The 72,089-nt window shown below is 36.7% G+C and overlaps 1 protein-coding gene across 1 annotated transcript; it reads right to left on the reverse strand.

The window, feature by feature from the left end:
• Window positions 1–21,135: 21,135 nt before the first annotated feature.
• On the reverse strand, window positions 21,136–24,133 carry LOC145069957 (indole-3-pyruvate monooxygenase YUCCA2-like). Its single transcript, XM_079016890.1, has 4 exons — window positions 23,106–24,133; window positions 22,019–22,267; window positions 21,693–21,815; window positions 21,136–21,590 (listed from the first exon to the last, which is right to left on the reverse strand). The coding sequence occupies exons 1-4, from the start codon at window positions 23,787–23,789 to the stop codon at window positions 21,393–21,395; spliced, it is 1,254 nt and encodes a 417-aa protein (XP_078873016.1). The 5' UTR covers window positions 23,790–24,133; the 3' UTR covers window positions 21,136–21,392.
• Between the last annotated feature and the right edge of the window lie 47,956 nt (window positions 24,134–72,089).

Raw genomic sequence — 72,089 nt, forward strand, 5'->3', positions numbered from 1 at the left:
GCTTGTCCCGACTTATCAACTTATGCCAAACAATCTTTATATTTCACTACAAATCTTGCATAAGTTTTTCATGTCGAATGTAAGATGAACAACACAATTCCAGATTCATATGTTGACTCCAGTAGCCATCACAAGCCCATGTTGACTCATCTACTCCTTATCAAGGAAATAAGAAACTTTACTTTGGAAATGGTAATGTCCTTCCCATATCACATACTGGTATACTATGAGTTAACCCTCATTTGATATTAAAGTATGTCCTTATTGTACCTAATAGTAAGAAGAAATTGCTATCTATTATCAAACTCACTAATGAGTACCCGATTGATTTTGTTGTTTTCTTAATCTTATTATGCTATTCAAGACTTGGTCACCAAGGACATTCTAGAAAATGGGATGCATATGTACAAATTGTATATTTTGATCCCAATTTACAAGCACCAGCACCCACTGTTATTTCTTCTAATAATGCTTCTTTTCAATTATGGCATAAACGCGTTAGATGTAACATTTCATTTCTGAGGATGTTTTCCATTAATTTATCAAGTATTGAAGTTTAAAGGGAGAAGGACAAGGAAAATTTGGGTGTCATTCATTTCAACTATTGTAATCCGAGATTTTAGTGGTTCTCGCAACGATACGGTGTAGTGGAGTGTTTATCATGGTGTGGTATCGGCCCTTAGGCTGATGACTTTTTCTCGACAGCCTCTAAAACTTCCCTTGAGAGAAATCCTAGCCCCTTTTAGTACTCTAAGCTCAAACTTTCTCCTAAACCCAATATTGGTGCTCTTTTGGGGATGCTTGTGCTCTAGAGTGAAGAAGGCAATAAAGTTTTGTCATTGGAGTTCTTGTTAGTGAAGATTCAACCATCCTTACACTTCTATACCTTTGTAAGTCCTAAATTTCATTGCTTTATTGCTTTTCATCTTAAGATCTATGGGTATTTAGTGCCTTGGTCCATTATGTGATATTTTGGCCCCATGCATGGTTTGATCTTGGAAGTTTTAATAACTCCAAGAGCTTAAAATCATATTGGACTTTAGATATGACTTTGTGGTGGAGTTTAGATTGCATGCATGAGCTCTCTCTACTCCATACTTGAAGAAATGTGCATTCTTGAATCTAGGGTTTTATATCTTCATATTTAAAGCCTTGGAATGGATAAAGTTGGAAATATCCATTAAGACACTTGTGGGATACAGATATGAGAGTTAGAGGCCTATAATTAATGGATTAAGTCGTTTTTAGAAGTAGAGTTTGGCCAGGGCGTGACGTAGTGGTTGCTAAAGTTTGGTCCCCCTGATTTTAGTAATGTATCAGATTATTTTGTCCTTTTGTGACCACGACACAGTCAAGTGTTTTGGACGCGACATAGTGACTAGTGATGGTTGGTTTGCTGAATTTGACAATTGACCGTTGACTTTTTGATAAGTTTGACTTATGGTCAAACTTGAGTAGAAGTGGTAGTTTGACTAAGGACTAGTCTCGGTTCCGAATTAGGTAACTTGCATTAGCTGTTCTGTTTTGGAGTTTGCTGTTGATATTCTGCTGTTTAGTCAGGTGAGTTTCCTCACTATAATATGTCTTACAATGTATATCGTTGCATGGTAAGATATAGGGGAGTAGTGGTATGATGGTCAGGATATCAATTGGGTTGGTGATCATCGTAATGAATGTCGTAGGTTTTAAATGTATTATGCAAGACAACCGAAGAACTCTTTGTCTAGGCTTTCTTGCCTATTCTATGTTTGGTGTTGGCTTTAGAGTAGGATCCTTTAGTCAACTATCTATCTTATCTTTGATTACATATAGCTATGCCTTCATTTATTGATCTACAATCTGTAGTGTAGTGTGCAGTTTGAGCCTCTGTGTGATTTGAACTTGTTGTAATGAGCTGTTAGACAGGTATACAGTTGCTTGTGTTCTTGAATTTTTTGTTTTTATATGTGTTATATTTGTTGACATATCTTGTGGTGGTTGAGGGGTGTCCTACTTTATGCGGTAGGCCAAGATACGCAGGCGGGCCAATGTTATGTTGAAGGCCAAGTGTGCACCAACTTTATGATGCATGCAAGTGGGGCGGACCAATCACGGACTAAAGGCTAATGTTTTTATGCTTCTATGTATATTATGGTATATGATATATTGGTCAACTCACTAAGCTTCAGCTTATAGTTATGAAATAAATGCTTTAGCTAATTCAGGTGATTGTCGGAGGGCGGAGGCATGACCATACGCACATCAGGAACTTTCGTATTTGCGGTTTCGCATTTATGATCACACTTTGATTTTTGGGATGTAAACTTTTGGAACAAATGATTTTATGATGCAAACCTATGAAAATGGTTTCTTTTATTTAAATTAAAAACCAAAAGTTTGCCTTGAAATTTGGGACAGAGCATCGGACATGTTACTTCCCAAAAATTACAAAGAGATTTTTCATTTTACAAATAGATTAACCAATTAAAACCACTATATCAAAAGCTAATGGGTGGCATTCTTTTAATTAAAATCATAAAATATCAGAGTTAAGTTTACAAAACCACGGAAACGAACATCTTCGATGCATGTGTATAGTCCCGTCGAGCTCTTCTCACGAATGACCTGCAAAATGCTTAATCCAAAACTATAAGCATAACACTTATTAAGTTCCACAGTATACCACATATTTCACCATACATTTAGTGCATCCACTCAAGATCTCGACTCTAGCGTCGAGCAACCAAATCTCCTAGCCACATACATATTTCTTATGTAGCAGACCCAACATAAGAATTCATGGGCCTAGCCCAACTCACGTAACGAGCCATGTCCAACTATACATAATAAGCCCCATCCAAAATAACGAGACCCACCTAAATGTACATAACGGTCCGCGCCCAGGGAATAAACATGCGCAACCCAACCTCCACTGACAGGAGCCACCTACTGGTCTTCCGTTCAAGACATAAAGTCATATGTAGTCAGGGATCAGATAGAAAATCGAATAGATAATCCACCCGAGAGCAAAATATCAGACAACAACATTACAATCAGGAATTAGACCAAGAGTTCTAAGGCTATTCAACTTAGCCTACATAGAACCCAGGCTATCACTACCACATAATCATATAGCATAAAAACATGCATAAACTAACATAGTACATTCACTTGGCAACTAGCGTTCACTAGTTACCCTATCATTGACCACTTCTCAAATAATTCCTTTGCTAGTCAAACATACATTAGATTGGTGATGAGCCTACCCCAGTTAACCTAACCAATCATAACTCCTAACAGTACCAAACGATCAACAAGCAAAACTCTACTGGTCTAACACATCCTGACACCAAGCATCCTATTCTGCACATAACCATCAAAGAGGTGTCCTCGTCATCTAGTATACTTGTGCTCTAACAGTTCATCTATCCTACCATGTAAATGATATACAATGGGATACGTAGCATATTGAAAAAGTCACCTGGGATAAACAACCAGAGAAACACTGTAATACTTTAAGCTCCTTGTATTGATCAATCCTACGAACTGACTAATTACCAAAAAAGATGAATCCTCCCACATAGCACAAATACTCTTGAGCACTTATGAAGATAATATTTCTTTATGCCACACTATTTTTTCATTCAAACTTCTAACTTTCCTTTACACACGAACACACAGCCACTCACCAAAGGGTCACTAGATGCAATGCTGGAATTGTTGTAGCACCTGCTTCCTGGTACGTAAATCTTATTTGAGTATTCTCTTTTTTTAGCCTTGGACCCGGCGAGTCATAGGTCTGACTCGCCGAGTAGATACGGTACCCGGGACACATTTAAGTTGGCGACTCGGCGAGTCCATATCCTGGACTCGGCAAGTCACCGCTGTTGGATGAAACCCTAAGTTTTAGGGGTTAGCACCCTATTTAAACATCATATCCGCCCCAGGCCAGCCCCCATTCACCCTCAGAGGTCCCAACCCTCGTTCTAAGCTTGTTCATTGAGAGTTTGAAGCAATTGTTGTGTGTTCTTGAAGGTTTTGAGGCAAAAGGGGAGTAGATCAAGAGGAAGGGAAGGAATCCAAGCATCTTTGTGCTCTCTCAGCAGTTCCTTTGAGGTATAACCCGTTTTCCCCCTGTTTCTATGCTTATTACTTCATTTAAGTCATTCTTGAGCCAATACCCAAGCTTGTATGAGCAATATAAGTCGTAATAAGTTGATTGGCCTTTAGATCTAGGCAAGATTGAGCTCCAGGAGCTCAGATATGTTACCTTTATGGACCCATGTTGCTTGTTCACCCTAGATCTACCCTTTTGAGGCATTTTGAGCCCTAAATCCCTCATTGCTGAGTATCTACACGTAAAGTTGGAAACTTTACGTGTCATTAATGCTCTAGGAACCCAGATCTGTAAATGGCATGGACTGGAATCGAGCAAAATCGCGTATTTAGTGATTGCATGGCGATAACTCGGCGAGTCGTTCATATGACTCGGCGAGTCTACTCGCAAGTCTCCGAGTTGTCCCCTTTTCGTTGTGCCGAGTGTGTGTAGTGAGTCACGGGGTGTGACTCAGTGAGTTAGAAGCCAAACTCATCCATGGAGGAACTCGGCGAGTCCATGCCCTGACTCGGCGAGTTCAAGGCAATCTCCTTAGATCAAGAATAGACTCGGCGAGTTGTTCATACAACTCGGCGAGTCTCAACATAAGTGTTCTTCGGATGAAGACGGACTCGGCGAGTTATTCATACAATTCGGCGAGTAGGATGAAGGACTTAAACCTCAGTTTAGAAGAAGAACTCGTCGAGTCAGTGCCTAACTCGACGAGTAGGGACGGGATTCAGGACAATCGAGTGGATAGGGACTCGGCGAGTTGGAGAGCCAACTCGGTGAGTCGGGTCAACTGAAAGTTGACTCTGACTTTGACTTACGACATGGTCAGGGGTAAAATGGTCATTTTACCCAAATGTCAGTTAGCAGTGATTGATTGAGTATGTTGTGGGAATTGCAGCTGGAGGATTTCCGGAGTAGTAGCAGCAGCAGTAGACAGTCAGTTCCTGATCAGATCAGTATCTACTTCGAGGTGAGTTACCTTCTAGTAGCGGTGGGTCTACGGCCACGATGCCGGCCCACCAGTAGGAATCGTATGTTAGATGATTGTCTTTGTGATATGATCTAGGTTTGCTACTACCTGATATGTTATATGCTAGCATGATATGTTATATGTGATAGAAGTAGAGATCGGTTGATAGGACCGAAGGGTAGTTCAGACACCCCAGAAATGTCTGACAATATGTGATGATATGTTTGCATGATGGCTTGTTATGTTATATGCGATAGAGGTAGTAGGAGGGGACCAGTCCCCGAGGTTCGGTTGTTAGGACCGATGGGTAGTCAGCACCCCAGAATGGCTTGACACGGGTAGTCAGCACCCCAGAATGGCTTGACATGGGTAGGACGGCACCCCAGAATGGCCGTACGGGTAGTCGGCACCCCAGAATGGCCGTACCGGGTAGTCAGGCACCCCAGAATAGCCTGGCAGTATGTATGTTATGTGTTTGTATGGTATTTTGTACGATGGGGGAACTCACTAATCTTCGTGCTTACGGTTTTCAGTTTTGGTTTCAGGTACCTCCTCAGCTAGGGGAAAGGAGCCGGCGCGGTAGCAGCATGTCACACACACACTCTCTTGTTTCCGCAGTTATGAATTTATTCTGGGATTGATACTCTGATATTTTGATTGATCGAATGTTGTGGTTTTTAATTTGGTTTTCGATGTGAAGTGGTTCAACTAAACAATGTTTTAATTGTTAACGTTTTCTATGTAATGTTTTATGAATGAAATTTTTGGACGTGAAATTTTGGGACGTTACAATTGTAAAGTCTAAACACATAGTGGAATTACTTGTCATTGCTGCTATATATCTTCATGATGCTTTGTTAGCATCTAAAGAACCTAAAGGATTTAAACCAACTTCCAAACTAAAACATTGGCGTGATGTTATGTATAACGAACTCACGACTCTTCACCAAAACAATACATGGACTTTTGTTCCCCGACCGTTAAAGGAAAATGTTGTTTGATTAAAGAGGGTATTCCACACTAAATACCATGTTGATGGTCCCATTGATCTCTGTAAAGCTCGACTTGTTGCTCAATTTTTTTCATAAGTACTGGGTTTTGAGTTCTCACATACATTAAGTCCAGCTGTTAAATCCACCACAGTTCGTCTATTTCTTTCTCTTGTCATTACAAATACATGGAATCTCCATCAACTAGACATTAAAAATTCATTATTGAATGGAATCTCCAAGAAATGGTTTACATGGAACAACCGCTAACTTTTGTTGATGTTTGTAATCCAAACTATGTTTGTCATCTTAACAAGTCTCTTTATATCCTCAAATAAGCTCCACTCCCTTGGTTTCAACAACTAATCAATTCTTTTATTTAGCAAGGTTTCACTGGTAGTCATCTTGCATCGAGGTGCATGTTGCTTGTATTTATTGGTGTACTTAGATGGTATCATCATAAATGGAAATCATGAGCCCTACATTAGCCATTTTGTTGAACGGTTGAAACTGATAAGAAACCTTGCTACATAAGACGTTTTCACCAATTTTGGCCCTGCGTTTCATGATCCCACTTTATATCGATCTCTCTTTGGTGCTCTTCAGTATTTGAATTTACAAGACCTGATTTATCATACGTCGTAAACCAACCCAATCAATTTCTTCATTCTCCAATGGATCATCATTTTTAATTGGAAAATCGGATCATTTGATATGTTAATGGTACGCTCACTCATGGGTTAAATTTTCACATCCAACCAAGTCCAATCTCATTGGATACTCCGATATGGATTGTGCTTGTGGCATTGAAACTCGACGTCCACTTATGGCTACTCATTTTTTCTTTGGTGGAAACCTTGTATCTTGGAGTTCCAAAAAGTAACCGATGGTATCTCGTTCTATTTGCGAGTCTGAATATCGAACTATGACAAATACCATTCCTAAACTCATAAGGAGTACTCATTTGTTACGAGAATTGAATGCCCTACCATCTGAATGACCAACCTTATTATGTGATAATTTGAGTGTCATTTTCCTTAGTCAAAATCCGGTTGGACACCGACAGGCAAAACACATTGATATTGATTAAACTTGTGTCTTTAGGAAATTCGCAGAACAAATTTGTGCATACCCTTCTCCAGGTGGCCGACATCTTCATGAAACCTTTGCCAAACCCTCTATTTGGCTCATTTGGAGATCAGTTGTGTGTGCGTCCTCCACCTGTTTGTTTGAAGATGTGTGTGTGTGGGGGGGGGGGGGTATAGGAGATAATATTACCACAACTTAAAGTTAATAACAACTTTTGGTTTAGTTAATCCGTTATAAATTTTCCTTTTATATTCCTTAGATTATGTTGTACTCTGTATTATAAATTAATTGTTCAGTGTTATACGCAAGTGTGGTAAGTTTTATATTACCTCTCAAAGACGTATATGGTGTTTAACTTCAAAGAAAATCTAAATAGTCCACATTATGTTGTATCTCGAAAAAATTAATAGCTTGACCTTTTTGGTCATCAAAAATAGGCAAAAGTGTGCTTTCCTAAGATGAGTTTTTTTTGAAACGGCAAACAATTATATAAAAATAGAAAAGAACTCGACACACCACGCCTAGCAAGGAACTAGAGGGTGGGGGAGCACAAAGTACAAAAGTTTAAAATTTAAAAACAAATAAAAGGACCCATATACCACTCAACTTATCTGTAAGAACATTACTCGCTTCTATGTTTGATCCACGTGAACACCGAAGACATTATTTTTTCAACCACCAGAGTCGAGGACATACACGTCTTCTTGAAAGTTCTGTCACATATCGCATTCCAAATCCACCAAAGGGTACCATATAGAATTGTAATGAGTGCATTCCCTTTTTTAGGACTATTACCCCATTTCATAACATAATTTATTACGTCTCCAACAGTTTTGAGATGAGGAATGGAAATATTGCACCATTTGAGGATCCATTGCCAAATCACCCATGCAAATGAACATTTAATCAACACATGAATCACCTCATTGGCCTCCTGTAAACAGTATTGACTTTTCGTATCGCCAAAGTGTATTCCTCGCTTTGATAATTCATATGAAGTGGGTATACGTCCTAAATTGGCTCTCCAAACGAACAAAACATTTCAGTAATTATTAATTTTTTTTCATTGCATATTACATAATGGTTTTTTCAACATCAAATTATGGAGGTAAATATATAAAATTAAGGAGGAGAACAACGTTATAACAATTTAGGAATAAAATTACTTTATCATATGCACTATAATTTCAACATCTATTTATCCCTTGTATTGATAGTGGTGATATCACGACTCCAAACTCTGAAAGAATTGCTCGAATAAAAATCTTAGGTCTCCCACCATAACTATGGTCTGAGGATAACTTCTTGACAACTGCGGAATCTTTTGGTAGAGTTGTGGTCCCTTTTGCGGTGGATCAATCAAATATAAATCTATCCTATGGCAAGGTTGCCATTCTAACAACCTTGATATCAATAATAACCAGTGGGCCTTTGGTGGAAGTCAATGATAGAATCATAAAATTAAAAATTGTGGAATTTGATCTAGATTGGGCTCCTTTCAAGCAACTAAATTATTCGATGGATGTGAGTTCCTCATCGGAGGAGGGAGAGGATGATGACGAAATGGATGATGTGGATGGGTATCTGTCAGACACCATTCCATTTGAGAATAACAAAGAAGAATTAGAGGAAGGTGAGATTGGACCCACTGATGCTGAAGTGGTAAAGCATTCTTACATAGAAAACATGCAATTGGATATCGGTGGTAACGTCCGTTCACCGGAGGTGATTTCATCACTGGCGGAGGTAACGATGGACGAGGAAGAAGGGATAGGTGGGAACGCCACGCTTGGGGAACATCAAAGGTCGGTCGCGGATATTAATGTGCATGTGGAACCAATGGAGCAGTTTGATACAATTAATAATAATAATAATGATATCAAAGTCTTGACGCATTCGGAAGCATCAAAGATATTCCCTTCTCAAAGTGGGATTAATAAGAATGTGGGCCAAGGGGAAATGTTTAATGGGCTTTTGAACAACCTGGGTAAGTTCGGTTGTTTTGGTCCGTTTTCAAGCAATCTGGACTCTGGAGAAACTCAATTGAGTCGGACGGAGGTCAATTTTGAAGGTGTACAAGATAAAAGAAGGAGAATTTCAAATATAGTCGCCGATGGACACATTGACTACTCGCATCCCCCCACGCCTCAATCTTCAATCGATCTTAATAAAACCCAGATTCAATCCCAGATCCTTCTTCTGGACTCGGATGCAGACTCGCCATCCGCTTCATCTGAAATCAGAAATACGGTTGAAGTCAGTAGGATGTTGGGTTTTGAGGTTGATGCAGAAAACACGGTCCTTATGTAAGTCCTCGGAGATGAAGGTGAGAACCAAATTCCCCAATGAATTTTGTGACCTTAAACATCAGAGGTCTCGGAGAGAAACACAAAATTGAGTGGGTTCGAAGGCTCAGACATGAACACAAGTTATGTATGATCGGAATTCAAGAAAGCAAATTGGGGGAGTCTTCTTTTCCATTCAACTCTGCCAGCCGTTAGTGAGATTTTGACTTCATGTTCGACCAGGTTTTCACCACTGGGAGGTCTGGTGGTATTATATATATTTAGGATAGTAGAGTGTTTTCGAAGGGAGAGTCTATTAAAACTAGATACTACATTGTGACTCTAGGGAATCTTGTTGGAATAAATGGACTCACTGGCTTTATAAATATCTATGGGCCACAATTGGTAAGCGAGAATTCAAAAGTTTGGGAAGAATTGTTAGCAATTAAGCTTTCGAGATCAGCTACTCGGATTGTTATGGGGGATTTCAACATGGTTCGTTGCCCTGAGAAGCGTATAAACTCAGTTTTTTGTCATCTTAGTGCAACTGCTTTTAATCAATTTATTTGAAATAAAGAATTCACTGATTTGAAGATGGGAGCTCAAACATTCACATATTTTAACTCATGAAGCAAAGTTAAGTAAGTTAGATCGCTTCTTGGTGTGTAATAATTTCCTGTCTACCTTTCCTTTTGCCTCTTGCTTCGCAATCGATAGAGATCTCTCACACCATTCTCCCATTATTCTAAGAGCTCGTTGTGATGACTTTGGTCCCCCTCCTTTCAAGTTGCTTAACTCTTTGATGTTGAAAGACGGTTTTGACGTGATAATTATGAAGGTGTGTTCGGAGTCTGTGGGTTATGGTCCACTGGATATGCGCTTGCTGAATACATTAAAACAGTTAAAAATGGTTATTAGATGTTGGAAGGCTAATACAGTAAAAGAGGAGAATAGATAAATAGAGACATTGAAAAGAAAAAAAAAATGGTTGATATTGAATTAGCGACAGAATCTAGGCCCTTAACTTCTATGGAAGTGGAGGAGATATCAAATGGGGGTTAAGATTGTGGAACATGCGAGAGTGATGGATTTAAATCTAAAACAAAGATCAAAACTCAAATGGGAGGTGGAAGGAGATGAAAATACACGATTCTTCCATGGTTATGTCAATAACAGAAATAGGAAAAATCACATACACGGGATCATAGTTGGTGGAATCTGGATGACTAATCTGTTTGGAATGAACTATGAGGCAAAAAAATTCTTTGAAGAGAAATTGAAGGAAAAATGGCCAAACAGACCGTTATTCCGGAATTCCGGATTTTGTAAGTTCTTGGAATCAGATGCTTGTTTCCTCAAAGAGGGATTCACAGTTAAGGAAATAAAAACTGCAGTTTGGCCGTGTGGTGGGGACAAGTCCCCAGGGCCAGATGGCTTCACATTCAACTTCTTCAAAAAATACTGGGAGCAGCTAAAAGATGACGTAATGGGGCTGGTGAAGTTTTTTGAAGGAGGTGGTAAGCTATCGAGGGGATGTAAATCTTCATTTATTTCTCTCGCCGCTAATTCTAAGGATCCGATTCACTTTGGTGACCATACACCAATAAGTTTGATAGGATCACTATATAAAATCATTGCTAAGTTGCTTGCTCTTAGACTTTAAAGGTTTATCAGACACGTCATTGATGAAGTACAATCCGCTTACATTGAAGGGAGAATTATCCTTGAGGGCCCGATGATTGTTAATGAACTTTGCTCCTAGGGAAAGGCTAAAGGTAGAAAGATGCTCATGTTTAAGGCAAATTTCAACAAAGCCTTCGATTAGGTGGATTGGGCATTCCTTGATTCTATCATGGATAAAATGCAATTCGGGGCAAGATAGCGACTTTGGATTTGAAATTGTTTAGAATCCGGAAGGGCATCGACGATCATTAACGGGAGCCCAACAAAATAATTCCCAATGTCAAAAGGGGTGAGGTAAGGTGACCCGCTATCTCCCTTCCTCTTCATTATCACGATGGAAGGACTAAATCAAGCTATGAAGAAAGCAGTGGAGAAAGGCGTGTTTGACGTGCTAAAATTTCCAAATTCTAACATGTGTTTGTCCCACTTACTTTACGCAGATGATGCATTGTTCATAGGAGAATGGTCAAGGAAAAACATTGCTAAATTGGCAAGGATCTTACGATGCTTTCACATCTTGTCTGGATTGAAAGTGAACTTTAAAAAGTCGAAAGTATTTGGAGTGGGCGCATCCTCCATAGACATATTGAATTTGTCTGCCCCTCTTGGATGTGAACCATTGTCGATCCCGTTCACTTACCTGGGTATCCCTGTAGGTGAGAATATGAATAAAAAATGCATGGAGGCCGATTATTGAAAAGTTTCATTCCAAGTTGTCTTCGTGGAAAGCGAAAGCATTGAGCTTTGGATGTAGAGTAACACTTGCAAAAGCGGTGCTTAGTAATCTCCTAACATTCTGTATGTCCATATTTGTTGTCCCAAACGGTCTAATTGATATTCTCTAAAAATTTAGAAGGAAATTCATTTGGGTAGAGAGTACAACAAAAAAAAAAGTATTAATTGGGTTAACCGGGATAAGATCGTAGCACCAAAAAAAGTGGGAGGCATCGGGCTTGGGTCTATTAAAGCCCTGAATATTTCTTTGTTGGCTAAATGGATGTGGCGTTTGAAATATGATGACTCCTCTATGTGGTCAAAAGTAATTCGATGTATCCATAATTTAAATGGGAGACATTGGTCTGTTTTTGCTAATACATCCAACACAGGTGTGTGGAAAAACATAACAAAAAAACGTAATTGTTTGACGCATTATAACATTGATCCCAAGGAAATAGTTTCGTGGAATTCAAATGACTGATGTTGGGTTTCTGATTTTGTGAGAGACGGCAGGTTTATGGTGTGTCTATTACGTGAACGATTAGAACTGACTGGACATGTCGTCAATGATGGACCATTTGACTGGGATAAGTAGATCCCCTTTAAGATCCTATGCTTCATTTGGAGAGCAAAACTCTCAGAAGAATACCATCTGCATTGGCATTAAGAAACAGGAGGATCACAATTCCAACTACCACCTGTGGTGTATGTAATATGGAGGAGACAAGTGATCACGTTTTGCTATCATGTCCTGTAGCGATGGCAATCATGGATTCGATCCTTGCTTGGTGTGAAAGTAGATGTGACAGATTTATTTCGGTGGAAAATATGCTCATCTTCATCTCATAATGATTGAAGTGTAAGTTTAAAAGAAGAATACTAAACGCGATATTAAGTGGGGTTTTATGGTGCATATGGACAGATAGAAACAAAATGATTTTTGAAAAAACCCCAATAGTCCCGACGAATACAGTCGAAAGAATAAAAGCAATAACATTCATATGGTGCAAGTATAGAGGATGATTAAAAAAAGTGGATTTTAAAGATTGAAATTTATGTCATTTCCTTTATTTGTAATTTTCCCCAGTTTTCTAGTTATTCTTTCCTTTTTATTCTCTATATACTGTTTGTATTTTCCTCCACATCGGATTTTAAAGATTGAAATTTATGTCATTTCCTTTATTTGTAATTTTCCCCAGTTTTCTAGTTATTCTTTCCTTTTTATTCTGTATATATTGTTTGTATTTTCCTCCACATCTCCTTGATGTGGGTTGTTATGCTATTCGCCGTTTTCTTAAAATAAAAAATAATAAATAATAAAATAAAATAAAAAAGATAATTTATAGGATCATTAAAAGTAAAACACGAAGGGACTTCAAATTGGTAGTAATTGACATATACGAAGAGAGTGATCATATTTTAGTATACCTTGTTTTCACGTGATAATGAAATCCACAAATTTTGCACAATCATGACAGGGTTAAGATCCCTCTTTATTATATAGAAAACGCATGAATTTTAATGAATATATATTTATTTATCGAAAATCCCAAGTCATTACAAAAAAAAACGTTTTTGTTGAAAAAATGTAAATTCAACAAACCAGGAAATGACATGCAATATGCTCATGCATAGAAACGTCGTATTATTATTATTATTATTATTATTATTATTATTATTATTATTATTATTATTATTATTATTATTATCTACATCTTGGATTAAATAAATATCTAAACCTTTGGCATAGTTTTTTGCTAAACTACAATCATGTCACCGTGATTTTAGAGGTTGATCACCAATATTAAAAGTCAATGGCAAATCTAGAACCAAAATCAATATGGTTCCTTATGTATTTTTATATAGAATTATTATATTAAAAAAGAAAAAAGATAGGTCCTAGGACCTACCTTGATTATACATAGATGCCCCTGCTAAAAGTCAGTATACATAGATGCGTCCCTGTTAGATTTTGCCCTAGTTATTTGTTTCCATAGAACTCATTCCTATATATATATATATATATATATATATATATATATATATATATATATATATATATATATATATATATATATATATATATATATATATATATATATATATTGTGAGTTTTTCGAAAAAAAAAATGTAAATATATGTCAGGTGCATATTGCATTTTTTACGAACTTTGTGAATTTTTGACGTTTGTTCACATATGCACCTATCGTATATACATATTTCTTTCGAGATTTTTTTTTGCAAATATGTTTCTATACAGCCGTTTTGATGCTTTATGTTATTTTTTTTGAAAGAAAAAATATCAAACAAAAAAGTTTGCATTTTAAAATTGATTCGCAAAAAATTTTAACCCTATATATATATATATATATATATATATATATATATATATATATATATATATATATATATATATAAGTTTGACCATATTTGTCGATAATTTTCTGTCTTTTCTAGAAGACTTTGGTCCATGGTAAATTCGTTAGGAAAATGACTTAGGAGGGTAACCAACTGTTGATTTTGTTCACATTTGGTTATTTTTCTTTTTTGTCTTTTACACAATATACTATTTAACTGGTTGTAGGTGCACATAAAAACCATTGCAACCTGCTATTAAAGGATTGTGTCGACTTTGTCATCTCCGATGATTCTCCGGTCATCTTCTCCGACGAGTCTCCAACCAAACATGAATTTTTCGGCGACTTTGTCATTTCCAAAAACCAACAAGTTTGAAGGGTTTTCAAATTTGTGGGTTTAAAGAGTTTTAGATTTGTGGGTTTAAACTCAAATGGTTCCAAAAATCATTCATCAGCTGTTGTTTTCGATTTCTAGGGTATTAATCATTCCAAGAACTAGAACACAAACCTGGAAAGCATAGATTTCCAAATTCGGTTTTTGCCATGGATGTAGCTTCTAACCCACTTCCAGATCTGGACCTTTAAAACAATTTCATCCATTGAGTGTTGGATATGAGAAAACAAGCTGGTGTGTGTGTGTGTTTGTATGTGTCGAAAATCATACCAAATCATTCCATGTTGTTCATCATCTTTGGTTTAAGATTACTGGGTTTCAAAAATTGTTCCAAGAACACATAACCATGAACACACATCTAAAATTGATTCAGAAATCTAATGTACACATCTGAAACCAACAATTTATGGAATGAATATGATGAACACACTTCCGAAATCGATTTCTGGACACAAATCTAATAATCTACAAGCTTTTGATTTCGTTTATGGGTTATTAAATATGGGTTTGAAGGTTCATCCATGGCATGTCAGAGTTTTTGTTTTTGAAATGGTTTGACAGTTATTGTTGGGTTAATCGGATTTATGAGTGTATGTGTATTTTAGGAAAACGGTTTTTATTTTAACTATTTGATTTAGATTAGGAAATTGTCTGCTTGCTTAACAAGTATTGTGTATTGGTTTAGGTTACTGCTTTCGTTAGTATAAATAAGGACATGTATTCATCAGTTTAGATAGAGATCTACAGCAATAAATTCCTTTGTCACATTTTTTTATTGTTCCTCCTTTGTTTTGTCCACATAGTTTCTCTTGGGTATCAAGGTATTACTAGTTTAATACCTTACACTTGGTATTAGAGCCTAAGGATTGTGAAGAAGTAGGGCAGTCGGTTTGATAGTCAGTTTAAAAAAAAGTGTAGCCCTTCGCTGCAGGGAAGACGCAACAGGAATCGGGTTAAGTTGAAGGGGGTGTGATTGTTTTTGAGTGTGAGTTGAAGCATCTCAACAGCAACCCTGATTTTTCTTGGTCGGGCATGTTTTAACGTATAGAGAGACTAATCGGAGGCGCGAAATAAACAGAAAGGAAGACATTAAAGCAGGTGGCTTTAATTTGGTTCATTTTGCAGGTGACGGAAGACGGTAAAGGTGGTCATGACCGTGTCTTGTTGTTCACTGGAAAAGTGCTCTCGGAACAAGTTCGATTAGGTCGAGGTTATCAAAAAAGAGAATAAGATGTTGACCGGTTGAACTCAAAAGGCAGGAAAAATCAAAGGGTTGTGTTTATATTAATTGGAGAACAATGATTGGCAAGGAAGAAAGTTCGACTTGTTCATGATAAGGGGATATCGACGTAGGTACGTGAAAAGCGGGTAGGAAGGATTCGTTAAAGTAGGTGGCTTTGGATTCAGTTTGTTTGGCATGATTAAAAGAAAATAATAAAGCAGGTGGCTTTGTTTTCTTGGTCGGTGGAGATGCCTCTTTAAGCAAAGTTGATCAGAACAAATGAAGAGATTGCAGAAACAACACGGTGTGAATATTATTGCGGTGGATGTTCAAATCAGATGGCTTTGGATATGGTCGGGGAGAGGTCGTCAATCCGGGAAACGTCTAGATGGTAATGACCGTATCCAATGGGATGTCATGTTACATATTACTTGTGTTGTGAACAGTCAAAAGGGTATGGAGGACTTTGGAGGTGACCGAGATGGAGATCGGGTGTCCGAGAAAAGTCGGGATGGTTTAGGAAGATAGTGATTCAACACTGCTGTGAACGAGATGTATGACCAATCTGATTAAGTGGGTGATTGTTGGGTTAATCGGATTTTTAAGTGTATGTGTATTTTGTGAAAACACTTTTTATTTTAACTATTTGATTTAGATTAGGAAATTATGTGCTTACTTAACAAGTACTACGTATTAGTTTAGGTTACTACTTTCATTTGTATAAATAAGGACATGTATTCGTTAGTGTAGATAGAGATCTGCAGCAATAAAATCATTTTTCATAGTTTTTCTTGTTCCTCTTTGTTTCCTCCACATAGTTTATCTTGGGCATCAAGGTATTACTAGCAGTTTAATACATTATATTTATCCATGGAAGAAACATGGTCAGGATGTCTTAGTCGATTTCTGATATTTGTTTTTTTTTTTTGGTTTAAATGATTTAGGAAAAGATTTAAAATCGTTGGAAAAGTAATGTTCGTCGATAACTCGCTGGAGAAGATGACCGGAGAGTTGCTGGAGATGACCAATTTGCCGAAAACCTTCAATAACTTGTAATAAGAGTATATTTTGAACACTTACAACAAGTTTAGTGGTAATGGTGTACAAAAAAGTGACTAAATATGAACAAGAGGATTCATTAGCCTCTTAAGTGATTTTCCGTAAATTCTTCTGTGTAATCCATTTCCGGCTTATGATATCATCGTTATATTGTAGTGTGTATGACTTTGTCTTTAACATATCTTATAATTTTTTTGTTAGTTTATGCTAAATATCTATCTATCAAAAATGTATAATATGAAAATATGCAACTATTATTGTAATTGTTGAATTGCAAAGAAATGATACTCCATATATATATATATATATATATATAATATATATATATATATATATATATATATATATATATATATATATATATATATATATATATATATATGAGTAAGATCAAATAATATATATATATATATATATGAGTAAGATCAAATAAGAACACATAAAATGTTGAGAACACGAGAACAGATCTGGACCATCTAATTCTTAAGATGTGTAGCTATAATTAATTGTTATTTTTCTAATTATTAATACATTTAAATTTTAAATTTTAAATTAAAGAAAATTATATAGGATATTAAGGTAAATAAGCATTACCCTAATTTGGTAAACTCCTATAATTACTATGTGTTACTCTATTTTGTTGAACTAATCTCAAAGAACATTCAATCGACATCATCATCTCACCATCTCATCTCATAGAACATATCAGAAGCCGACCAAGACCATAGAGTCGGAGGAGGCCATGAAATCAGTGTAAGAGCACTCATACAACTCGATTTTAGTTCATTAGTTTTCATTGGGGATTCTAGACCAGCAAATCGATTTCAATTTGGAAGGTATGGTCTCGATTTTGCTTAAATGTTGTTGTGAAGATAAAGGTTGATGATGGAGGCTACGTCGATGGTGGTTTCCTGGTTATGAAGGGTGAAGGTTGTCGGCATGATGATAATGATGGGTACGATTAGGGCTTCCTTTATCTTTCATTTATTCATAATCGATTCATTGATATCTCACGTTTCTTCGATACGACACCATACCTTCTATTTTCTCTTCACGTCATTGCTTCTATTTTAACCAGTCTCAAATTCTATTTCTTTTTTATCTCCATCTCTTTTACTTTAAAGCCCTAACTGTTGGATATACTCAGCCTTTGGATGTCATTTTTCTCATCATCTTTTTAACAGGTACATATAAAGGAATGAAAAAGAAGAGCTTATGATGAATTGTAACAATTTCATTCTAGAAGTTGGCTCATGTGGGCTCTCGTCCTAGAAGATACACATTTTTTTGGCCGGGAGGCACTTCAATCAGAGACAAAACAAGGTAATTTTACTTTTGACTCTTTTTTTTTACTAACATCTGTTTAGGCACATGGTTTCATGTCTTATTAGCTCAAGCAATCTGACTTGCAAGCTTTTTATGTGAAATTGAAATCTATCTATCCAGTTATTATTGTCCAAAATTTGGACAACAAGGGTATTGTTGTCAAAAATTTGTAATCTTCTTTCTGTAATTCTGATTATTAGTTGATCATGTTTTCGTTAAATCTGTGCTTGCAAATAACCTGTGAGTATGGATGAATTTTTTGTGCAATCTGATAGCAGGCCAACCGTCCTCATGGGAAATTCTTTGAATTTTTTTTTTACGTTTGAATGCTCGACAAAGGTAAACAGTATTGTCAATATCCAATGCTTTATTGCTAATCAGAGAGATGCGAGAGAAAGTTTTGAACTGACTATGAAGGTTCTAAGAGTTCTTCCATATGGGTTTTGTGGAGGTCCTTTGGATTTTTTTGAGAAGATGAAAGGTGAAAAATTTGAGCTAGAGAAGAATGAAAAATTGTATTATGTTCTATATTTTTTTTAGATGTATGTTATATTATATTTTTGATGAATTCATTTACGTTAGAATGTGTATTTATTTATGAATAGAAGTGTATTCATTTGTGAATAGCAGTGCATTCATATGTGAATGAATATATTTATTTATGATTAGAGGTATTCATATATTCATTTTAGAATAAAATGGTACTTATTTGTTAATAGCAGTGTATTCATTTGTGAAGAACAGTGTTATCATGTGTTAATTATTGTATTTATTTATGATTAGATGTATTGTTTTTATAAAGAAATGATAATTTTTATAGTTTTTTTATTTTCAGTTGATTGAAAAAATGAATTGGATTACTTGTAAATTGATGTGTATTCATTTGTGATTGGAGTAGTATCAGGTGTTTTGAAAAAGAAAATTCATTTATGAATACAAATGTATTAATATGGGGTTCGATTTCTTTTCATTTTTTAAACACTAAAAAAACGTGAAATAGGATAAAAAAAATTGATTTTTTTTAAGAAAAAAATAATTTTTTTTTAGTTTTAAAATAAATTTTGATAAAAATATTTTTTATATTTCATTAATAAGAAAAATAAAAAATCGAATATTTTTTTTCTTTTTTGGTAACTGACCCTAAATTTAAGGAAATTTGATTAAATTTTATTTTATTTTAATTTAATTAAAATATAAAAATACTAATATGTTATTATATATTGATTGGTCCAGAATTGTTCTCATATTCTTAATCTTTTAAGTGTTTTCATTTGATCATTCCTATATATATATATATATATATATATATATATATATATATATATATATATATATATATATATATATATATATATATATATATATATATATATATATATATGTGTTATAAACAAATATAGCTTAGTATTTTTAACCTTGAAAAATTATACGTTATTATTAACTAGGTCAATTCAATGCCAAAGTAAAACAAAACTAATTCAAGGAAAGAGGGATTTTTCAACATGGGATCTTATGGGCCCTCCCAATGATTTGTAGGGCGTTTTCCTCCTGTCCTTCATTAGGGAATTGTCCTAGCCAATTTTCACCTTCGACCTCTTTACAAAAAAAAACGTGTAATTGGTTATAAAACCAAGTGCAGAAGTGCTTTGAATAGAATTGAGTTACATTGTGAACGTATAACTCAATTTTAAAATAAATTCCATATTTCCATCACCATCGTTGCCGCTGCGGCTAGAGCTGCCACCGGAGCATCCCCCAACGTAACAAAAAAAAAAAAAAAAAAAGAACTCAAATCATCCCCACTCACTGTTTTTTCACTTCTCCCAACCGGTCCTTATCAGTCACTAACCTATCAATGGACAGGGTTCTCTCATGTTTCAAGATTTGTACACCATGCTGATAATGTTGTACCTCCATTGATCTCATCCATCCTTCCATTTGTCACCACATCAGCAGTAGCTTTTGTCTTAAATTGGAGTAGGCCCCAATCCAATCATTGAAAAAAATATAACTTAGTTAAGTGTTTTAGATTTGTGGTGCACTTTGCTTAGAGCCTCTAACCCCACCTCCACCCCACCCCATGCCTTGGGTTATTGGTGTGGTCCTCCTCCCCTAGGGTCTCCTCTTTGATAAGGATCTTTGTTGTCATCACTTTGAAAGTTTTGTCATGGTTTTGCAATGGAAATTCACACATTAATTCGCTATGAATTTGTATTGACACGGAAATGGACGCGACTCATAAGTTTTCTAGTGATATATTATTATGATTTTTCCACAAAAGAGAGAATGAGAGTGAGTTCCTCTCCACTTTGTTCCACCTCAATTGGTAGAAAAAAATTTATATTTTTCGTCATCGGGAATTAATTAATTAGTCTCGGTCCTATTTCAATATAAGACATAACACAAATACAAAACCTTCTTGTGTCATCGTTTCTTATGCAAGAACCAAAGTCTTGGTGATGTCTCAAGGAATGTTAGTGAGAGGATATTTGGCGTCTCAAATAGGAGTGTATGTACAAGATAGGGTATATAAGCACATACGTATATAGTTAGATATACTGATATAGACACCTATGAATATCTTGTTAAGAGAACTAGTAAAATCAAGATTGAACTATTTACTGACATTATATGAATTTCACAGCTTTTTTTGTAATCAAGTCCTTTTACAAGAAATCGACAAAGACGTATCGGTCCCCATACAAATGACAAATTTCGTATCTCTTATCAATTATTTTTTTGGATATTGACGAATCAATATTCAACAAAAGTAGGTCAAACAGATGATAATAGATTGTGCTCTTATTTCAAAATCCAAGTACCTTAAAAGTCATAAGAGACCGATAGATGCATATATATATATATGGGTATTAAGGTTCAAAAGATCAACAAATTTCAACCAAAAATGACAACTAGTCAAGAATGTATATATACGACTACAAAATTTTATTCCTATTAACCCAAAGCACTATGGGAGATAAAAAATACAACGCAAAATTATTGGATTGTTAAAATCCCCTATTTCAAAGCATAAAGGAAATAAACATTCATATTTATATACCTCAAAATTTACCCTAGTTACTAGCTATGGACAACAAGAACTATGTACAAACTTAATGTTTATGTACATTTAGCAAACATAAAACACATTCCCTAATGAAACTAAGAACACGCACGTAAAATAATAATCTCTATATATAAATCTATACTAGTTCTATGTCCGTTGTAGACACACACATTTTCCATCTGAGTATTGACGTGAAATATCTTTCGCAACCCTGGAAGCATCCATGGACGCACCAAACAAACCTCGTTTTGTAAATCCTACTGCATATAACCCTCTTTCTCCTTTCCATCCTTCTGGATACTTTTTCTTAGGAAATCCATCTTTTTTTGAGAATAGATTCGTGTCCTACAAACAAAATAATATCATAAATATTATGTCGTATTGCATGTCAAAAATTGAATGTTTCCGTATCAATTTTAAATCAACTTATTAGAATTTGTAGTATACCTTCAACCAAGTGGGAACATTACTTCTATAACCCGTAGCTAGAATTATGGCATCAAATTTCTCCTTTCTGCCATCTACAAACTCCACAATGTTACATTCTAGTCTCTTTATTGCTGGGTAAACCTACACAAGATACATATCCGAAGCATATTTGAGATGTTTATCAAATCATTCAATTGTAATCGATCACGTTTAACACTTAGGATACATGCACACTGTGATATATATATATATATATATATATATATATATATATATATATATATATATATATATATATATATATATATATATATAGCCGATTAATGTAGAAAAGTAGCTAGTACCTTGATATCGCCACTTCTGATCTTTGCGAGCGTGCCTACATCCAATACGGGTGTTTTTCCAGAAATGCCCTTTAGTTCGAGTGGACCAAGTTTTGGTCTAGTGAGGCCAAGAAGACTCGTGTCACCGAGCATACAGCGTGATATGAAAAGCAAGAGCTGATCAACTATTCGCACAGGAAACCACTTAAGCAGCCACATCGATATACCAAAAGTTGATATCCCAAACATCTCTTGTGGCAACACATGCAACTGAAAAAGTTACCCACAAAAGCAAATCAAAAACTAGGGTTTTAAAAAGCAAGTGAAGCAGAAGTGGGTTTCAATGCCCTTTGGAATCTTTTTTTGAGTTTTCAGGAAAAGAAAGATTATCAAAGAGACGCAACAATGCGCATGCATACGAATTTCAAGAAAATTCTAACCCTAACAGGCTTAATTAATCTATTGACTCTTTGGGTTGTTGTCCTATTTGACTTTCCAGTATAAGCTATTTCTTACCGGCAAAAGAGTTGTTCTACACTTTCCAACAAAAGCAAATTTAGAAACATCTTTGGAAATGAAACTGGAAAAGATCTGATGCACTTGATATTCTTTTTTTAAAGTATTTATTTTATATTGAATATAAGTATTGAAGATTCTAGAAGTACATCAATCACTCTAAAACTACACAGCAAAGTTAAAGCTCAATGAAACAGGACCATTGTCCTCGTGATTTGACATTATCATTCTTTGAGTTTAGCACGAAAAAGTGACTATCCATCGGTCCATCCCAGTTATGCAAAAAGAAATAAAGAAAGAACGGTTTAAAAGTCCTCAATCTTTTGTTACTTGGATTTTTAGTTAATTATTCTATTAAACTGTTGAAAATTATTGAAATAGTAACACAATCCTCCAAGGGAAAAAAAATTAAAGGATTCTTGCATCGTTTTATAATCTTGGATGTGACAATTGTTAGTATATCAATAAAAGTTTTCATTTTCATAAATCAAGATCGCAGCAATTTATGTGTGAGAGAGAGAGAGAGAGAGAGAGAGAGAGAGAGAGAGAGAGAGAGAGAGAGAGAGAGAGAGAGAGAGAGAGTAGAACATACTGAATCCCTAACGATAAGGGAAGGAAAAGCGTTAGAATTGCAGAGATCCAAACAAACTTCCATGCCAGAATTACCACACCCCACAACCAGAACTCGTTTATTTTGAAAACCCTCGCCGCTTTTGTAAGAACTAGTGTGTACTATTGGTCCATTGAACTCATCCATCCCCTCAAATCGAGGCACAACTTCCACAGCATTCTCACCAGTCGCAACAATTAGCCATTGACAAACATACTCAGTACCCTTCGTTTTCACCCTCCAGAACCGACACCCATCGTCATATTCTGCACTTAAAACTGTGGCATTGAAAACTGGCTTCAATTCGAAGTTTTTCGCGTAGGATTCAAGGTACGATAAAAACTGTTCTTTTGTAGGGTAGGTTGGAAAATCTACAGGAAAGGACATAAGCGGAAGCTGGCAGAATTGTTTTGGAAGATGAAGGCGAAGTCGATCATAGGTTTTGAATTGCCATAAAGAAGCTATGCAGTTTGCCTGTTCAAGAATCATGGCTGGGACGCCGTGGTTCTTGAGACAAGCGGCGGTGGCAAGGCCTGAAGGACCAGCTCCGACAATGACCGGCCCTGGCACCCAAACACGGCGAGGTAGGGAGTCTGAGTTTGTTGAAGTTATCATCTTGGGTTGAAGATACGGATCATGAACTTTCTTGAATTCAACTTCTTCCATCAACCAGAGAAGAATCTTGATTCTTGAAGAATGCACAAACCTGTGATCAGTTGATTTGTTAAACTTGAACTTAATCCAAAAATCTTGTTATTTTGGATTAGGATGATGACTGAGATGAAGAAAGGAACATGATTTTATTATGGATATCAATATCAATCAGAATGATTTGGGAGAGATTTCAGGAGGGAGATATGGATAAATACGAGGTGAGGAAATTAATCAAGAAAATTTATCTGTTTCAAATATTTGAGTTTCTAATCAAAAAATTAAACACCTGGAGAACTTTGCCAATAGAGGGGAGTTTTGGTTTATGAAGGATGATGGAGGTGAAGTCATAGGTGTGTATCTCTACATGTGCGTTATATATATAGACTCGCTTTTTCGTATATACTTTATTTTTATTTTTATTGGTAGTTATAAAATTGTGTAGAATTTTTTTGAAGTACAAGATTCATGTTACTTCAAATTACAATAACAAGAAATGGAAATTAATATTAGAGTAAATTACATAAATGGTCCATATGATTTACTGAAATGGCCACTATGAGTCCAACTTTTGAAAATTTGGCTCGTATAATTTTTGTGTATTTATTTTTTGTATTGTTGATTATTCGGTCTAACTTCATTAGAAATAAAATGCTAAATATGAGTAAATCTTCTCTTCCTATCTAATAAAAGATTCTTTTTTTGCAACATGGCATTTGTTAAACCTAGAATTTTACACAGTGAAGTGTCTATTTTGCCCTTATGAAACTAAAAATTAAAATTCAAACTCTTTTAAATTTACAGCCGTAATTTGTGTACCCGGTATCTCTCTATATTTGAAAATCGACTAGATAAATATAGATTGATTTGCATCCCTCCGTAGTTGTTCTTTCCAATCATCGTCTCTCTGAATTGGTTACAAGAATGAAACTATGGAATCACTATTTCAGATTGATGGCTACTATCAACATCATGTTTTTGTATTTGTTACCTGCTTGGTCTTCCGGTATCTCTTGCTTGGTTTTGAAGGCTCCTATCGACACCTCTAATGTACAATCTGAAAAATCCATCCTCATCTTATCTCCTGAACCATAAGCTTCTCTAGTAATTTTTCATTTTATCTCTACCCTTTTTTCATAATATATATATATACGTTTTTCTTTTAGAAATTCCATTCATTAGCTTTTCTATCTACTGAAACTAACAAAACCATACAAAGAGTCGTCAAAGTAAAATTCAAAGGCACCTGATGGAGTTATGATCAAATTGTGACAACCCGAAAGATTTGGAATAAGCAAGGTCTAGATTGTAGCCATGTGCAAGTGAATTCACAATGTAACCTTGTTGTAAATAAACTCTTCAAAGAGGGGATACATGTGGACCCTTCCAAGATCAAATTGATTGAGGGCTGGGCAACCCTAAGAACCCCAACGGAGATCAGGTAATTCTTGGGCCTCGTTGGTTATTACAAGAGGTTCATTCAGAATTTTTCCAAGATCGCCAAGCCACTCACCGCTCTAACCTAGAAGGGTGTACCCTTCACCTGGGATGCGAAACAAGAAGTTGCCTTTCAAACCTTGAAACAAGCCCTCTGTAGTGCCCCAGTGTTGTCTCTTCTAGAGGGAACATAAGATTCCGTGGTTTATTGCGACACATCAAATCAAGGGTTAGGTTGTGTACTCATGTAGTGCGGGAAGGTTATAGCCTATGCATCAAGGTAAATAAAGACCCATGAAATAAACTATACCACTCACGATCTCGAGTTGGGAGCCGTGATCTTCGCTTTAAAGATTTGGAGGCACTACATCTAAGGGACGAAGTGCACCATTTTCACAGACCACAAAAGCCTCCAGCATATCCTGAACCAAAAGGAACTAAACATGAGGCAACAGCGATGGGTTGAGCTACTGAATGACTATGAATATGAGATCAGGTACCATCCGGGTAAGGCCAATGTGGTGGCCGATGCCCTAAGCAGAAAAGAATACTTGGGTCGTCGGGCAAGAACACTAACGATGACCATCCATTCCCACTTGTATTCGTAAATCAAGAAGGCTCAACTAGAAGCCTTGAAGCCAGAGAACATCGTAAACGAAGCCTTGCGAGGGATGGACAGGAATCTTACAAGCAAAGAGGACGGAGCCTACTATCCTGTGGACCGGATCTGGACCCCAAAATTTGGAGGGTTCAGAGACGTGGTCATGAACGAAGCACACAAGACAAGGTACTTCATCCATCCGGGTTCCGACAAAATGTATTTAGACCTCAAACAACAATATTGGTGGCCGAATATGAAGGCATAACTTGCTACCTACGTGGGCAAGTGTCTGACTTGCACCAAGGTGAAGGTAGAATATCAAAAGCCACGAGACTCTTTCAACAATTGGAGATACCTGAGTGGAAATGGGAGAGAATCACAATGGATTTTAAAAACCATTTAGATTTATCAAAATTTGAATATATATTTGTATTTTATACTTTTATAATCTTAAGGGTTTTTTTGCAAAATATTTGTAAACTTAAGGATTTTGTCGCAAAAATAATTTATAGTAACCTGGAAACCTACTATTACAGGTAAAAATGGCAAAACCGGAAAAAAAAAAAAAAAAAAAAAAAAAAAAAAAAAAAAAACAAGTTTGCGGCATAAACGAACCAAAAATCTGTCGAAGGGTTAAACTGACATTTTATGTCAAATTTAAAGCTTTTTATAACATTATTGAAGGAAATATTAATAGTTGAATATAGGTACTATCAATTTAGTTAAGTTGTTTTTATTTATCTATTAAAAAGTTAAAGTTAATTTACCGTGTTTTTATTTATCTATTAAAAAGTTAAAGTTAATTTACCAAACGGTATCAACATAAGGAGTATATATATCACGTATAAAAACAATAATGGCAATTCGTCTAACGAAAAGCTCGTATTTTATTGATGTATTGTTTTGTTTGAAATAATCCAGGTTAGCATGAGTTAAGGTCTTAAGGAACATCCAAAATTTCAAGAGTAGCATCGTAAAAAAGTCATAGATTTTAAAAAGTTCTGATTCGTCTAGTAGGTTTCGTTAGGGACAATAATATAAATGACATATTAAGGTTTTTTTTTTTGACATTTTAATACTTATTGATAAATGATTTGAATATTATTTTGTCTATTCTTCCATTTTTGTCACTTGTTTTTTGAACTTATGTTTATTTTTGTTCGTATAATATGCCATCTTCGCAAACAAAAATATTCCTTTCATATATATTTAATAATATTAGATAAACATATCAAAAGGCAAAAAAGTGGTGGGGGGAGGGGCTAGATGTGACTTTTTAGATACCGTTTTCGAGAAGACAATCTTCAGTTCTAGGTGGTCTTATTGGATCCAAGGTTGACTTGAGTCTAATATGGTTTCGGTTATAGTGAACAACGAGCCAACCCAAAAGTTTCAGTTTCAAGAGGGATTCAGACAAGATGACTTGCTTTCATATTTTCTTGTCGTTCTGGTTATGAAAGGTATTCATGTTGCGTTGTAAGAATATATGTACAATGGTGTTTTAAAGGGAGTAGTTGGTTTTTTAGACTTTGTTATATCTCATTTTTTGTACGTCGATGATGTGATTTTTATTAGTAATTGGTCATATGAGAACATGACTAATTTGATCTGATTTTAAAAAAAGAAATTCCTACCTTTTGGTTTAAAAATCAGCATGTGTAAGAACAAGCTGCTTGGTATTTGAGTGAGATGGGGGACTCCCTTGCTAATCAGGTTGGGTGTCCCTGAATTTCCAAATAATCAATCAAGTCTTCATGATTATAGCATCTAGGGGTGGCATATTTCTAAGATAAAGATAGATCATCAATGTCTCATGCTTCATAAAGATATGATATACATTCTCTAGTTTCAAAAATCCATAAACTTACTATTACTAACTCCTCTCTTCAAACTTCATGATAATACACCATTAATGTTTCGTTTCCAATACAAAACCTAGTTTCAAAAATATGTAAATTTATTATTACTAACTCGTTTCTTCAAAGTCGAATGTGGACTAATACATTTCTCCTGCAATTGATTTATAGAGCCTACAACTTTAACCCAAACTCTAGACATTTTTAGACCATATTATATTTCAAATATGTGTATAATGCTACTTTCATCTTATATTTTAGAAACAAACAAAAAATTCACAAAAATATCACAGCTTAATATAATCAATTCATAGCTTAATATAGTAAATTGACAATAAATACAATAAATTATAGCTTAATATGGTCAACTTGTACTTTAATACACAAAATCAACAACTTAATATAATAAATTCAAAGTTTAATACACAAAAATTACATTCACGACCATATACTTAATTTAAAACATACATTTTGAGACTTTAATTCACAATTTAATAAAACAGTTTATGACTCTCATTTACAGTATTTACAACTTAAAACATACTTGATTTTGTTGAAACATTTAATCAAAAACCTTGTATGCAAGACAAAAATTCACAGTTTAATAAAGCATTTCAGGATCTCATTCATAGTTTAATAAAACAGTTTAGGAAACTTATTTATAGTATTCACAACTTAAAACATATTAATTCACTAATTCAAAATTAAAACTAACATTAACAGAACTAATCAACATCTATAATATAAAAACATCTTACATACCTAAACTAGCATTATTCGAGAAAACACTAACATAATAACATACATTATAAATTTAATCCGTAACATAACAACCATAATACGTAAACTTTGAATAACAATTTTCGAAAATATTACAACAAATAATAAAATAAACTTAGATTCATAACTTAATAACACTTAAAACTAAGATTAACCAAAAAAAAGAGATTAAAACATTAAATAAACAGTTTAATATCAGGAAAAACAACAAAAAAAAATCGACATGCCAGATGTGTTTCACCAGAGAGATACGAGAGAAAGAAATAAATGGAGGAGTTTGTAGTGGATCCTTAGATGGAGGCGGTTGTGGTGGATCCTTGTTGGTCATCAGAGCTTCTAGATAGGACCTTGTTGGTCGTTGGAGCCCATAGAGCTAACCTCTGATACGCCAAACGATAATGGCGCCGACGATGATACATTCCAGTAGCGGCAATAGGGTTTCAGATCTGAGATATTTTTGCTTGTGGTTGTCTTTTTTGTCGGTTCCTCTCTAGATTTGAGATATTTCGTCGAATTACATATAGGTCTGACATTTTTCGGTGGTTTTGAGAGAAAAGAAAGTTGAGGAAGTAGTTTGACAAACGTTAGATCATGTATATTGCGGAATAGTTAATCTCAAATGATCTAAAAGCTCAACAATAATGTTTAGAGTTAGATGGTTAGAGAGTTAGTCGTGGAAAAGTAAAGAAATGGAAATGACAATAATTGTTATATCAAGTATACACATAAGTTGATTCATAATGAGGAATGCATTCAAGCCAAGTTAATAAGTGAGATCGAACTTAGTGATTAAGTCACAAAAGACTTGCTCCGAAGAGAGATTGTAATCGGTTATGTGAGAGTAAGAAGTGTGAATAAGAGAAATAGAAAAGATAACTTCAGAGATGTGTATTCAGAATAATAGATGCGTGTGTTGAATACAAGAGAATAAGCTCTATTTATAGAGACTCAAGGAGTTACATTAGATTCAATCTCTAAGAGTAGCCATGCAAGGCATACTGGAAAATAGAGAGGATTACAGTAAGACAAAATGAACTAAGTAACATAGAGTGACTACGATAGATAGAGACTCCGAACGTGGTTCCTGATGAAGGAGCTTGACTGCGGGTGCTTGTTAAGTTCGATCTCACTTATTAACTTGGCTTGAATGCATTCCTCGTTATGAATCAACTTATGTGTATACTTGATATAACAATTGTTGTCATTTCCATTTCTTTACTTTTCTGCGACTAACTCTCTAACCATCTAACTCTAAATATTATTGTTGAGTTTTTAGATCCTTCGAGCTTAACTATTCTGTAATATACTTGATCTAAAGTTTGTTCAAGTGTGTCTCAAAGTTTTTCTCTCAACAATTGGTATCAGAGCCATAGTTAGGGGGAAATTGTTGAATCATAAAAAGTGACCCTCTTGAACTTCAGCTACCGCAGCCGACAAGCACCCGCAGTCAAGCTCCTTCATCAGGAACTGCATCCGAAGTCTCTATCTACCACAGTCACTCTATGTTACTTAGTTCATTTTGTCTTACTGTAATCCTCTCTATTGTCCAGTATGCCTTGCATGGCTACTCTTATAGATTGAATCTAATGTAACTCCTTGAGTCTCTATAAATAGAGCTCATTCTCTTGTATTCAACACACGCATCTATTATTCAGAATACACATCTCTAATGACCCTCTTGAACTTCAGCTACTGCAGCCGACAAGCACCCGCAGTCAAGCTCCTTCATCAGGAACCGCATCTGGAATCTCTATCTATCGCAGCCACTCTATGTTACTTAGTTCATTTTGTTTTACTGTAATCCTCTCTATTGTCCAGTATGCCTTGCATGGCTACTCTTAGAGATTGAATCTAATGTAACTCCTTGAGTCTCTATAAATAGAGCTCATTCTCTTGTATTCAACACACACATCTATTATTCTGAATACACATCTCTGAAGTTATCTTTTCTATGTATCTTACTCACACTTCTTACTTTCACGTAACCGATTACAATCTCTCTTCGGAACAAGTCTTTTGTGACTTAATCACTAAGTTCAATCTCACTTATTAACTTGGCTTGAATTCATTCCTCGTTATGAATCAACTTATGTGTATACTTGATATAACAATTGTTGTCATTTTCATTTCTTTACTTTTCCGCGACTAAATCTCTAACCATCTAACTCTAAATATTATTGTTGAGCTTTTAGATCCTTCGCGATTAACTATTCCGCAATATACTTGATCTAACGTTTGTTCAAATGTGTCTCAAAGTTTTTCTCTCAACAATTGGTATCAGAGCCATAGTGGTTGCTTTTTGAAAACGGAACTCTGATTTTCAAAGGGCCTTCTATACCACTGAAGCTCATTTCTTAAAAAAAAAAACTTCAAAAATATGGCACAATCGTTATCTCTGAATGTTTCCAACAGTGTTGGTGGTTCTAATCGAGCCCCAATACTGGTAGCAAATGAATATCATCACTAGTCACAAAGAATGGAAAGATACTTATGGAGACTTGGTAGAGATGTATGGTGATCTGTTGAACAAGGACCACATGTCCCTGTTCTTATACCTATTCAAACCGATGGTGCCACATCCAGACTAAGAGGAGGTCAACCAGTCATGAATCGACCCACCAAGGATGATCTCGATAAAATGGAAAATGATGTTGTTGATTTTTATGAAATCTCATGTTGAGTTGCTCCTAACAACTTCGATATTATCATAAATTGCAAATCAGCAAAAAAGATCTGGGAAGTTCTCAAGAATCTGTACGAAGGCTCGGAACAAGCACAAGATAAGAAGCTTACAACTGCACTCAATGAGTTCAACAACTTCAAAGCTCATATTGGCGAAAGTTTAGAAGACTCCTGTAACCATGAAACAAATCTTCAGTTTCTTAATGGTTTGGGAAGACATTGGACTACGACTAAGATGATAGTCCAAGGCGATAGAAAGATTCATTCTTTGTCACTCTACAAGCTCTATGGAGAACTGCAAGCACAAGAATCCACCGTACTCAAAGATTGTGCTGACTTCGGAGGACCTCTTGCTCTCATAGCACAAGCTCCACATAACCAATCTTACTCTCCCTTGTATGACACTCCACCGCAGTCACACGAAGCTGATTCAGAGTATGATGATGAAGAAGAATTTCAAAAGGCGATTGCTCTAGTTAGCAAACAATTCAACCGACTACCACCTCACTCTTTTCGCAAAAATCAACAATTCAACAAACCACCTTTCAATCGTAAATTCAGCCCACAAAACAATCACTCTCATTATCCTAAAAGTTCTCATCCACCATCGCACTCTCAAAATACTCAACCAAAGGAAGCACCGCAGTCTACTCAAACCACTGACTCCAGTACTCCCTCAGAAGACAAAACTGATATTGTAATTTGCCACAAATGCAACAAAGAAAATCACTTTGCAAAAGATTGTAAGGCCAATGTAGTAAAAGACAGAGCATTCTACCTTAAAATGGCTCAAGATTTGGAAGATAAGGAAAAGGCAAGGGCATACGTAGCCCATGTCAAAAGAGACCATCAAGTTTTGTCATCCGGAGAGGAAGATGAAGACATCAACAGTGTCAAAAGAAAAGGGAAGATCTGCATGCTGGCAACTGCGGATGATGATGGGTCTACAAAGCTGGACAAGAACTACTGCTACATGGCAAAGGATGAAACTCTAAGCATCATCGAACAGGTAAAACTCATGATCCAGACTCTAAACTTTAGCATGAATGACTATCAACCTTACATAGATGATCTTAATGACACATGTGTTGCCGTCCTTACAGACTATAACAAAGCCTTAGATGAGAAGAACATTGCGTCCTAGGAGATGTTCCATGTGAGAGGACAACTGGATAACAAAAGACTCAAAATGGCTATGTTAGAAATGAACTTAGAGTTAGAAAAAGATGCAAGAATGTTGAGTGAAACACAATTAGAGATAGCTTTGAACTAGAGAGATTTAGCTCAGAGTGAAATTGTATGTTTAAATCTCTTAATCGAAAATTTGTTCAATGAAAGTGAAGCTATTGAAAATTTGGTAAATAATGGAACCGTAGATAACACATACAATTGGGGTTGGTCAAATGGACATCCTACCGCAATGGATTCCTCACCCCGGTTCAACAAAGACAGACTATATGTTCCTCTAGACCGAGAATTTCATTTCCCAGTCAATAACAAGACCTCTCTCGAAGATATCAAAACTCACTTCGGTAAACTGCATAATCTAAGCAATAATTGTGTCATTGAGGAAATTGTGCCTGAGGTTTCGGGTCACACATGTGATCAAATTCCTATCTGTGGCGCCACTTACCCAAATTCTCAAACCTCATCTGTAGTTGATGAAGAAATTGTCATTAAGGACCCCGAAGTCTCGACAGACTTTCCATCTCTGTCCTCAGACCGTGGTGTCTCACACTGTAGTCAAAAGTCCCACAAAAGTCCTACTAAAGTCCCAACTAAGACTTACTCCGCGGTAGTCAAGTCATCCCTACCGCAGTCTTCGAACAAAAGTTTTGCCACTCTTCAAACAATTCATCATGAATTACCCATAGAAAACTTTGAAGTGGGTCAATGCTCTCAAATACCTGAATCTTCAAGTTCGGATGACTCAAGCCCACGTTTTCACAAAATTTCAAAGGGTTCTAGGAAACCGCAGTTGAACAACAGAGACTGCGGTTCACCAAAATCCTTAGCTAAAAGGGCTTTCAAAGAAGAAATTCGCTCCCGAGGCACAAATAGACAAACTTTTTGAAAAAACAAGAAGCATGTCAGATTTCAAAAGTCCAAAAGTCCAGAAAAATTTGTTTTCTCTCACTATTTTTCAAAAAATTCTACCATCAAGAAAACATACAAAAAGGAATCTACAGTTTCAACAGTCATTCCTACTTCATCTGACACAACCCAAAAAGGTGTAAAGTCTTTTCGAAACAATGGTTTTCAAATCTATTCCTCAGATGATCCGAAATGGAAAGGTATCTTACCCACTCCAACACTTTTAAAGTCACATCAAAATTTTAACAAGTGGAAGGGTATTTTACCAAATCCAACAAAAAGGAAAAAAAAGATCTACATGTGCTAAACATTTTTCAAAACAAACTTTTCAGTAACCAAACAACACTCATGTCAGATCTTTTCAACCTTGGACTAGTCAGAAGTCCAACAACTCATCCTTTAGACCGCTGACCGAACGTGGTGTCAGAATAAAAGACAAAATCTCAACCTGTGAATGTCAGTGTAGTTGCCAAAATCATAAACCTCGTAACTTTTCAAAAACACACAACACTCCAAAACTACACAAACACCCAGGAATAGGATTCAAAGTTGACACGAAACCAGTCCCTGCAACCTCGGTCCAAACATCATTTAGAAACTCATCTGTTGTTCCAGGCTCCAAACTAGTTTGGATGCCTAAACTAACCGTGTAATTCTCAGGCTTTGTGCAAGGAGGAACAAGAAGATGAATGGTTAATCGATAGTGCCTACTCCTTGCACATGACCGAAAGGTTAGAATACCTTCAGGATTTCAGGCCAATTTGCAACGGTGGAAATGTTACATTCGGCAACAGTGCAAATGGAATCATTCGAGGTTACGGTGTATCACTACGAGGAACTTCTCTATTCAAAAGGTTGCTTATGTAGAAAGCCTTAAACACAATCTCATCAGTGTTGGCCAACTATGTAAGGCAAACCATCGAGTTGAATTTGATGATCAATTTTGTTGTGTAATGACAAGTGATAGGAGCACATGTTTGATAAAGTTTCGATCAGATGGTACTATGTATCCTCTGGATGTCTCTCTGATCATAGGCAAACCGCAATTATGTTTCTTTTCCAAAGCTGTATCCGAAGTCAGCTGGCTATGGCACCGCAAGCTAGCTCATCTCAACTTCAGTTACATCAACACTTTGGTCACTGTAGAACTGGTCAGAGGACTCCCTATTCTCAAGTTCAGCAATGATACTTTGTGTCCTGCATGTAAATGTGGTAAGCAATCCAAAGAAAGTCACCCCATAGTGATTGACTCTTCAATTTCTGAACCACTTGAGCTCCTGCAAATTGATCTATGCGGTCCATCAACCGTAGCCAGTCTCCATCACAAAAAGTAAATACTGGTTATAGTAGATGACTTCACACGCTTCACATGGGTTTTCTTCCTCAGACTTAAGTCAGAAACACCGCAAATTCTCATTAACTTCATCAAGGAAATAGAACTTCAGATTAAGCTGCCAGTAAGACGTATCCGCAGTGATAATGGAACCGAGTTTACTAATCATCCTCTCAACAGTTTCTTGGTGTCCAAAGGGATCACTCACAACTTTTCAGCTCCTTATACACCACAACAAAATGGAGTAGTAGAGAGAAGGAACCGCACACTAGTCGAAGCAGCCAAATCCATGCTCAACTTCGCACACCTTCCTCTCTACTTCTGGGCTGAAGTAGTAGCAACCGCATGCTTTGTACAAAACCGAAGCATTGTGTGCAAACGACTCAACAAAACACCGTATGAGGGCCTTAACAACCGCAAACCAAATGTTCGCTTCTTTCATATCTTTGGGTGTAGATGTTTTGTGATAAAAAACAGAGATCAGCTTAACAAGTTTGCACCGAAGTCTGATGAAGGCATCTTCCTTGGTTACTCCACTAACAAGGTTGCTTATCGAGTTCTCATCAGACATACAAGACTAATCGTTGAAAGCTTCGATGTGAAATTTGATGATTCTCACATCCGCAATGCCCCTCCATCCACTGAAACCACCGCAATCATGGAAAGCGATATTCCTGCCTCTTCTGGTCCTTTAAATCTAGTTGAAGTCAATTATGACAATCTTTTTGACCCTGTTGAAACGGCGAAACTATCCGAAGTTCTTATGTCACCGGCCGCTCAACAACAACACGCTGATGTTTCTGGTCCTTCTCTATCTAAAATAGCATCTCTCAATACTTTCACCTCTTCGGTTGAGGGGGAAAACTCTACTCCGGATCAAGCAACAACCATCGAGGTTCCAATACTTGATGACGCTCAAGTTCCTATCCGCAGGGAATCATTACCATCAAATATATCTTCGGAATCCGATGATGAAATCATAGAGAACATTGACACAAGAACCGATTCAACGATTATCACTCTCCCATCTGCAGTCCAGGGGGAACCTTCTCAGGTTCCAGAGGAACTCCCATCAGCAATCCAGGGGGAACCTCTCCAAACTACTCAAGAAAATTCCATTCTCATTCAAACGAAGATGATTCTACAGGATGTTCTCAAATCTAGGGGGAACTGCCATCTCCAACCGAAGAAACTTCTGATATTGAAGACATTCCCTTTACCGCAGCTGATGATCATCTACAACCCCGTCTACATGTATGGACGAAAGACCACCCACCAGGTCAAATTATTGGCAACCTATCCGCAGGAATCCAGACTCGGTCATCCAAGGACTTATCCGATCACTGCCACTATGCAATGTTCATGTCCTCAGTCGAACCTCGATCGATCAAAGAAGCATTACTCGAACCAGACTAGATCTTTGCAATGCAAGAAGAACTGGAAGAATTCAAAAGGAACAAGGTATGGCAACTCGTTCCAAAACCGCAAGGCCACACTGTTGTTGGAACAAGATGGATGTTCAAGAACAAGCTGGATGAATTTGGTGTGGTAGTCAGAAACAAGGCAAGGCTAGTTGCAAAGGGCTACATTCAACTTGAAGGTGTTGACTATGATGAAACGTATGCTTCGGTGGCACGAATGGAAGCCATCCGAATCTTCTTAGCATACGCATCCCACAAAAACATCAAGGTATACCATATGGACGTTAAGATTGCATTTCTCAACGGGGAATTAAAAGAAGAGGTTTATCTTCAGCAACCTCCAGGCTTTGAAAGTATTGAATTTCCTGATCACTGCTTCAAACTTGAAAAAACAGTCTACGGTCTGAAGCAAGCCCCAAGAGTTTGGTATGAGACTCTTTCTGAATTTCTTGTCTCTTCAGGATACAAAAGAGGAGTAATTGATCCCACTTTATTTAGAAAAGCAAATGGTAACCACCTTATGCTTGTACATATATATATATATATATATATATATATATATATATATGGATGATATCATCTTCGGATCGACTGATCAAGGAATGGTGGATGAATTTGCTAAGCTCATGACCAACAAATTTCAAATGAGCATGAATAGAGAGATTAATTTCTTTCTAGGTCTTCAAGTGAAACAAGTCCCTCAAGGGATATTCATTCATCAAGAAAAATACACCTCAGAACTGTTGAAGAAATATCCTATGGACAACTGTTCTTCGGCTAAGGTCCCCATGGCCTTCGGATATAAGATCTCTGCTGATCCCTTAGGCGAATCTGTGGATCACAAGACTTATAAATGTATCATTGGCTCTCTAATGTACCTCACCGCAAGCCAACCAGACAATGTCTTTGCAACTGGTGTATGTGCAAGGCAATGACTTCAGTCTTCAAGCATTTACCGATGCAGATCATGCTGGATGCAAACTGGATCATAAAAGCACCTCAGGTGGATGCCAATTTCAGGGTGGAAGACTAGTCAGCTGGTCCTCAAAGAAACAAAACTGTATATCATTGTCTACCGCAAAAGCTGAATATGTGGCCGCAGCCAGCTGTTGCTCTCAAGTCTTATGGATGAAAACACAACTGTTAGACTACGGATACAGAATGCTGCGGATACCAATTTACTGTGAATCTGAAAGTGCTATAGCGATTTCTCACAATCCTATTCAACACTCCAAGACCAAACATATTGAACTACGGTATCACTTCATTAAAGGCCACATTCTGAAAGGTAACATTGAACTAATTTTTGTCCATTCTCATGAAGAGATTGCTGATGTATTTACAAAGGCACTTGACTCTACCAAACTCAACACTTTCTTACAAATGTTAGGAATAATGAATTTGGACCCTCAATTCTTCTTGAATTGATAGGTACCGCAGACCATCCTTGGTCTCTATTACGGTCCTAACTGAAAGTTACTTATAATAAATGGTTTTAGTATATCCTGTGTACCACAGTCTATGTACCGCAACCATTTATTATATTTATCCTGCACTGGTCCTTCTTGTTTGTTATTACTAACTTATTGTACAAGTGCTCTCCTCAGTTTCTTCTACTGCAGTCATACATCTACCCATCCGCAATGGCAAAGGATCCATCTGCAATCACATTGATAGTTTATCAACTGATTCATTAATTCTTGAATCATGGTGTGCTATTTAATGATCCTTCATTAAATAAAACATTAAATAAAAAGATTCCTTGAGAAACTGTCTCATTCTCTTTTTTATAAACCTTGTGTCAGGCCTATTTTAGGTATGATGACAAAAAGAACGTTTTTCCATAAACACATCCTTAATATGTCCTTTCCTCATACCCAACACGTCCCATCTGTTACAACTTCTTTTCCCTTCACCACACGATCACCTGATGTGATGATGTACGTCTGATTTTTCATTAAATGCAAACCCGTTTTGATAAATCTTAAAAACTTTTTAAAACTGTTTCATATTATGTGGCTGAGATTTAATTTCCAATTCAAAAGATTCCCCCCCCCCCCCAACGACCTTGTACCTTATCCTTCCTTTTACCTAGGGTAAAAACCAGTTACTGTTCAAATTTGTCCCTATATAAACCCTTCTTCTTCCCCAAAACCACTTTACGCTCTCTGAACATTGATTCTTCCCTCTCGAATTCCTTCAAACACTCTGTTTTCTACTCTTTCTATCAAGCTCCTATAATGGTGAAATCCGGTATATCCAAGAAACAATCCAAAGCATCTGGATCAGTGAACCCTACTGGTTCAAACTCTCCCACAATTGCTTCAAGCAACTTCAGAGCAGTGTTCGAAGATCATTCATCCTACAATGCTCCGATCAAGCTGATGATCAAGTTTCTGAAGAATCACCCCCTGTTTGGCCCCTTCGATGCTTTCACAAACATTGTCCCTATCTCAACCCTTTTCAAATGTGCCTTCTCAGCCTATCGCCCACTCGAAAACCCACAAGAAGTTCATCTTAACCTGGTGAATGATTCTTTGGTCATTCTGTCCAAAGAAAAGTTTCTTTCTGCCATTAACCTCCTTGTTTATCCCTCCATCAAGATTTTCACCCCATCCATGGCGGACGTTACTTCTGCACTTTACCAAATGGGATATCAGAAGAAGATTAAAGGAATTGGGGAATTCAAGAAAAACCAACTGCCTGCGTTCTAGTAATTCGTTTGCTATTTCATCATCCGTAGTCTATCCGGCAGAACTGGAGGCACGGATAATATGGGACTCAAACTTCTAGAGTTGGTGTGGAGTATCTTCACAGTTCATGACGTGAACTACGGGCAAATCCTATGGGACGACTTTCTTCAATACATTCCCAAGGAGAGCCCAAGGGAGAACCCAACCGAACTCACTTTTGCAAGGTTCTGGTCCCTCTGCATTTCAGACCTTCATGCAGATGCAGGGATCAACATGGGCAGTGACATTAACTTCTTTGTCACCAAGGATCTCAAAAGGTACAATCCCTCATCTGATCAATCTATTTTTAGACCAATTCGAAGACTTCCTACCTACATTCTTTCTACCCTCGGTCTTGAGACTGTTGATGTCTCAGATCACATTGAGGCTACGGAAGGTATTGACCCATACCTTCCTACCCCGCCTCTTCAAAATCCATCCGCAATCATTAACCCTGAAGGCACCGTAGTCCCTTCTTCCACTACTCTCTCCAATCTTTCTCAAAGAAAAAACAAATTGGCCTCCAAGAAGAAACAACGAACTCCTAAAAAGGATGCTTCCAAGCCCTCCAAGAAAAGAAAAACTCCACTTGTGATCACTATACTCGAACCAAGTAAACATATCTCCAGCAGTGACTCTGACGAGGATGATCAACCCATTGCAATCCTCAAGAAACGCAAAACCGATCCCACTAGCCATATGTGTGACTGGACTGATACCTTAGCCTCTCAAAAGGCTCCGGTAGTCCTTGGGGTCGCTGCAGACCCATTCAACACCACCATTGAACACCACTTAAGCTCAGAAAGTGAGTCTGATTCACCACATCGTGGAGACTCCCCCCTCCCCCCCCCCCCCCAGTTCTATCCCAAGATGATAATATTGGTTCTCGCCCTAAGGTCTCCAGGGCTTCCCGACTGTGTTTCTTTTCACCTGAGGAGTTGAACTCTATCCTCTTGAACGTAACCCATACACTTCAAACACCTTCCCAACCGCAGGGCACTTCTTCCGCCCATGCCGGAACTGAGCCGAGGCCAAACTTGACTACGGGTCAAGGAGACCGAGGAAGCTCAGGAAATGCTACTCTGCTTACATCTGTAACAGGTGGTTTAGGCACGGTGAGCACAAATGTGCATGGATCCGTGGACCAGAAGGACACTTCGATGCGATACAAAGGATTTGACAGTGAAGACTCGAATGACTCTTGGTTGAACTACAATCCGGTATCTGAAGCCGACATTCAGAAATATGCCGCTTTCCGAAGGGCATTCCAAGCACGCAAAGATCAACAAATCAAGCAACAGCAGCAGAAGGAACAAAAAATCTGAGTTGTGGCTAAGTATTAGGCAGATGCAATTAACAATGCCAATACCGTAGCCACCATATTGAAAGTTCAAGACTGGATGTCTAAGATGGTAGAAACTCTCCACAAGGCTCAGGAAGCAACTGCTGATAAAAATACTTCCAAAGTTCCTCCCACTCTCACTGTCTAAGAATCACAAGACGAAGGAACCGCAATAGAAGTAAGCTCTGCTCCTACCTTCGGTCTCGATGATGCTGATCTACAAGAGGTAAACAAACCCTCTCCCTCTGATGATGATCTTATGATGTTTGATGAAGAAGAAGAATCCAGTGGCTCTCACCATTCAACTTCAAAGCCCAAAGAGAAAAAGAAAAAGAAGAAGAATGTTGTCACTCAGAAATAATTTTTGAGCCTACAAGCAAAGCTTGATCAAATCCTTGCTGCGGTCAAGCCAACTCAACCGCAACCAGAAGACACCCCCGGACCACAGTCATTGATTAAATGTATATAGCGCTTGGAAACTCGTGAGAGATTGGCTGCTGAGCGTATCTCCCTCAAAGTAGAAATGAGAATCTGGTCCCTTGACAACAATCTACAAGCTGATCACAAGGACTTCATGGCTGATGTGGAACGCTTCATCTCTGAGGTAATAACAATCAAGAAAGACCTTCAAGCAGCCATTGCGGATCAAGCCTCCCAATCTCAAAAGCTAATAGCTGAGACTCACACTACCTATGAGTCCACTATCTCAGTCCTTCAAGCTACCATCAACTGCCTGCAGCGATCTTTGTCCACAAATTTCCATGGTCCCTAAATCCTTCAACTCACCAAGGAAATTCATCGGCTTCTCTTCAACTCCAATCACTCCATCTCAAGAGGTTTTTTCCAAAGTTGATGGCCTTCTAAATTGGCTTGAGGAAGCTCCTAGGTTTCTTTCCTTAATAGGGGGAAGTGAAGAATAAGTCCATCACTCCACTCACTCCATCTCACAACATCAAAGTCCCCCCATCACTACAGAAAAAATTCCTACACCGCAACCATCTCATCATACTCCACCTCATAACACTCCACCGCAAGAGGAGATCACTCCTGAGAAACCAGAGACTCCCCCTCACTTCAAAAATCTTGCGGAGTACATGTCCTCTCCAAGCTCAAATGACTCTCCTGTAACGAAGCAGAAGAAAGTTGACTGGAAAGCAGCTAAACTTGCAGAGCTCATATGGAGAGAATGCGGTTTTGATACTATCATGGATGAATCCTTGATAAACTCTTGGATCAATCCTCACCGCAGACTGGTAGATGATGATTATAGACCTCACCTCACCTATGTTGAACCCCCTTCGGATGGCTTCTGGGATGTCCCAATCTCTCCAAATGCCAGATACTTCACAGTATTTGAGCAATTTGACCGCAGCCTCCCAGACCTCAAAAGACTACCAATAGAATTTGAGAGACATAATCTTTTTTATGCTAAGCATGCCTCTCCCATTGAGAAAATATGGTCTAACGATAGACTATCTGTAGTCAAGAACTACAAGATTCGGAAGTTCAAGAAGGCTGACTTCATCCAGTATACCCTCACTAGAAGAGAACACGACTATGTCCGCACCCAAGCTGACTTCACCTGTATGAATCTGGAAGAAGTATTTCTCATTGCAAAGGTGTTCCAGAACAAGTCAGAGAAGCACCCGAAGATGAAGATTGCGCTTGAAAGGGCTAATACTTTTTTGAAGGAAACGGTCTGTGATTTTGCTAAAATCAACGCAGACATCTACCCCACCATTGCCAAGAAATTTGATCTGCCACCACTCGACCCTGCACCAATGCCTACCAAAGGCTATGAAGAAAGATCCTTAGGTGCAACCAACTTCCCTGAACTCGGAGTCATTTTCAAAAGGGAAGATCGATAATGTCAAATACTTCATTCCAATGACTGCCATGCATCGCCTCACCAGGAAGCAACATGATATCTGCCAAAACGCAGTTGAAAAATCGAAGCACACTACTGCAAAAGTCAAGTTCGAGATCCTAAGGAGAATCATCTGGTTGGAAAACATCATGAAGTTTTGGTGGATCCTGATCAAGTTTCTTAAGCTTGATACTTGAACAAAAGTTAGAGAGGCCACTTAGGGGAAATTGTTGAATCATAAAAAGTGACCCTCTTGAACTTCAGCTACCGCAGCCGACAAGCACCCACAGTCAAGCTCCTTCATCAGGAACCGCATCCGGAGTCTCTATCTACCACAATCACTCTATGTTACTTAGTTCATTTTGTCTTACTGTAATCCTCTCTATTGTCCAGTATGCCTTGCACGACTACTCTTAGAGATTGAATCTAATGTAACTCCTTGAGTCTCTATAAATAGAGCTCATTCTCTTGTATTCAACACACGCATCTATTATTATAAATACACATCTCTAAAGTTATCATTTCTATCTCTCTTACTCACACTTCTTACTCTCACACAACTAATTACAATATCTCTTCGGAGCAAGTCTTTTGTGACTTAATCACTAAGTTCGATCTCACTTATTAACTTGGCTTGAATGCATTCCTCGTTATGAATCAACTTATGTGTATACTTGATATAACAATTGTTGTCATTTCCATTTCTTTACTTTTCCACGACTAACTCTCTAACCATCTAACTCTAAATATTATTGTTGAGCTTTTAGATCCTTCGCGATTAACTATTCCGCAATATACTTGGGGTTGGTTGTCGAAGGTGGCCGATGTTGATGGTGTCTAAGGAGAGAAGTAGAAGAGAAATAAACTTTTGGTGGAGCTTTGTATTTTATGTTGGTGACATATAGTGAACCATAACTAATAGTTATTAGGTATAAATATCTTATATGCATATTAGCTATAATACCCTTATAGCTTTTTCCATTTCTAAGACTTAAAAGGAATCAAAATATTTGAAAAGATAAAAAAAAAATATAGCCTTAATGATAAGTTAAAAATGATTGGTTCATATAGTTTCTAATTTTTACTGGTCTTTATTTGATATATATATATATATATATATATATATATATATATATATATATATATTCAATGATCAAATGAGAACTAAAAAACGTCAAGAATTTTAGAGCTTTGTTCCTAATGAGAAAGTTTAATGAGAAAATTACCAAATATTTGTTGGAATAGTGTCTAAGGATGCAACTATATTAGGAAAGTATTTGACCCGATTGAGCATGGTCCTTTTGGGTTGCCTTCACCATAGCAACTTGATAGGATGATTTATAATGAGAGAAGAAATATTATTAATATATTATGAGAATAATATAAGGAATAATAATATTATTATTTGATTAATATAAGTCATAAATTAATTAGGAATTAATTTGGTGACTTAAAGAGATTAATTAAATAGAAGGGCATAAACTGTCAATTGTATGATAGTTGTACTTTGGGCTATAATCCCTTATGGATAAGGGGAGACGGTTTTGGGGCTTAGGATAGACCTTGAAATCGTCCAAGGCTTATCATTAGGGTATTGGATTGCTTAGGGCTTAAGTTATCCAATTAGGGTTTAAGGGTGAAACCCTAGGAGCCTTACAAGTATAAATAGACCCAAGGGGCCATTGAAATCGGCACTCTTGCCTTTGGAAGAATCCTGGCCGATTTCTAGCTCTCTCCCCTCTCTCTCTAATCATCCTCTTGCTAAGTTGGTGTTTGTAAGCCATTAGAGGAGTGACACTTGTGACTCTAAAGCTCCAAGGACAAGAAGATTCAAGCAAGTGATTCAAGGTAATCATCTAAATCTGATTTCTTATGTTATTATACTAGAATTGTCATTAGAAGTCTTGGATTCAATGCATGTTCAATTAGAGAAACCTAGATCCAAGCATTAGGGTTTGTATGTGCACATAGGAATCTTCATATGGCTAAAACCCATCAGTGGTATCAAAGCCTTGATTGGTTTCTATTGAATTGATGCATTGGTTGCTTGTTTGTTGCTTGCAAAATTCGAATTTTGTCATTCTGCCTGATGAAATCGGCGAGTTCCATAGTGGACTCGGCGAGTAGGCCTCAACTCGGCGAGTCCATTGTGGTACTCGGCGAGTTCGAGCGTCAGAAAGAGCTAATTTCGGGATTTCTTGCTGTTTATCTTTTGGATACTTACCATAATCTTAATAGGTCAATATAAATCCGATTTTGTGATATATTTGAGTATATTCTTGACCTAATTGAAGATATTTATCAATTAATTAAATATTAATTTCCTTATGTGATAATTGATTAATTATTTTAATTAATTTGGTAAATTGTTTTGCAAGAAATAATTAAATAAATCAAATATGGATAATTATGTGATTAAATGTTAATTTGGATTATTTGTTATTTGATCCCCCATGTTTTGAAAAGTTTAAAACTTGCCCTCAAGTTTTGAAATTTATGTTTTGTGATTAAAAGTTTAATTTAGACAATTTAAATTTCAAACCCTAGAATTTTACAAGTTTAAAATTCAACCCTATACTAATATAATATTACAAGATTAATATGTATATATATGTATAACTAAAAATGCTAGTCTTACCGTTAGTAGGCCTCATTCACGAAGCCGGTCTATAAGGTGGGTATAAGGTTGTGGCCTATAAAATGGCGCTTAATGGGAGTACACTCACACCCACCGCTTGCTTGATCGGTGGAGGGTCGTTAGCCGAACGGGTAGGATAGGGCAACCTCATCTCCTCATTAAAAGTATAAGATGAAATACAAAGTAACTACATGTTTTTCAAAATTCCCAATCTTAGTTACTTTAGGAAAAGTGAATTGATGCAATCCTATGAAATTACACTTTGCACCCTTGCTAAGAAGTTAGTGAAGCGTGTGTGGTTTACCGGCACACTAATTGGTTCTAAGCAAAGGTGGCAAAGGGTGATTCATTGTTTATCATAGTTTGATGGAGCGTGTGTGTTTACCGGCACATTGAATAGGTGATTGTTACAATGAAGGCACCGTGTAAGTTTGCATGGTAATTCACACCCACTTTGTGATCCTCGGTATCCCATTCACAAACGAGAGGGGCATATCGATATTTAAACATGCCATTGAAAAGTTCAATGAATCTCATCGAAACCTAGGAATTCTCAATACATTTAGAACTTAAAGTTATGTTTTCATGGTGGAGAATTAGTGAATCATCATTCACTTACCTTCAAAGTGTTTGCATGTTAGATTACGGCATCCCTTTTCTAATATGTAAATATTGTTGTTGGATCCTAGCCCTAATTTTTCTTATTGGGTGAAAATTAGGGATTCAAATTCTAATCTATCTTTGTCCTTTCTATTTGTAGATGTCAAACGCGAACAACGTTGCTGCTAGCTCGTTCACATTGATGAGCCTTTGCCAAAAGGTGACTTTCGATGGGACGAACTTTAGCGAATGGGTAAGATACATTCGCACGATTGCTCGCTACGAGGACAAGGAGTATGTCCTCGACGAGAAGCTCGAGAAGATCAACCCAGAAATCGCTACTCCGGCTGAAATGACTGCTCTTGAGACTCATGAACGTGATGCGACGAAGGTTCATTGCATCATGATAGCCACAATGAACGCCGAATTCCAAAAGTCCTACGAGGACATGTATCCGTACGAAATGCACCAAGACTTGTTGGAGAGATACCACCAAAACCCGAGGCAGGAACGTTATGAGATCTTCACTAACATGATCTCCGCTAAGATGGGTCATGGAGAATCTCTAACCGTGCACCTGCAAAAGATGCAAAGTTATGTCGATCGTCTTCGCAAGTTGAATGTTGACTTTGGGGAAGACTTGGCTATCGACATGGTGCTTCACTCATTGCCTCCGTGTTACAATCAATTTAGGATGACCTACCACATGAACAAAGAGGAGGTCATCCTAAGTAAGCTCCAAGGTCTCCTTTGGGTTGCTGAGAGCAACCTCAAGGACAAGTCTGTTGCACCAACTCCCAATCCACCAGCTGCTCCTGCTTTGGCAATTGGGCAAGGTAGGGGTAAGAAGAGGAAGGCTCCGTCTAAGAGCTACCGCAAGGGAAATTCCTGAGATGGTTCCTCTTCTAGTGGGACCAAAGTTGATCCCGCTAAGCCTAACCCTAACCCAAAGGAGGCAGAGTGCCACCATTGCCACAAAATAGGGCATTGGAAGAGAAGCTGCCCAGACTAACTGCAAGCCATCAGGGAAGGAAAGATCAAGCCGTCTTTCGCAGGTATATACACAATTAAATATAATGATTCATCTCATGCTATTTCTTGGGTACTAGATACCGGGTGTGGTTACCACATTTGTTCTGAATTGCAGGGACTAAGAAGAAATAAGGATGCAGAGCATGGAAGAATAAATCTAATCATAGGGAACAGAAGATCGTCGCCTGTGACAAATATTGGAGTGTATTCTTTAGTGCTTAGGAATGGTTTATGTTTAGATTTGAACAATTGTTGCTATTCGCCAGAAATGGCAAGAAACATCATTTCATTTCATGGTTTTTTTAGACAAGGATTTAGATTTTCTTTTAACAATGAGAATGGTTCTATTTATGCTTATCTAAATGGTGTCTTATATTTTGAAGCAATACCATGTAATGGAATTTATGAAACTGTTATGATTGTAGATAATCTAGGATATGATGTTTTATGCATAGATTCTTCCAATAGTATGGATAGAGCATCCTTGTGGCATTGTCGTCTTGGACATGTCAAGAAGGTTGCCAAAACACCTCACGAGATGTGGACAGGGAAAGCTCCCTCGTTAGCACATATCAAGGTTTGGGGTTGTGAGGCTTTCGTAAGAAGAGATACTCACGACAAGCTCGAACCTCGTAGTGAGCGATGTATTTTCATCGGCTACCCACAGAAATCCTTTGGATATCTCTTCTATAGACCGAAGGACAATGTTGTCTTCGTTGCGAGGAGAGGAGTTTTACGAGAGCGAGAACTCATAAGCCAAGGAGACAGTGGGAGGCAAATCGAGCTTGAAGAGATTCAAGAGTCGATTGATGAAGGAACCTCTACCGCTGGCACTCAACCCGAGGAGGAAACTCCGGTTGAACTGATTGACGTGTCATTACCTCTTAGACGTTCCGAAAGAGTTAGAGTTCAACCCCAGTTATATGGTTTTCATATTACTACCGAAGGGGACATGTATATTAGTGATAGTACACTAATAAATCTAAATGAACCTAATAGCTATAAGGAAGCCATGGCAGGCCCGGAGTCTGCGAAATGGAAAGAGGCAATGGACAACGAGATCCAATCCATGTATGACAACCAAGTTTGGAATTTGGTTGATAATGTGCCCAGACGTAAAACCGTTGGGTTCAAATGGATCTTCAAGAAGAAGACCGACGTGGATGGAAACGTACACACGTATAAGGCGCGATTGGTTGCGAAGGGCTTTACTCAAACTCCCGGAGTTGACTATGATGAGACCTTCTCACCAGCTGCGAAGATAAAATCTATTAGAGTGATGCTAGCGATTGCTGCATTTCATGATTATGAGATTTGGCAAATGGATTTCAAGACCGCTTTCCTTAATGGGAAGTTGGCTGAGGATGTTTACATGGCTCAACCAGAGGGTTTTGTTGATCCGAAGCATCCGAATAGAGTGTGTAAGCTTGAGAAGTCCATTTATGGACTTAAGCAAGCGTCTCGCAGATGGAATCTTTGCTTCGATGAGAAAGTCAAAAAGTTTGGATTTGTACGAAGCAAAGATGAATCATGTGTATATGTCAAAGCCACTGGGAGTATAGTAAGCTTCCTTGTTTTGTATGTCGATGACATCCTACTCATAGGAAACGACATCCCGACTCTGCAAGAGGTTAAGTCCTGGATCGGGAAGTGCTTCGCTATGAAGGACCTCGGAGAGGCTTCCTATATTCTGGGAATAAGGATAGTGAGAGAACGAAGTAAGAGAGTAATAGGACTTAGTCAGAACACTTACTTAGATAAAGTACTAAAACGTTTTAGTATGGAAAACTCGAAGAAGGGAGAATTACCGATACAAAGTAATGCCAAGTTGAGTAAGACTCAAAGTCCGAGTACCGAAGCTGAAATAGCAGAACTGAGCCGAGTTCCATACGCTTCCACAGTTGGCTCAATCATGTATGTTATGACTTGTACTCGCCCTGATGTAGCCTTTGCTTTGAGCATGGTTAGTAGATATCAAGGGAACCCCGGCAGAGCACATTGGATTGCGGTCAAGAATATCCTTAAGTACCTTCGGAGGACGAAGGAATGGTTTTTAGTCCTCAGAGGGAGTGATGACTTGAAGGTGCGAGGGTATAGTGAAGCCAGCTTTCAGACCGACAGGGACAACTACCGTTCGCAGTCGGGCTGGGTCTTTACCTTAAATGGAGGAGCAGTGACTTGGAAAAGTTCCAAGCAAGAAACCGTAGCTGATTCAACGTGCGAATCAGAGTACATTGCAGCGAGTGAAGCGTCGAAAGCGGCAATATGGTTGAAGAACTTCATCGGTGATCTTGGAGTTGTACCTTCCATAAAGGAGCCCATGGAGATTTTCTGTGATAATGAAGGAGCGATTGCCTTGACCAAGGAACCGACAGATCATGGTAGATCTAGACATATCGACAGAAAATATCACTTTATTAGACATCGAGTAGAAGAAGGACAACTCGTGGTTAAGAGGATATCATCAGAAAATAACCCAGCAGATCCGCTTACGAAGGGACTGAGCAGGGTTAAGCACTTGCAGCATGCTAGGAGTATTGGGCTGAAGGATGATATTAGTATAGATTAGATAGTATTGGAAATGTGTAATAGATAAATGTAATTAACATTTGATGATTAAATAAAGGAGTATTATTTATGAGTAATGTTACTGTCTTATGTTAATTGTTTAGCTTTTGTTTCATTTTTGCATGTTTTGACTTCCAGAATAATTGAGTTTATTAAGAATAATCGAATTATTCAAATTATCCACAATCGTTCATATGTTGGAAGTAGGTATGAATGAAGATTGTCATGAATTGGTGTGTAGATTGTCTAAATGGTATTAGACATAGCAAAATTTTGTTGCAACGTTCATGAGTGCTTATGAACTAATTTTGAGCATTGGAATAAACCCGCGCTTGCTGGAATCACCTTATGGAATGTGATAAAAAGCGTGATCGCAAGACGATAATATCATATGGTCTTAAAACCTAGATATATGGTTTGTTATTTGTTAATTGGTTGTACATTGATAATGCGAAACCGCATCAGTAACTTGATGTTATAAAACACATTGTTGTGTATAGTTGATTAATGAATAAGTAAATGCATATAAGTCAAAGTTTATCTGTTACTTTTATCCTAAGAGGGTAAAAGCGATATCTCGGCCGCTCGATGATTTGATTTGACTTATGTGTCGGGCCCTGTCAGAACTAAATTGATGTGTTCGATTAAGTTCTATGTCGAATAAATCCGAGATCGAGAAACCAATTGCTGGACAAATTGGTTCCATAGAATTGTCAGCATGATATCTAAACAGAGGACTGTACGATCCCTTATCTAAAGGACAGGATTAATAAGATCAGAGTTTGACAGCGTTTTTGAGAGCTACGATTGCTAATCGGATTATACTTGTATATATAGTTACTAGACTTATCCAAGTGGGAGATTGTTGGAATAGTGTCTAAGGCTGCAACTATATTAGGAAAGTATTTGACCCGATTGAGCATGGTCCTTTTGGGTTGCCTTCACCATAGCAACTTGACAGGATGATTTATAATGAGAGAAGAAATATTATTAATATATTATGAGAATAATATAAGGAATAATAATATTATTATTTGATTAATATAAGTCATAAATTAATTAGAAATTAATTTGGTGACTTAAAGAGATTAATTAAATAGAAGGGCATAAACTGTCAATTGTATGATAGTTATACTTTGGGCTATAATCCCTTATGGATAAGGGGAGACGGTTTTGGGGCTTAGGATAGACCTTGAAATCGTCCAAGGCTTATCATTAGGGTATTGGATTGCTTATGGCTTAAGTTATCCAATTAGGGTTTAAGGGTGAAACCCTAGGAGCCTTACAAGTATAAATAGACCCAAGGGGTCATTGAAATCGACACTCTTGCCTTTGGAAGAACCCTAGCCGATTTCTAGCTCTCTCCCCTCTCTCTCTAATCATCCTCTTGCTAAGTTGGTGTTTGTAAGCCATTAGAGGAGTGACACTTATGACTCTAAAGCTCCAAGGACAAGAAGATTCAAGCAAATGATTCAAGGTAATCATCTAAATCTGATTTCTTATGTTATTATACTAGAATTGTCATTAGAAGTCTTGGATTCAATGCATGTTCAATTAGAGAAACCTAGATCCAAGCATTAGGGTTTGTATGTGCACATAAGAATGTTCATATGGCTAAAACCCATCAATATTTACATATACACGGTTTGTCCTAATGATAAAGTTTAATGAATTAAAAGGGTAATGTATTTTTTGATTTGTACATATTTAGTCACTGACTTTTATTTTGTCTATATTTACCTCTTCAACTTGTTAAACTGTATACATTTAGTCCTTAAGACCGGCTACTCCAGGTTAGCTGGTAAAAATGACTTAATAGGGTAATATATTTCTCACTTTGTACACATTTAGTCCTTAATTTTTTTTGTACACATTTAGTCCTTAATATTTTTTTGTTGCAAAATAAGTCATTTTTGTTTTTGTACTCATTTGGTACTTATGAATGATTTCTTTAGGTTTTTCTCACGACATCTTACGTGGGATAGTCATATGGTGGTGGGATAGGTTGAGGTGGTTCTGATATATGTTGTAGGTCAAGATACCTGGTGCGGGCCAGCTGTAAGGTGCAGGCACGAAGGCTCAAGAAGAGCGGTTGGGTTAAGGCGACATGCCGACAAACCCTCGGTATTCCAGTCTGATGACTGATTGGATCTGTTGCGTGTTGGCATTCCAGTCCGATAACTGATTGGGCCAAGGTATTCCAATCTGATGAGTGTGTTCTCATTATGCATGATAATACATTTGTTGTATCGAATATTTTGGGGAAAATTCACTAAACTTTGTGCTTACCTAGTTATTTATGTTTTCAGGTTCTATCGTTGATCGTGGGAAAACGAAGGCATGATTGTACACACTCATCAACAATATTGAGGATTCTGCGTTTATTATATTACTCTGATTTTCAATAAACGTATTTTGGAATAAACGTTTTTTCTTAATAATGGATTTATAATTAGGAACTTTTACCTTATTTAAAAATGAAAATTTTTTATGGTGAAAATGAGACGTTACACATAAACATCAACACCCCACACACTTCATCAATGATTATCCCACATAAGATGTGGTGAGAAAAACCTAAAGAAATCATTTATAAGTACTGAATGAGTACAAAAACAAAAATGATTTATTTCGAAACAAAAAAATATTAAAGACTAAATGTGTACAAAATGAAAACTATATTACCCTATTAAATCATTTTTCCCGGCTAACCTAGAGAAACCGGTCATAAAGACTGAATCTGTATAGTTTAACAAATTGAAGGGGTAAATGTGGACGAAAAAAAAAAAACTCAATGAACAAATGTGTACAAATCGAAAAATATATTACCCTTTTAAGTCATTATCCCTTTACAAGAACCACAAAATGTTTATTTTTTTCATGCATATGTGAAAATTTAATATTTTTCAATCAAAACACTACCAAAAATGCAAATATGCACCGTCTAAAGGTTTCAATTGGAAAAACAAACGACATTTTTTTTAATGTGTACATATGTATAGAAAAGGATTTGTTTTTTTTTTCTTCTTTCAACTAAACTTTTTAGATAGTGCATATGAAAAAAATGACAAATCATACAATTTGAATAGTATACGTAAACTCATCCAAAATTTCAATCACGAAACATTAGTATATTTTTGATGTATCATGTTTGAACCATGGATTTTATGTGTGACATTTCGCACCTTAACTACTAGACAATGAAGTCTAGCCCAGTTGGAAAGAGGTGTTGGGTTTATAATCATTGAGGGGCAAGATGGGGAGTTCAACTGCAACTCATGGGGAATTTTCCTTTGGAATCCCATTAAAAAGGGTGAGGGTTTGCCCTGTAAAGAAACTTGAACCCGGGCTTCCGCTTGGTATTTGCTGTTCCAAAAAAAAAAAAAAAAAAAAAAAAAAAAAAAAAAAAAACTAGACGGTGCATATGTGCACCTTTAATGGTAATATTTTGTATTTAAATTATAATATTCTATACGTTGTGATTTAATATATTTTTTTAAAATGGTAATATTTTAAAGATTGTGAGTTTAATATATTTCCTATCAAAATACTTAAATATTTATTTATTTATTTTTTTGTTTTAGCACAACCTGTTCGTACAGAAGCATGAATGCCACTTGATTATCCACTTTAATCATGATTAATTAGACAAGGGCGCTCACTATGTTTAGCTTTTATGATCCAATAAAACGTTTCGTAATTTCTTTTTTGCATTTTTGTCTTAATTTTCCTTCATAAAGTTAACGCTCAACAAGTAAGTGAATCATGATTATTAATAAAAATGAAATAATAATATTAAATTTGCAAGTGCATATAATATAGAGGTAAGATAAAGAAATTTGGTATTGGAAATATTTTTTTTCAATCTTTATCAAAGTAGAATATTTCCAATATTTAAATTTAGCGACCCCATTTCTATTTGCATCCATAAGAACTTCATTATCAATCTATCATTTCAGATTTTTTTGTTCAAAGATTCTACTTGAAATGATTAAAATACTTTTAAAATATTTGTGGACATTTTAAAGTTGTTAAAAATAGTATTGTTGTGATTTCTTTTTGGGGTTATTTACCAAAGAGGAAGCACTAATCAAAATCCTTAAAAGCAAGGCTTTAAGTCCAATTTCAATCGATTCCCCGTATTTAGGCCAATGGATGATTAATGGACAAAGATGCATTCGGTTATTAAAATTTGGTATTCATATAAGTTATAATATTTATATTAACTTTTTTTAACAATAGATTAATTTTATTATAAAGGTTGTATCAAGTCGCTATAAAAAGCATGTTAAAACCACAAGTCCACTTAACATTCGAAGTTGTAACTAGAGATGAGCATAAATTTTGATCCGTACTGATCCTGATCAAGAACCTAATACCCAAGAATCGAAATGAACAAAAAATGGGACCGGAAGTCGGACCGGTTAAGTGGGTACCAGTAACGGTGCCAATTCTAGTTCTGACATCGGTTTTTGGTTTCAGAACCAGATTTAGCCCACAATTTTTTTTTATTATGATTAGTAACCTGAGAACCGAATAACCGAAAACAAAAAAAGTGTATTTCTCGTAACTGAGAACCACATCGATAATATTAAATTACTGTCCGGTCCATAGTTAATTTCAGATTTTTTCTAGTCCGATCCAGTTCCACCAACTAACACTATATGCCCGTCCATCATAACAAAGAATATAATTGGTTTCCTCTACCCACCAGAATTTCTAAAAAATTATTTAAAGTTAATATCAATTAAAGCAAAATCTGTGTTGACAATAGCAGCTAACACCAAATTCTCCTTTATTAAAAGTCATTTTTCTGGCATCTTATTTATTTTGTGTCACATATGGGGCCACTATCAAAATTTTGAAACTCATTTGTTAAGTTAATAATATTTTAACCTTATTTGGACTTATTTTATTTATAATCCCCTTTAACAAAATTTTAACGTTTATCCATCTATCTATATATGTTAGAAGATAATACCGCAGTCCAATTTATTTTTAATGGATTATGGACTACTCTTTTAGTCTTTTTAACTTCTAACAATTTGTATAATTGGACACCATGTTATATGTTCATTTTCAACAAAAGTCTTAGTGATATGACATTAAATTTAGACAAAAGTGCAAAATGGTTATGTGGTATGCATTTTTTTGATTAATTAAATGTAAAAATAGTCTCTTCAAAAATTGAAATGACTATAATATCCTTGGGGTATTTATTTTTAATTTTTCTTTTATTTTTTAAAAACTTAATATTTATTTATTTATTTTAACAATTATAAAAATAATAGAGGATCCACCTCTCTCTCTCTCTCTCTATATATATATATATATATATATATATATATATATATATATATATATATATATATCAAGGTTGCAAAAAACGTTCGACGTAGCTAATCGGTGGACTGGGGTCAAGAGATTAATCGGCTAGGCAGAGATTAATCGGAGGATTAATCGGGTACCATTAATTGCTAATTTGTTGAATTTTAAGAAATTAAATATGACTAATATCCTATCAAATTTCGTAAATACCACTAATATGATAACAAAATAGGTTAATATGATTAATACAACACTAATCATGCCTCATATAGCTTCCATTGAGATAAAAATTCTTCAAAATGTTAAAATTTCATTGTTTTATAATGTTTCACTCATTATGTATGTAAGGATTAGTCGCTAGACGCCCTCTAATCGGTCGAGTAGCGCCTAGAGATTAATCGGGACCTAGTCGGGATTTTTACAACAGTGATATATATATATATATATATATATATATATATATATATATATATATAAACCTGTTCGTCTCCAAAAACTTGTTCTTCATTTTTAAAGCCAAGAATATACAAACACATCTATCTGATTTTTGAAACTATTTCTGCAGGAGTAAACCCATATCTTCGAACCTTAAATACAAACAAGAAAACGCACACCCGATTTCGGTTCTTGGATCTAAATCTGGATATGAGAACTACCAAAAAACCTCCATTGGAGCCACAACTTGTAGCCTAGATTTGATGAAGTTGTTTTTGTCAACAATACCCTCCTCCAATGAATCTGACTTTAACACCCCGTTCCCGAGTTTATCAAAAGAAAAGAAAAGAAGAGAAAAGAAAGTCACGAGAGAAAAGAAGAGAAAGAAAAGGAAAACAAAATTTTCTTTTGTGTTCCCGAGTTGGAAAGAAGTGGAAGGAAAATTAATCATTTTCTTGTTTTCTTCCAAATCCTCCCAAATCGGAAGGAAAGATAGGAGGGAAAGTGATCCTTTCATTTCTCTCCACTTCCTTCCTTTAATGAAACTCGGGAACACTAATTTTTTTCATTTTCTTCTCGTTTCCACCCGTTTCCTTTCCTATCTCTCGTTAAGTTGAACTCGGGAACGGTGTGTAAAATGCCATTACATGTTTATCTTCTTCTTTTTTATTGTTATCGACCTAAATAGACGATCGCTTTTTGGGGATATCAGACGATGTCATTTGAAGTACAATTTTCCCTATCTAAATTCCTAATTTTCGTTGATTGTGCTTGTAGTTGGATTTATCATTTGTTAATGTGCAAAATTGATGCAACGATTGTGGATGGTGCAAAGTTGGCAGTCGTTCTATGCTGCCACCGACGGTTTCGCCACCACAAAGTTGGCAGCAGCAACAAAAACAACATGGTTGTTGTCTCCTTCTCGCTAGGTCACATGTTATCTCAAGGGGTTTCAAGCTTTGGGTTTGTAAACCCAGTTGAATAAATCCTTCTTAACAACCATTGTTGTCGATCGGGGCGACACATATGCTGAACGAGATCCATTTCTAAGACTTGTTTTTGAAACCTATTGGACCATCATCATCGTCAGTCGAGACCTTTGCATGTATGTGTTTATCACCATGTTTGTTTTTGGGTTTTCAATTTCTTGTCAAGATTTTGGGTTCTTGAACATGGGTTTTTGAAGTGCCTCAAAATTGATTTTTTTTTATGTGTCATACCCATCTGCAATCAATTCAAACATAGATAGTTGATCATTGAGCCCATTCTCGATTTCTTTGGGTTTACCCAATACACGAAAAGCCATTGCTACACCTCCTTCAGATCAATAATCATTCTATTGGAAGTTCATCTTCAAAAGTGAAAAACTTATCAGGAGTTGACCTCCACTAGAAACTAATCAGAAGTCAACCACCAAGGTTGTATAACACAATTTAGTAATTTGAATGTAAACGATTCAAGATCTAAATTTCTTTAAATTTTTTTTTATCTATGATTCAAGTTCTGAATTTAATTTTGGGTTTGGGTTTTGAAAAAGAAATTGTTTTGAAGAGAGAAAGAGAGAGAGAGAGAGAGAGAGAGAGAGAGAGAGAGACAGAGATAGAGAGAGAGAGGTGAGTCCTCTATTATTTTTTAATTGTTAAAATAAATAAATAAATATTAAATTTAAAAAAAATAAAAGAAAAATGAAAAATAAATACCGCAGGGGTATTATAGTCATTTCAATTTTCGGAGGCACTATTTTCACATACAAACTAGTTCAAAAGGACCATGCAACCAAAAATCGTTGTTTGTACTAAAACCCCAAAAAAATGCATACCACATGGACCATTTTTGCAATTTTGTCTTAAATTTATTATGTTCATTTTCAACACAAGTTAGCAGTAATATGACATTAAATTGATTACATGGTTGCCTATACGGATGCTTATTTGTCATTTGTTTTTTGTTTGGTTTTTGTATTTTATCCTTTATCTTTTTAAAGGATCTCTCTCTCTCTCTCTCTCTCTCTCTATATATATATATATATATATATATATATATATATATATATATATATATATATATATATATCTAACTCTCATCGATTGATTTTCACAAATTATTGTTTCTCACTAATCGATCGATGGATATCATACTGATAACTACTTGAAGGTCAACAGGTGAGTCACCTATAGTCTTCTGATTTCTAGGTTATACTTTCGACGAATCTCATTGTGAAAAAACCTTAGGATTGAATTCGATCATATGTAATCTTAGAATTTATGTGCGATTTTCCTAGATATCCATTTGATCAAGAAAAAGAATAATCCATTGGTAAACTAGAAGACCTTGACAACATCACCAACGAGAGATAGCACACCAATTCCGGTGACGAAAACTCTACTATTCTTGGGAAGAGTTTCTTCTTCGTTGTTTCGTCTTTTGCAGGTTGTAAATTAATCGTCATGGTTTTACCTTGGAATAAGAAGAATTCAAAGGTAAACTTGAATATATTCGCATGGCATCTTATGTATTCTATCAAACTTTTTAACTTTTTGAGAACCCAATTCAGTAAGTTCCTTAATTAGATCATGGGAATTAAATTACTGGTTTGATTAGTTGGGTCAATTCGTTTTTAAGTGTGATTCATGGAGAAGGGGGAAGAATTATTCAAAACAAAAATGAAGAAGGAATTTTCAAAGCTGAATATAGAGAAACAAGAAGACAACGGTTTAGACCTTAACTATGAAGGGTTATTAACGTCAATAATGTTGATCTGGATGAATATGTTTGACAACCCGTAATTTCAATCTTGTAAAAGTCAAACTTGGTCATCTAAAGTCAAACTTATCCAATAAAGGTCAAACTTATTTCTTTAATTATCTTAATATGGTTAGATTAACGAGTTATAGGTGTATAGACCTTGTATTCAAAAGCGTTGCTTGAATTAGAAGTGAATTACAAAGAACCGAGAGCCCACACGTAGCCTAAGACTGCAGACCGCAAACTGTTCGCAACCGCAAATGGTTCGCAGCCGATAACACTCTTCTGACCGCAAACCCTTGGTTTACGGCCGAAGGCCGCAAACTCCGGTCTTATCCCTGAGGTGCGAGAACCAATGATGTGTCCCATGATGTTTTCGGTCCTATATATATATATATATATATATATATATATATATATATATATATATATATATATATATATATAATGGGAGCCGAAAACGTCCTCACTTCTTCATTTCCATCCGAAAACACATCCCTTCTCTCTCAAGAACACCCAACCGTAAACACCAATTTTCTCTCAAAGATCATTCTTTATCCTTTGAACCTTGTTAGGATCTTGCTTGGATCTTCAAGTGTTCTTCATTTCCTCAAGAACACTCAGTCGTAAACCCTTGTATCTCCTTGGTTTCACTGAGAACACCAAGATCACACACTTGAGTTTACAGCCAAAAACACTTGAATCTTCAAGTGGCCGTGAACCGTTTATGGCCGTAAACACCGAAGCCCAGCCGTGAACTCCAAGCAGTCACTTGATTTCGCTTGTAACACTTCTTTTGTAAGTATTCCTTACATCCTAGGTTGTTTCCTTAACACCTAAGAGGTTATATTCACTAATTTCATGCCATTATATCACCTGAATTGCCATTTAGGACTTGGTTTTGTCCCGGGAGCTAACTTGTGGAAATAATCATCCTATATCGAACATTCAATCGAATCACTCACTTAAGGTGAGTTCATACCCCTACAATTTACCTTTTTAAAATGCTTTTAGGGGGGATACAAGTAGAACACAATATAATTGTGTTAATCATTTACATGTGGAAACAAACAAACATAAAGGATTTCTTATGCTTAAATGTGTTAAAAGCACTTTAAAACTCTTTTAAAACTATTTTTAGATTTATGTTTATATCAAAATCATATTCGTGTACATATTTATGTATAAGTATGCTTTAACAGACTTAGGACTATTATTAAATATCGTAACTCCTGTTCCTTGTTTGGTTGTGGGCTTAAGGTAGGATCACTAGTCCGACTGTCGGTTAAATCATTGTTATACTTGCTAAATATAGACATGAATATTAAACCCCATTTTCTAGGAACATACTTAACTCGGTTACATATGTTGGCCAATTGAGTCTTTTCTACAAATCTGTAACAGTTCAAACAAACATACTAGTAAACTATAATAAGTATAGTTTAGAGGATCACTACATACTATTTCTAAAACAGAGAAACAATACATGAGTCAATACATACATATTATTACTATTCATTACAAAGTATACTATTCATTTACAAGAACAAGAAGGAACTTACATACTATAACAAGAACAAGATAACTAAAATGTGAGATACTATTTCATAGCATAGCAATATTCTTGCTATTCCATGTTTTGTAACCAGAGTTTACTGGAGGGAGAGCGTGAGTTCGTGTATAAATCTATACAGGATTGACCATCCCACACCTTGCTGCTAGCTATAGTGGGACCTGCAGGTCTACGAGTGACAAATGCCATATCATTTTCGACGTCTGAAGAACGCTGTGTTTTATACTAGTCTATCAAGCATTCTTATAACCTTATCACATTTTAACCTTAATTAACCAGATTGGTTTTCAAGGTAGTTAATGCATCAGTAGTGTATTTTATACAATACTACTGTAAATCTTCATTTTTCCATTACATTCATATAATGTGTAGGGTTTCAAAGCACTCCATGGATGATGACAATGGGCCCCCTTGATGAAGTGTAGGTTAAAAGTCCAAGACTTGTCTTTTCCCTATAAATACTCATGTATTATTCATTATTAGGGTTAAGAGAGAGGCAAAATGTAGCCGTCACATTGTGAGGTTTCTGTAGAGTTTGATTCTTATTTCTTAAGTGTAATTTATTCCTCATAATTCAATAAATCGAGTGATCATTCGACCAAATCTTCATATTTGTGTTTGTTCTTATTTTCCGCATCTTGTTCATCAAATCTCAATTAGGGTTTTAATCCCAACAAGTGGTATTAGAACGTGTCTTTGAAGATCTATTGATTTTTGAAGTACCGGTTCTTGATTTGATGATTTTTTGCATAAGTTATTGAAGATTTTAGTGTTTTGGCGGTATGGAATCAAGATTTTTGTTCAGGTTACTGTTCATCTACTGTTCATCTCGGTATTATTTCAATCCAAATCGTATTTTGTTCGTATTCTCTATTGGATTTGATTTTTTTAATCAGTCAACTGCCTCGTGAATCAATTTCTTTTGATTTGGGCCATAGTTTTCGCTTACTGTTCATGGTATTATTAAAGCCCAAAGTTCTAATTTGTTTCAATTTCTAAACCAAAATTTCGAGACTGACATATCCTTGATTTCGTTGTTTACTCTGTCGTCGATATCAATTCCAGTCGAAATCTCGTTTGTAATCACAAATTCATCTAATTTGATTTTCCCGAAATTGAGTTAATGTTGTATCGATGTTGATTATCAATTTGTTTCTATCTTTTTCATTGATTGTATTTTCATTGAATCGATTTTTCTTGATTGATCATATATGTGAATCGTGTTTCTCCTTCACGTTGTATTCTTGATTCATGATTATCCATTCGATTTCAAGATTTTGCTTCTAGTTTTAATCCAAGAACGAGTTCATATTCTTCATCTTATCAAGTCGATTTCTCCCGTATCAATTTTTTTAATTGACTTGAAATCAAGTTATCTTGGATTGAGGAGCTGAGAGAAGAAACCAAAGAACATTTGGTGGGTGTTTGTACTGATTTTAGATTGAATGTGATATTTCATCTGGGAATTGACCTGCTTGATCTAGAAATCATGTTGAGAAACTTGATTCTATTGCTTGGCGTTAACTGTTGCCAGTGGTCAATGCAAGAAGTCGTGTTCGGCTAAATGGGTCTTGCAATTTGGTGCTTTACGTTTTTCAGGGTCGCTGCGTTACGAGTCTTGGAATCGTGGCATAAGTCAAAATCGGATGTGAGATGCGAACTATGAAAACGGAAATTGGGGCTCAATCGGAATGATTCGGGGACTCAATTGGGATGAACGATGGTCAAATCGAAAAGTCAAAATCTCTATAAAAGTCTAACCTGCAAACGTTCGCCTGTGATTGGATTCGTTGACATGGATTCACTTTGGGGTATAAACGATGGACTTGGAACGAAAGAGGGGAGGATCGAAAGCGACCCTGTGATTCAATTTTGCTAAGGTTTCTCTTTTATTCGCATCATGATGCTCGGACCGAACATGGTTTTGGTTTTATATCAATGAACTTGGAACGAACTTGGATTCGGTTGCTTGTGCTCAAGACGAACATGGAACGAACTTGGGTTCGTTTGTTAGCTAGGAACGAAGGGGGTTGGTAATTTCAAAGATTTGGATTTCAATCGCGATTTGTTGTCCGTTCCAGTCGCATTCGTCTTCAATGGGAAAGAAGACTTAATGTTTCACTTTTGGTCCCTTCAACTTCAAAGATTTGACAGTTCTGGTCCCTGGATGTTTCATGACTTGGAAATATTGGTCCATTTCCAGATTTTGTTACAAATAAAAGGATATATTGATGCAGAATTTCCATTCCAGCCCCTGTCTTTTAGCAAGTGATAGTTTCGGCCCAATATTCAGAATAGTTTACAAATTTAAGGGCCGGTGAATAATTTTGGATTTTTTAACGCACATATTTTTTCGTGAACAGCAAAATAAAGATTCAATCAAGTCTTGGCGGTTCGGAAAGTCGTTTTGCGTGATAACGTCAAATTTTCGCGACTTCTTTGGATTTTATACTTCATTGTGTATATCATTTTGTCACGGGGGAGCACGATAATTATTTATCCATTTAAGATCATTCTCATGACCATTTGAAGGCTACATTTTGTATTATAAAATAGGGGAGAATTTGATATGGCCATTCGAAATTGGATTTGTAACTTTTCAAATTTCAAGATTTTTGATAAAGCTTGTGGTAGAATTATGAAGGTAGCTTTTACAATAGCAGTTCTTCATCGAGCTATTCTAAAGCTTTTGCGGAAAAATATCCTTTACAGTAACAGTTCTTCATCTAGCTCTTCTAAAGCTTTTGCGGAAACGTATCCTTTACAGTAGCAGTTATTCATCGAGCTCTTCTAAGGACTTTTTATATCTCTGACTTCTAGTATTTTCTCGATCAAGTGGCGTTACGAATCTTAAAATTTGGGTTGTTACATAATAATTTTTGGTGGCTTATATCATTAACTTATTTGAAGAGCATTGTGACTTGGAGGGGGAGCTCTTCAAAGACAAGAAATAATTTGGTTTCTTTGTTCTGAAATGGGTTTTTATGGCGGGTTTGGTTTTCATGCAGATTTTTTTGGGATTACATTCGAAAATGAAGTTTAAAGACATTACTTCAGTGCTTGGTTTATATATCTTAGAGCCCGTGTTTGAAGACTATTGAAGAATCAAGATTATATTCTTCATTGCAAGATCTTTTTATTTGCTAGATGCTTGTTTTGGAAGTTAAAGCATTGTCATCCATTCCATACTTTGAGGGGGAGATTGTAGGGTTTCAAAGGACTCCGTGGATGATGACAATGGGCCCCCTTGATGAAATGTAGGTTAAAAGCCCACGACTTGTCTTTTCCCTATAAATAGTCATGTATTGTTCATTATTAGGGTTAAGAGAGAGACAAAATGTAGCCGCCACGTTATGAGGTTTCTGTATAGTTAGATTCTTATTTCTTAAGTGTAATTTATTCCTCATAATTCAATAATCGAGTGATCATTCGACCTAATCTTCATATTTGTGTTTGTTCTTATTTTCCGCATCTTGTTAATCAAATCTCAGTTAGGGTTTTAATCCCAACATAGTGATATTCTCACATGAGAAATACATACTATTTTTCGAGTAAAGATAGTTTTACAAATATGGAAAACATACATTTATACCATTTCAAGTACAAATGTATATTTTACACTATTTTCAAGAGAACAGAACATACAAACAATTGAGTCTTGGTAGAAGACTACTTTTCATTTAATGCAGAAAATATAGGATTTCTGGGAAGTATACAAACATTTTCACTAGACAGATACAAACATTTTCACTAGTCAGATAAACATTTTCACTAGTCAGATACAAACATTTTCACTAAACAAATACAAACATTTTCATGAAACAAATGCAAACACTTGACACTAAAATACTTATGAACTCACCAACTTAAATGTTGATTCTCTCTTTCAAAATAACTTGTATTCTCAGGGAACCAACATATAGGTACACTGGATCATGTGTTGAGAAGACGAAGCATGTTCAAGACTCGTCTTTTATTTTTGTTATATATATATATATATATATATATATATATATATATATATATAGACAAATACAAACATTTTCACTAGTCAGATAAACATTTTCACTAGTCAGATACAAACATTTTCACTAAACAAATACAAACATTTTCATGAAACAAATGCAAACACTTGACACTAAAATACTTATGAACTCACCAACTTAAATGTTGATTCTCTCTTTCAAAATAACTTGTATTCTCAGGGAACCAACATATAGGTACACTGGATCATGTGTTGAGAAGACGAAGCATGTTCAAGACTCGTCTTTTATTTTTGTTATATATATATATATATATATATATATATATATATATTTGGTGTCGTACAACTATTCACATAACACACATGTATTAACTATTCTATTAATGTAATGGATGTTTTTGCTTGTTTTACTATTGTGCATTGTTATGATATTGTACATGACGTCCTCCGCCCCCGAATGTTTCCGCCGTTCTCGGTTTGGGGGTGTGACAGATTCGTATCAGAGCATTGTTTATAGTGAACTAAGTATATCAACCCATAAAAGATATACAACTATAAACACAATGGGATTAAAACACTCTGACTAAGAGTTATACTATTTAAATAATAAAATATTTTACTAAAGTATACATACATGCATTCATACTAGAACAATGTCATACTAGAATAAAACAAAAGTCTTGTGATTGTTGAACAACACAAGTAGGCTTGGGGATATTTAATCAGGTCTGGGATTGATATATCCTGATCAACTTTATCTATCTGAGAAGTGATTAGCATATGCCTAGGAATGGTTGTGGTGTTTCAACAAGTCTAAAACTTACCAACTATACTACAAAGAAACACTAGAACATAACATAAACTTAAAATACTATAGGAGTATTTTATTGTGTTATAATTACTTATGTGAAAAGTAAAATGACCCTTACTAGTAGGTCTATAGTTCCTGAGCGGATACACTAAGGTTATATGTGACTAACATGTTATAGACTTAGAATCTGTGATCTTCGCTTTACTTCCTGTTCCTTGTTTGGTTGTAGTCTTAGAGTTGGATCACTTATTCGAAGGTCTATTATATCTTAAGTTATATATAACTACTATGCACTACGTAAGTATAGAAGTAATTGGTGAGGATCATCCTATAAATATTTGTAGCAATACATCTATTTATATGTTTCTTACACCCATATTCTCGCTTAGATAACATGGTTGGATTTCATCTGCCGGGAGACCCGTACTTTCCCGATCAAGGGAACGGTGGATGGTTTGAAGCTGAACAAGAAGAAGATAACCCGGTAGTCCCAGAGGAAGAAGACCTCGAGGAGAGTTTTGAGGAAGAGAACAAAGATGAATTTCAATAAGATTCTAACTCCAAACCAGAGGTCTATAATCCACCTAAGTTGCCCAAAATCCTAACCCTCAATAGGATTTCCATGGCCCGACGCCTCTGTGGGTAGTAAACTTGGGAAGGTGGAGCCACAAATAGGGACAACCACCTCCTTATAATGGAGATCGAAGCTTCTACAACTTGACCGAGGGAGGCTCTGCTGACAGAATCCTCCCTATCTTGGTCCATCGTGTTGCTCGCAATGCTGAACAAGGAAGAGCAACCATCGGCCAAGTCATGGAGATTCGTGCTAACTCAGGAGTCAACACAGTTTGTCTCCGCCATATGACCGATGACCAGGACTTAACCAGGACTCACACTGACACCCTACAGATGGAACTGAATACCATCCGATCCGAAGTTAGAGAACTTCGACAGAGCAAAGTTGCATTGCAAAGGCGTGTGTGGGAAACAAAACATCAGCTGGCTGAATCCATGGCAAAATCTATTACTAACCAGAATAACACTTCTCGCGAGTAGAGCATACTCTACTCTCTCTTTTGGATATAGATTAAGTATGCTTTTAGACTCTAGTATTATTTTTCCTACTTATGTTTAGACCTTGAACTTTCAAGTTTCGTTAGGTCTTAGTGCTGTCAATGTTTTCTGTATATTGGTATGTTGTAGACCTATTACAAGGTCAATTTTTTCCCGAACTCTATACATCTATAATACCAATGATATTGACAGGCATCTAATTCTCTTGGAAAATCTCTATCCAAATTCTTCATCTTTCTAGTGGTAGATCCCTATTGCCAACAGTTACATATTGAACTATGGTGAATTAGTTCAAGGAACACTCTCATTTTGCTCACTATTGAATACTTAAAATTACCTTCATCTTTGTAAACTTATAGTTGAAAGATGCCTCCTCGTAAATTAAACAGGCGCAATCTGCCAATAACTCCAACTCAATCACCACCTCCACCTCTATTTGATCATGTGGTTTTTCAAGCTGCAGTGACCGCAGCTATAATGACAGCCTTAACTTAGATCAATGCTAGCGGTACTAGCGGGGATGGAATGGGTATTAACTCTACCCAAGGTGATAGTCATGGACACCCTAGGGAGTGTTCATACAAGGACTTCACCAACTGCAAACCCAAAGCCTTTAATGGTACCGGTGGAATCATTGCTCTGTCGTAATGGTTTGAGAAAATAGAGTCTATCTTTGAGATCTACTCCTGCCCAGAAGGAAACAAAGTAAAATTTGCTGCATGCACCTTCTCCGACAGGGCCCTCACATGGTGGAATGGCCATGTCAAGTCACTTTGTAAGGTTCTGAAACGGATCTTACCAGTGATCAATTAGCAAACACAATCAATTAACAATAAAGAACAAGTAGAATTGAGAATGAACAAGCTTGCACATGATTTTATATTAGGAATAACGTTTGGTACAACTTGTGTTTACAGCAGCCGAGAACTCTGAGGCATCAACAACTGACAAAAGACCTAACACACCTCTATTTATACTGGACCTGAGCCGGCCTTGGGTTTACGGTCGTAAACAGGCTTACGACCGTAAACTCATTGTCGGGCCGTAAACTACACACAATCTACCAAAAGCTATCAATTGACTCAAAAGAACCTATTACATAGAAAGCCTAGACCAAACCACTAATTAGACCCTTCAATCTCCCCCTTGGTTTGGTGCTAGCTTGAAGTCAATCTTTGTCCACGATCATCACATCGTCCAGCCCCATAGCTCCATTCCATATCCGCTTATTTATGATCTCAGCAACCATAGTGGTGTATTCTTTCGCGGCAGACTTAAATATCTCCTTAACAACCTGAATTTGAAAATGACTCAAATGATGAATGTCCCATTTTCTAAACCGGAACAAATCCCTTCTGTCATACAAATGAATGCACCCCTCCTTTAGTTTGATGACAGCATATGCTATGGTTTCATCAAACACCCAGTATAGCATAGAGCTTAGAGATCCATCTGAGTAATCTTGAAGCACGGGAATTTGTTTGACCTGATTTGTAGCAGGCCACATCACCACCTGGAGTGGATTACCAGTTTTGGGATCAATGACGTCAGGATGATCCATTATTATAGATTCAACAGTCTTCATAGCTGGAAAACCCTTCTTTACTTGATCTTCCAGAAAGTGCTTGAAGTTAGTTGCTTGCTGATTATCCGTCAGGTTTGAGAATGGAGATTGAGATAGCTCTGAAAGATCCACCCTGGTCCAAGAGTTGAACTCATGTTAGTCTTTATAGAGCTCCGTATTGCCGCTCTTTCTGCGAATAATCCACATTTTCATTGGATCATGAAAACCCCAAGATATGATTCCTGACCGATCACCATATGTGTCCCTAAACCTTACGGCTTCGAGATCCGTAACAACGATCGTGGATTGATTTCCTGGTGCATTCTTATCGGAACTCCTCTTGAACAAGATTTGTCCCTTCTTGGCAGCTTTCTCTTGTTTATCTCGAATAATCTCTGAAATATGTGGAGCATGAGTAGGCTCTTCTTCAAAATGATTTACCACTCGAGAAGTCTGAGCAGCTGGCATGGCAATAGGGTGAGCTTGAGAGTGAAGATCGATTCTATGCTCATCTGCGAATGTCTTATACTTATCACTAAAATCATCTTTAAGCTTCTTCTTGAGATTAAAGTAACTGGAGGTCAAAAGATTGAAATGATCTTGGAGCTCAGAGATTTTTCTAGACTTGATTGCTTTATCTTCTTGGAGATCAGAAACTTGAATCTTCAGATTCGTATTTTGATTAAAAAGATCTTCAACTTGGATGCTGAGCTCAATGTTTTTCTGATCCAGCACATTCACTCTTTTCTGGAGTTCATCGATCATGGAGTCATCTCCTCTTAGCTGACCTTCACTAAAAGCAATCCCTTTACCCTTAGAAGAGAGTGCAGCAGCTTGTTCTTGAGCAAGATGATGGGCCAAGCGCATAGAGTCCGCATCAAGATCAGTTCTTGGAGGAGAGAATCTTGGTGGAATAGAGGAACCACCGGCTTCAAGGAATGTGTTAGGGCCTTCACGTAAAGGTTATGAAGTCACAATAGCAGGAATGGTAGTTGGAGTAAAAGGCAAACCCTGAGATAAACTAGACTCCAGATTCTCGAACCTAGAATCTTGTCGTCTTCTTTTGGACGAAGGCTGCAAAGTTTGGTCGGTTGAGAAATCACCCTAAAGTGGCTCAGATGTAGGTGAAGCAATGTCAAGGGGAGGAATCCCTGACACTGTCACCATTGGAATTGTAGAGACAACCACTTGTTCTGTAGTAATGGGAGTTGACTCGAGAGCATCTTCCGATTCCCTACTCTTCGTTGCCGTGTGCACTACATCACTGAGACTATCTAGCAGCAAGTTGAGGTTGACGTTTGACAAAAAATCATCATTAGTTCCAAAATTCGTTGGAATCTCATCTCTGTCGAAACCTGTGAGATCAAGGTCTTCAAATTGATTAGGCTCAACAGTGTTCTTAGAAGACCCTTCATTATAATCTCCTTCAACTTGGACATTTTGTAGGTCATGCTCCTCTACAATTGACACAGCAGGAGCAACAATTTCTTCTCATTCTTGATCCGAAACGGTGATCACATCTCCTTCTGAGATCACCTTTTCCGATGAAGTATGCTCCGAAGAAATCTTGTCCGAAGATCCATTTGACTCGGTTGCTTCGTTCGGTTCAGCAAATCATCCGAACTTGACCAACGGATACAACCCTTGAAAGACCACCTTTCCCCTATGGTTTTGTTTAATGAGCCCAATGGTGTAAGGGCCCACAGACTTCATATCGAGAGTATCTCCATCTATCACCAAGTTGGGAAATTGCTTATTAATGAAGAGCTGAACAAACCGAGGGTACATTCGGAAAGTATCCTGAGTAGTGGCATTAATGTTGACCACAAACTCATCCAGGATAAACCTAGAAAAGTTGAAGCCGATCCCCGTTGTGAGAGAAACAATAGTGCCAGTGTTTCTCAGGGATATCTCATCAGCACCGGACCTTTTTCCGGAGATGCAGCTCACGAACACATGGGCTAGATATCTTCAATAGGGTGGCAACAGTTTCTTCATTGTTGGGGGAGAATCACCCTCGTACCCCATCTTCCTTAGTATTATTTGAGCATCCTCAATACCAATCTCCGTGGGAAAGGTCGGAAGGTCGTTTATCAGCTGGGTCTCTCTCACAAAGGTCTCATCGATGATAATCTTGCATCCCTGAACAATCGCATTCACAGTCACAGCTCCTTCATCGTCCCTTGTCATTTTGGCAGTCTGCCAGAATTCCCAAATGATCTTCTGGTAGACAACCATGTTCATAGTGATGGCAGAGGCTAGACAACATTCTCGTAATCCGTGAATCATCGATTTAAAGTCCCCATGGGCCAACGGAGGATCAGCGAGAACCATAGCCAGGTTGTGCATATCTGCAAATTTTAGAGCGGCCATTTTATCTGCACTAAAACACACCAAGTGAGACAAGAGAGAAATTTAATCAAATAATGTTTTAAATAATTTAATTTTGAGCCCAAGAGTGAATTATTAATTTTAAAAAAATTTAAACGTCATAATTAGTGGGTAGTTTACGGTCAACGACAGGTTTACGGTCAACGGGAGTTTATGGCCGTAAACTCGTGACCGCAATCCTGTGGCCGCAAACTGAGTTTACGATCGTAAACTCCTTACGGCCGTAAGCTTGGGCCGCAAACTCCGACACATCATTTTTCGACGATTTCAGGCTCAAAACACGGTGAATCTTTGAAAGAAATGCATATTCACGGTCAGAATCATAGTACCTTCAAAGCTATCAGAGTAATTTCGCAAAAAATAAAGAAATTTTTTTCGAGGAGAGAGAGAGGGTGGGAGGGTTTGCGGCCGGAATCAGAAAAGTGAGAAGGATTCCGGCTGTAAACACCTTTTATACCTTGATTCCCTTTACCTGATGTCCACACAGTATAAGGCAGAGTCCAATACCGTCCAATATTTTTAAAAAATTTTAAAAACAAATCTTTTTGAGGATTAATATTAAAACTAAAATTAAAAATAAAACAAAATAAAATAAAATAAAATAAAATTAATTCTGCAAAATTTAAAAATTAAAGATAATTATTAGATTTTTACAGTTAATTAAATAAAAATAAAAATAAAAATAAAAATAAAAATAAATAGAAATAGAAATAACACCAAATAAAATATACAACAAAAAATTTAATTACTGAGAATAAATTTGTGACGCTGGGATCAAAGTTGTTGGACAGCCTTATTCCACTTGTCGGTACCCTGATTTTCACATCTTCGTCTGATCGATCGCCAATATTGTGGTCCACTTAAACACGAAACATTTATGACATAATTTTGGACAATTTACCAATAACATGACATTTTTAGCCCTTATTCTTAAGTAAATTTATTAGGGACCATTTAGCTGACGACAACCAGGGATATTGTTGTCCACCTAAATTGAGCAGCGAGATCTACAGACAATGTGTATATGTTCAAATTTTAATTGTACTAGAATGTGTTTCCCGCTTCCTGATATGCTCCAACCATCAAGGACTTCCAGAATACTCCTTACACCGGGTGAGCAGACAATTATTAAGAGAGAAGATAGATTTAGAATGCATATGCTGTACATCAAGGTCAGATCTCTTCCAATCACGCAAAGGATGAAATATATGACTAACTGAAGTTTTTAGAGGGATTGAGAAGAGAATGGTGCATATACTGTGTACTACGTCGGATTTTGAGTCACGCAAAGGAGACAGTATATGGCTAACAGATAGAAAGAATTGCATAGAAAGAAGATGCAGAGAGATAGAATTGCATATGTTACAGTCGAGGTCGGATCTCTCGATCACGCAAAGGAGGCAACATATGGCTAACAGACAGAGAGAAAGAAAATAACTTTCTACATACCTAATTTATCGGAATTCCCCAGTCACCCCATCAAACCGGAATTAAGGACAGAATCCGCACATCGAGGAAAAGTGAATCCACAGTTCTAGATACGGGTTCTTTAGTGTGACCAGTAGATTCCCGTATATATCTCCCTGCTCAACCTATCTGAGCGTCGTATTGTCAGACTAAACGGATCTAACTAGGTCAATGTTTGTCAAGTCCTTGAATTACTTAAGGTTTAACTCTTCCTAGTCAAGTCCAATTAAAATCTTTCGTGCCTACCAGCGCATCGAGCACAGAGCGTTGACAATTCAACTTAGGTACGTTACGCAGATTCAGATTGCCCGTTGTCACTTGCTAATTTCATTTCCCGTCACAACACCTGCAAACAAGACTATCAGCAATATTTTTAATTTTCTGGATTTTTTATTGTTTTTGGATTTTGTGATTATTTCTCCCCCTAAATTTGTGCATGGGTGAGAATAAAAGCAAAAGATAATAAAATGCGCAAATTTAAATTAACCTACCTACAGAAACAAAAATAAATTTAAAAAGTGTTGAAGAATTAAGAAAATAAAATACAATAAAAATAGAAAAACTTAATCCTCAAAACGAATCATTTTCAGAAATCCCACAAACACATCGAAACGAGCTTTGTTAAAAGGCTTAGTGAATAGATCCGCCAGATTATTACCAGTGGGAACCTGTTCTAGCCGGATTAGTGAATGTTCATAACAATCTCTGATGAGGTGAATTTTAATATCGATGTGCTTGGATTTAGAATGTTGGAGTGGATTTTTGGCAATTTGAATTGCGGCCTCATTATCACAGTAAATGGGGGTTTCTAAGTAATTCAACCCGTAGTCCAACAGCTGATGTTGGATCCAGATAACTTGAGAACAATAGGTAGATGCAACAACGTATTCCGCCTCCGCTGTTGAGGTTGAGACAGTGTGTTGCCTTTTGCACTGCCACAACACTAGTCTGTCACCAAGATATTGACACCCTCCTGAAGTAGATTTCCTTTCAAGCTCACAGCCTCCATAATTACTGTCAGCAAAAACATATAAATCAAATTCAGAATTCTTCGGATACCAAAGACCCAATTTTAGGCTACCTTTGATATATACCGAAAAAATTCTTTTGACAATAATAAGATGTGAAAGTTTAGGATTAGCCTGATAACGTGCGCATTGACAAACTGCAAACATGATGTCAGGTCGGCTTGCAGTAAGATACATCAACGATCCGATCATCGATTTGTAGTGAGTCTGATCTATAGATTCGCCATCAGGATCCGGAGTCAGAAGAGGTCTTTCCGCCATTGGTATCGATGCAGATTTAGCGTCATGAAACCCGAACTTCTCAAGAATATCCTCCACATACTTGGCTTGATGTAGCAGAATCCCAGTTGAATTTTGTTTGACCTGAAGCCCCAAAAACATGGTCATCTCCCCCAATGAACTCATTTCGAACCTCTTTTTCATTACACCTTCCAATTGTTTGCAAAGCTGAGGACTGGTTGACCCAAAGATAATGTCGTCAGCGTAGATTTGAACTAGAATCTGATCATTACCGACATGCTTGATAAACAAGGTTTAATCGATAGTGCCACGAGAGTATCCATGCTTGAGCAAATGCTTCGTTAGAGTCGCATACCACGCTCGAGGAGCTTGATGTAACCCATACAATGCTTTGTCCTACTTGTAGACATGATTAGGAAACTTTGAGTTAACAAACCCAGGGGGTTGATCAACGTAGATTTCTTCCTTCACCTTGCCATACAAGAAGGCAGTCTTGACGTCCATTTGGTAAACGGTGAATTTCATGTAAGAGGCATATGCAAGGAAGATACGAATAGCCTCCAAGCGAGCTACTGGAGCATAAACTTCAGTATAATCAAGACCCTCGACTTGTCGAAACCCACGCACCACTAATCTAGCTTTATTTCACACTATAACCCCTGAATTATCCTGCTTGTTTCGATAGACCCAT

Source organism: Lactuca serriola, chromosome 8, assembly GCF_051521515.1.
Source record: "Lactuca serriola cultivar US96UC23 chromosome 8, Lser_US96UC23_V15, whole genome shotgun sequence".
In the NCBI taxonomy this organism is placed as follows: Eukaryota; Viridiplantae; Streptophyta; class Magnoliopsida; order Asterales; family Asteraceae; genus Lactuca; species Lactuca serriola.

Excerpts from the sequence above, each read along its gene's own strand:
- LOC145069957 (XM_079016890.1), bottom strand. The coding sequence starts at position 23,789 with ATGGAAGAAGTTGAATTCAAGAAAGTTCATGATCCGTATCTTCAACCC. Across the intron at positions 22,268-23,105 it reads CCCTTATCGTTAGGGATTCA|TTGCATGTGTTGCCACAAGA; the intron begins GTATGTTCTACT and ends TAACTTTTTCAG. Across the intron at positions 21,816-22,018 it reads TCAGAAGTGGCGATATCAAG|GTTTACCCAGCAATAAAGAG; the intron begins GTACTAGCTACT and ends TATCTTGTGTAG.